General features: G+C 41.9%; 1 protein-coding gene across 1 annotated transcript; it reads left to right on the top strand.

Moving 5' to 3' along the window:
- Positions 1–503: 503 nt before the first annotated feature.
- Positions 504–28,389, top strand: YWHAZ (tyrosine 3-monooxygenase/tryptophan 5-monooxygenase activation protein, zeta). The gene is made up of 6 exons (XM_004679690.2): positions 504–728; positions 3,589–3,893; positions 22,338–22,461; positions 22,917–23,080; positions 23,435–23,530; positions 25,922–28,389. Exons 2-6 carry the CDS (start codon positions 3,600–3,602, stop codon positions 25,979–25,981), a joined length of 738 nt encoding a protein of 245 aa, XP_004679747.1. The 5' UTR covers positions 504–728; positions 3,589–3,599; the 3' UTR covers positions 25,982–28,389.
- The last annotated feature ends 32,380 nt before the right edge of the window (positions 28,390–60,769 follow it).

The raw sequence follows: 60,769 nt of genomic DNA on the forward strand, positions 1-60,769 counted from the left end.
CCAGATCACAAAGCCAGGGCAGCGGAGTCGCGCTCGTAAACTCAGCCACCCGGCGGCCTCTGGGGCAGTTACCACCAAGAAGCACGGAGGGCGGGGCGGGCCTGGCCTCGGGGAGGGGTGGGGGAAATGAGAAAGGTCCCGGATGTTGCCGAACCGGAGCCCCTTCTAGAGGGAGTGACTGGCGCAGGCGCAGGCGCAGAAGAACCGCACGAAAAGATGAGGTGGGGGTGGGGAGAGGTTTCCTTCTGACTGGCTTAGAGGAAGAGTGAGCTTGTGGAGGTCGCGAGGGGAAGGTTGCGGAGGATCCAGAGGGAAGGGGAGATAGTGTGGTAGTGGAGGAGGGCCTCCTGCCCAGGCGCGCTCGGGACAAGAGTGGAGAAGTTGGGAGCTGAGCGGGGTGGGGAGTGTCGGTAGCGGGAGAGGAGGCGCGCTCCTACGCTCGCCCTCTAGCGCGGGCGGGCGGGACGCGCGCGGTAGGGAGCGGCGGTTGCGCTGGGCCCCCAGAGCTGTGGGCACCAATCAACGGTTGCCATAGCAGCGTTTGACGTCATTGTGCGTGTGGTGCCCCTGCTGCCGGGGCTGGTGATTGGAGGAAACCCCGTGTCTGCGGAGCGTCTGTAGCCTGTGAGCAGCGAGATCCAGGGACAGAGTCTCAGCCTCGCCGCCGCTGCCGCCGCCCAGAGACTGCTGAGCCTCGGTCTTCGGTCCGCCACCCACTCCGGACACAGGTAGGGACGCCGCGGCCGCCTCGCCCTAATCCTTCCCGTCCCGGGCCAGCCTTCCCGAAAGCGCGGGGCCCGACCCCGCTCCGCAGCCCCGTAGCCCTGCTCGCCCCGCGGTAGCGGCGCTGGGCTGAGGCGGAGTCTCCTTTGGAGAGACGGGCGGCGGCTTCTCTTCCGCCGGACTCGGGCGGGCGGCTCGCGGCTGCCTCGGGCTATTTGCTTCCGAACCGATGTCTTGGGCTCGGAACGGCGCCCGTACCCGGCCCCCGGCCGCGGGAGTGGAAGGGCGCCCACACACGAGATCCCCGGGCGCCGGGGGTGGCCGAGGACTCCTGGCCGCGATCGCCGCCCACCCGCGCCCCGGTGTCCGCGCGGCCCCTTCCTCCTCGCCGCCCCGCACCCGCTTCCGCCCGAGATAATGACTCGGCGGCTGCGGGCATTGCAGTGGCGCAGGTGAGGCCGCCCCCCCCCCGCTCGCCCCCCCCCCCCCCTGCCGCTCCCGCCTGCTGCTCGGCGCAGTCTCCGCGCCCCGCGCTGCGGCGGCGGCACCCGGCCCTCCCCCCCTCGGGCGGCGGCGCGGCTGGAGGGCCGGCCCGCGACGGGGCCCCGAGCCGAGGCGCCCGCCAGGTAGATAGGGCGAGGCCGCGCTCTGGCGGGAGTCTTCGGGGTGGGGCCCGCCCGGACCGAGGGCCGAATTTCCTGGGTTCTGTGGTGGGGGCTGGACTTGACTTTCCTCGGGTGGGGTTGGGGGTGGGGCGGGCCTTTCCCCCTGCCCGCGAGCGGGGGCGCCGGGCCTCGGTGGCTTGAGGGAGACGAGGGGTCGGAGTATCGCTCTCGCCAGGCCACAGCCCGAGGGTCCCGGCCCTGGACCGGGCCGCGGGGCGGGTAAGCCGGGGAGTAACAGCCGGCGGGACCCGCTCGCCTGGGTGTGGCTCTGGCCCCCTCCCCCACCTGCTGCAGCTGTCGGGTCCTTCCAGACCCAACGAGCGCTGGTGCTCGGTGTCCAGTGGCGGGGCGACTCGGGCGGGAGAGTGGGGTGTGTCTGCGGCCTGGCGGGTCGTGGTTCCGCTTCTGCGGGCGGCGCTGGCGTCTCAGTCCCCGGGGCGGGCGACTGCTCCCCCTCCCTTTCCCCCAGCTCGGGCGGGGGCGCGGGGCTCCTCCCTCTCGCAGTGGTGGGGGGAATTAACACTCGGCTGTAGGTTGGGCTCCTTGACACAGATCCGCCATGACAAAGGGAGAGTCGGGGACTGGTGCGGAGGCACCAGCTTGGGCGGAGCCAAGGCGGGGGGTTGCGGAAAGCGCGGACGGAAGGATTTGCACTTTAAAGTCGCGGGCTGCTGGCGTTCGTTTCACCCTGTACGGCGTCTCTCGCCAGTTAAGGGTTAAATGGGTGCGGCGATTCCTCTCCGCAATACGGAGGCGAGGCTTTGGAGCACTAGTTATGCTGAGAAACCTAATCCACTTTCTTTGTACCCAAGGAATTGGGGAGCAAACCTATGTACCGATTTGAGATGGTTTTTTATTAGAAGAAGCATTAACCAGTGAGTGGTTTTGAGTTCCAAGAGGAAAAATAAGTATTTCGAGAAATGGGTGTGGGGGTAAGGGGTAAGCGATCACATTAAAGTGTTTTTCGCAATGGAACAGTATGCATCAAACCCAAGGTAGTTAATTATTTATTTAAAATACCGGGGACCAGAGCATTTCTTGTTTAATGTAGTGGGTTTTCCTTGGAAGGTAGAAGATATTAGGGAGATACTTCCCACATTGAGGAACACTGACTTCCATTCATCTTTTTATTAGTGCCATCCATCTTTTAATTAGTGGAGTTCAGACTGCACATTTTTCTTCAAAGTCGTTTCTTCGGTAGGGTTTTGTCATCTTTCCATCTTTCTGTGCTATTTTCAAAAGAATATCTTTAAAGAAAAGAATCATAAAGGTAAATTTAAAAGCCTACAGGGTCTTTTTAATATTAGCGGTGATTGACCTAACAGTTTCAGGTGTTTTGCATGACTAAATTCTTAGATACTTGAATTAGGGAATTTTTTTTTTTTTGAATTTAGAATGAAAGAAAATTAGGTAATCTCATAAAGGGCTTCTTGATTGATAATATTAATTTTGACTAAGGAAATAGTAAATTCTATCCTTTTAGCTGGAATATGACATAGGAAACATTTGCTTAATACATTCAGTGCACAGAAAGTAAGAGTTGGTGTTCCATTATTCAGATATATTTTGCACCCACCAGAGTACAGATAAAGGAGGCCTTAGGCTCAGATACTCAGATAATTAAGATTGTCTTTGCTTGTGACTCTATGTTGAAAATAGCTGGGTTCCTTTCTCCCAGAAAATTGTCATGGTGTGATTAATTGACAAAGGTAGCAAAGATTTAGGAGATTAAAACCATCTAAAACTTAAATTCTCCTGATGAGTTGGTTTTAAGACCTCAGATACATTTATGTGAATCATGGTTTTGGAGGTGTGAATCTTGTAGGCAGTGCTTCATTAAAGAAAAACTGCTTAATTTTGGATTACTGAGTGATACTGGAAGCTGGAATTGAGGTGATTGGCAAAGAAAGTTAAGGATTTTTAAAGGCAACTTCTTTACCCAACTTGATTTCTGTGTGAAATTAGGATTTTTTGGCTAACTAAACAATGTTGATGGCTTTAAACTTACCCTCTGTATGCTGTTTTTTTTCCCCCCTATTCTTACCATCCTTTTATAAATCTGCGTTTTGATTTCTCACAGGAGGACTCTTTAAATTGGCCAATTGGGTTATGAGGTATTAGTTGAGCTGATTTTACAGCAGATATAACTTAAGTCTGTTTTGATGAAAAAAAAGCCTAAATGCTATTTTTCCCCCTGCAGAACATCCAATCATGGATAAAAATGAGCTGGTGCAGAAGGCCAAACTGGCCGAGCAGGCTGAGCGATATGACGACATGGCAGCCTGCATGAAGTCTGTAACTGAGCAAGGAGCTGAATTATCCAATGAGGAGAGGAATCTTCTCTCAGTTGCTTATAAAAATGTTGTAGGAGCCCGTAGGTCATCTTGGAGGGTCGTTTCAAGTATTGAGCAAAAGACGGAAGGTGCTGAGAAAAAGCAGCAGATGGCTCGAGAATACAGAGAGAAAATTGAAACTGAGCTAAGAGATATCTGCAATGATGTACTGGTAAGAATGAAACATTTGATCTAGCTTTACTGTAACATCCCTGGAAGTGAATATTCTATTATTCTCAACTTTTCCTTTCATTAGTTTTCCTTTTTCTCTTAGAGTGTTCTTAAAAAAAGTGTGTTCTAAATTTCAAAGTCAGTGCTAAAAAATGTTACAATTAGTAGTACTTTGGTTTGTATGTAATAAGTGCAGTAATGGTTAACAGATCAGATAGGCAAAAAGTACAGAATAAAGGTGAACTAATAGTATTAACAATTTTGGTTAGAATATTTGTAGTTTTAGAGCTAATTTTCTTAAATGTCCATGAAAGGATACACAGGTATTGTTTTGTGTAAGAGAGATAATAATAAGAGTTTCACTCGGTAGACATAATCACTGGTCTCACTACTATAGTGTTAAATGTCATGAATCAGAAAATCACTTCAGTTGCCTTTGCTCTGTCTGCACTTAAGTGTTGGAAATCAACTTTGAACACTAACAATTGCGATGAAAGGTTATGTGTAATTCAAGGGAGTTTAAATCTGAGGATGAAGTGGTAGATCCAGCGTGTAGCATATAATATCCTAGATAAGTTATTAACTTTACATTTTAGTGAACAGGGAATTTTTGAAATAATATTTTTAAAGTGATTTACTAAAAGATTATACTATAGGACTTCAGGTTACATATCCAGTCTCTATGGCAGTGTTCTGGTCTATAGATAGGCAGTATCCAAGTTTCTCTGGACAGGTATTACTAATTCTGGTACTCTGTATGGAAATCCAAATGCTTGATTACCAGTTGAACCTTGTTTGTGAAAGAACTGTAATAAGCAATTTAGCATTATTTCTGGTGTGTTCTAGGTTTGGGATTTTAAAGTTGTAGTATTATGATTGCTTTACACTGATCTTTAGTTACTAAATGGAATATCTTCAGTACTTAAGTTGTGTATTTTTTTCAGGTTATATTTTTAAAGGACAGTGATATTTTATTTATTTGTAAACAACTGTCATTTCTAATAATTCCATACTTCTATTGTGGCTAAATAACAAATGCTTAGCTTGTGACTTGCTAAGATAATGAGAATCATTAAAATTTGAACATATCTTGTTTTTCTGTAATGAAAAAATGCTTGGTCCATTCCTCATTGCTGACTAGTACCTGTATACTGAATTTTGTTCATTCTGATGTTTTTATTCCAACTTTTATTCCTGTCATTTTTATTCTGGCTTCCTTGCAACTTATTTCCCTTGACACAAAAGTCCATTTTGTGGGAATAAAGGGGTTGGGATGGTGGTGGTTAACATTTTCTACCAATGTTTTTGCTACCGCGGGTAGGTATTTGCATGTTTTCCACACACAAAGTATAAGTTCTTGCCATTGTAGGACTTTTCCTGGGAAAACAGTATAGTTTTGTTTACCTCTCAAAGAAAAAAAGAATGATTCCATAGAACAGTGGATGAGAATAACTAGATAATCTAGATTCTCTGTCGATAAGGTTATCAAAGGGGTTGTTACTGGTCACTACCCATGTTCAGAATAACATCAAGTCTAAATGAAATTCTCATTTTATACAGATACAAAGTTAATTTCTTTACCATACAAATAGCTCAGGGAACTCTATAAACAGAAAGCTCTGTTAGTGATCTTTCCATGGTTCTATACTAACTGTAGTAACTATGCTATACTGACATACAGTAAATACATAATTATGCGTTAAATACATGAACTAAAGGGTTTCGGGGGTGGGGAGGATAGGATAATAGGATTAGGTCAGCAATAAACTCTTTGAACCATTAAATTAGTGAACGTGTCCTTCAAGTAAGTGTATTTTAAGATCTAACATGATAAAATACAATTGTAGTTTTTTTGTTTTGTTTAGTTTTTTCTGGCTTGCTTTGTTTGTTTTTTTTTTTTTTTTGGTAAGTAAAGTAAGCCAGTAATCTTTCAGAGTTAATTTTATTAGCTGGTAGTGTCGTTAATGAATTAGACTTAATTGTTTTATTGAGCACATGTATCATTGGCAAGAAAAGATCCTCTTGCTGCTAACCTCCAGAGTTCTAAGTATTTCTAATATTAAAAAGTTCTATCATTCTGGTTCTATGCACTTTTCAAGTCTTTATACCATTTACTAAATAGAGAAATAACAGGAGTTGTGTTATCTTGTATAAGTTGTAGAGCACTACTGTGGTAAATGGTTGGAGGGTGTGTTAACATGGATTTTTCATTATACAAAAGAACTTGGTGATCTTTTCATTCTTGTAATGTTAATTTGAAATTGTAATATATGAACTAATGCATTCTGCCTTTCCTGCCACATCTTGGCCCAAAAGCGCTGTTGGTAGTGGGATAGGGACTCAGCGTTAAAGATCTTTAACATGTACATAAATTGAAAATTTTTGTTTAGAGCATGATGAATTGAAAAACAAAATGAACTAATGTAAACTCAAAGAAGAATGTAGTGGTATAGAAGAGCTGTAGGCTTTGAGTCAAACCAACTTTTTACCATTTATAACTTCCTCACTTAGGGAAACCACTTTCCCTTTGGGAAGATGAACTCAATTAAATGGGCATAATATCCACCCCATAGATTGTTGTGGAGATGAGAATCAGGGAAGCACCCTAGCTATTTTTGCATCCTGTTGATCTCAATTTTGGGTTCTTTTTAAAAGTAGTAGCAACAATAGAAACCTGATGGAATTTAAAAAGATCCTGGAAGCTTTTGAAACAATATTTTTCTGGGGTAGAAGGTCTATACCAGCCAACAAATTTGCAAAGGTTTTGTTTAAAAATGTGAGTTAGGGTTCTCCCTGGTGGCACAGGGGTTAAAGCACAGTATGATAAAGCTATCCCAACCACTGCAGGACAAGTTCGATCTCTGGCCAGGGAGCTGACCCACATGGCATGGCAGACCTCTCCTGTCTCGCCTGTTGCTCCCCTCAGCAGTGTATATCACTAGATCTTCCTTTTCTGCTCTTGACTCTGTCTCAGTGAATCATTTCCCCCTCCACCTCTGGCCTGTACCCCACTTCTTATATGCATAAATAAATCTTAAAAAAAAAAAGTGTGAAAGTTAATGGCATAAAGAATGGCTTCCTTAGAGGAGGCAAGGAAAGTTGTAAAGTCCTGAGTTCCACATTTGTAGCAGTTGGCAGCAGTAGTTGAGTAATAGTGGTTCAGTTAACATGACAGTTTCATTTACTTAATGCTTCTATATTTGCTCAGGGCAGTTTTGAAGTGTGGTGTCTGGGCACTGATTTCTCCTCTTCAGCCCACATCACTGTCATTAAACAGAACAAGGTAGGAAACCAGGCAGCTTTTAGGTCATCCTTCCTAATCTGAATATAGTAATGGCTGCCTTTAACAATTATTGTTGTTTGTTTTTTTTTTTTAAGTTGAAAATTACGAATCAGCTCATGTATTAGAATAGGGTTTTTTATATTTATTTTTTAAAGATTTTCTTTATGTAGAGAGAACTCTAGGGTATAGGCCTGAGGTCTCAGGGTTAAGGGGGTAAGAGGATTCACCAGAGACAGTGGGGAGCAGAAGAGACAGGGAGGTCTGCTGTGCCATATGGGTTAGCTCCCTATCTGGGGGTCTAACTCATTGTCTTGGTGGCCGCTCAAGTAGCCGGATAGTGCTGAGACTGACTTGACCCCTGTGCCACGGGGGAGAGAATAAGGATTTTGTCAAAGAATACTGCAGTGTTATGTCCATCTTTACTACTAAAATGTTTGTCAAATAATGCTTTTGGTATATTTCAAAATACAAAGAACTTTGGTGACAACCCTTTGAGAAAAGAATACATTGGATAGAAAGAATCTTAACTGGCAATAAGTAAATGTGTTGATTTTTAAATTTTCATAATCATTAAGTGTACCTGCTGAGGTATTTTGTACAATGGGAAAGTTTTCAATTCTGTGAAATGGCAATGATGAATAAAGGAATGAAAAGTTAGGTGTTTGCTGTTTGGTGGGAAGGGCAAGAATAACCAATAACTTGATCAAGAGTACAGGTTACCTATCTTTTTTGATAACTTAAAAATAGGGTCCTTCCTACCTTTTCTAGTAAGAAATACAGATGAGTTGAATTGTGAAGATAGTTACAAGTGAACCGAGAAAGAAAAGATTTGAGATTGGAATTAGATTGAGAAACGAGTACAAATCTCAGTATAGGAAGAACATAAACACATAATCCATTGACTAGCAGAAACATTGAATAAAAAAGAGAGGGGAACTTTAGATTTATAATAGCTAACAGTGAGTAATTTTGTTTTCCCTTTTTTTCCTTCTTAAGAGCAGGAAGTCCTATTGGAAACCCCTCAATAGTGGTTTAGAAGTATCTTGTATAGTTGATTAATAAAAAATGAGATACGTAATCAGACTTGTTTTAAACATTTATCTTAAATTAGTTTGTGTTTTCTCATCTACAGTCCAGAATCTTGAAAATGGGCAGTTTTTCCTAATCTGAGCTACACAGCCCAAATGATTATGCAGCCAGTAGAACAACATAGTTTTGGAAACAAGTATAAAACTCATAGTAAGCATGTAATTAGTGAGATGCTAAAGAGGGTTCCAGAGAGGAGCCGGAAAGGGGGACCTTAAAGGCCTTGGAAAGCATTTAAAGCAAAGGAAATGACAACAGTTTGCCTCTTAGAGAAGATGGGTTGGTAGACATTAAACAATAAAAATAGTTCTGTCTTACCAAAAAGTCAGAACTGCTGTTTGATCTCTTTTAAGTTGGTTCTGTTTCTTAGATTAAATTCATCTGTCCTTTTAACTAATACCTGACTAGATTCTAAGTGTCTTCTATAATAGTTTGTTAATCAGTATATATTTAAAGGATTTTTTTTCTTTGAATTGGAGCACCTTTAATACAAATATGTATTATATATTTTTTCAGTTTTCATATCTGTTAAGTGATTTAGCACATACAGGGTAGCCCAGTTAGGAAACAGTTCTGTCTTTTATAATACTGAGTTAAATGTTATTAGTTTATATAGATTAATTTGACCATAATTTTTTTATTTCATAATTTTTTTACTTCATATTGATAACAATAGTGTGTGGAAATAATGTTTTAAATGAAAATACAGATGTTCTGATGTCAGCTAAATTTAAAAAGCTCAACATTGGAGTATAGTAGTTCACTATTAGAATTTTTTTCCCTAGAATTCCTGAGAATCTTTATTGTGGTTTCATCATGGCTCCCATTCGCATAGCTCTTGCTTTATTATGATAGTTTTACATTAAGAATGAATACTTTTCTTTTGGTTATTTAGAATTGCTACCAATTTCAGTGTGCTCAAAACTAGAATTGACTTTTATTTTGAAATTGTCCTTTCTAATTTTGACATGTTTATTCTAGATTTAATAAAAATGACATATTGGACTCAAGTCTAGCCTCCTTTTCTGGTTGCAAGAGTTTAATTGCCCCCTAGCCCTGTCATTGGTTGTCAGTTTTTGCTTTGATGTTGATACTCATTTGTATGATACACTTCCTTGGGTATTCCCCAGGATTATTTGCTGTTCCCATTATGTTTGCTAGTAGGTCTACTGCTTACTTTCTAACTCAGAAATTGATATTGTAAGAATAAGCTAGATTTAATTTTAATGGACAAAAGCTAAATTATAAATCTGTACTGCTGATGATGATCATTTACTTGAACTTGCTATCTACCATTTTTCCAGCTGCTACAGCGCTTACTTACTCTTGAAACTTCATTATCGGGAACATTGTGAGAACTTAATGTACACAGCTCAAATTTGGGTCTAGATCTTTTCACTGTCCCTTAAGCTGCTATTAATTCCCATCTTTATGGCCTTAAAATTTCTGCTTTATCACTCTGCTTTAGAACTTAATTTAATCTTGATGTCTAAGTTTCTTTCAACTTTAGAGGGTAATTTCATTCCTTCATTCTTGGAAGCAGGACTGTTGATGTTTGTGGCATTTTATTGTAAAGTACACTGAGGAAATACAATACGATTATATTCATACAATATAGTGGCAACAAATTTGAGTTTGAACTGAACTGGGAAGAAAGCAGTTTCGATTGTACCATGTATATTTCTGTGCCAAGGGTCATTCATCACTTACTCTCTAGTGACTAATTCCCTATAATACGGAAAAATTTGTATCTTTGTGAAAATTGTGCAATAGTAGTTATCTGTCATTGATATAACTGCATTTTCTGGTGCCGCAAAAGCAGTAATGTCTAGAATAGTTCTGAGTGTTGACACATTTCAGATTGACATTCTGATGCCATAGTATGGATTTTTGGACAAAAAAGCTGGATGATAATTGATTTGTCAGTCTCATTTTGTATGGTGTTTGAAGTGAAGGTTTCAATATGCAATCCTCTGTGAGAATTTGTTATTCAGAGGCTTCTCTTTACCCCCACTATAAAAATGTAAACAATGTACACAGGTAGAATGTAATGATAGTCAGTTGTTAATCTTCAGAGTTAAGTGACCAGAATAAGACTTTTATCTTAGTAGGTTGATCATGGCATGTGCCTGAGTTTCTAAAACCTAGGAAAGATCTTAATGTATTTAACATGCAGGGAGTTACCAATTTTTTGTTGTATTGAAATTTCATTTACTTGAATTGTTTAATGGCTTCGACATGATTAGAAAAGTTAGGAGTGTTTCTCTTTAATAGAAGTTAATTCCAAGCTTGCAAATAAGTTTTGGTATTTAAGAGGTGTGTTTGTAGTTTGTTTTTTTTTTAATTTTGTAGTTGTTTTCTAAATTAACAGTATGAATGAGCATTCCAGTGGTGAGTTGAATGTTTTCTCCTCTTAATAAGTGATTAAATGCACATGCTTTCCTGAGAAACACCTTCTGTTACTGGTCCAAAACTCCTGAACTGTCAGCTCAAGATTTTTTTTCTTTAAAAGTATGACAGTGACACCATTGCTCAAATCTTAGAAATACATACTTTGACCACATTCAGCTCCATAAACCTTCCCCATAAAAATTCTTTTAAAATGTGATTCTGTGAAATTGACAGTTGAGGATAGTATTTTACAGGCTTCTGGTAAACTTAAGCAAGTTCTCCATTCAACAACAATAATGTATTTTACTACTGTATTTGAAGGATATTTGATGATAATGACATACCAAAAGGAGCATGCCCTGTGACTGATATTTCCTTCCAGTTTCCTCTATGCTTGATTTCCACCAGCACTATCAGACTGCTAACATAGTTTTAGATCACAAGGGTAAGACATGAATAATCTTGTGTAATATTTTTTAAAATAAAGGAAGCTAAAGAATATACTGCTTTATATTAAATGACTAGACTGTTGTACAAGCTGTGCAGATGGTTGTGATTATTTTTCATGACTTAGGGCAAGTTATTAAATCTCTTATATCCTTATCTTTTAAATGGGAACAGTATTTACCTTTAAGATGTTAGAATATTGTTGAATTAACCCCTCTGGTGACTGATAACAAATAGCAAATATGATGACTTACTTTGCTTTGACCCTCTGTAGATATCATTTGTTTGACTTGATGTATTAACTTTTGAGATTAGAAGAATTTTAATAAGCTCTCATTTAGTACTATTAAGTAGTATTACTTATTTTTGAAAGACTGTAGAAGACTGAGAAGGTACTGCGTGTAGCAAGTTGATTGACTATGGAAGAGCTGATGATTGACTATGGAAGAGCTGATGTTCTCTTTTTTAAGCCCCATTAGTTTATATCATCAGGTGCATTTGTTAGTTGAAAAGCACTTTAAAATGAGTTGCTTTAAACAAACAAAAGGCTTTGTTGTGGACTTACTGGGAAGTGGGATTTTGTTTAATGTGACCCTTTAATTTAGCCAAGGCCAAGTTTGATGCCAGCTGTTAAAAGGCTGCTCAGAAGAGGGAGAAAAAAAGCCAGCAAGATGGTACTTTTACTATTCGGAAGCTATATTTTTAATTTAAAGTAAAACATTACTGCTGGAAATTTGCTGGCTTTGAGGATCAAGAGGCAGGAGATTTTCTGACTTGAAGCAATTTTTATTCTCACTTAACTGTTAATTTTTAAATTTTTTTTTTTTTACACACTTCTAGGGCTTTCTGTTTTGTTCCAGGTATCTGTTTTATTTTGGACAGAATTCAGAGAATGTCTACTCTTAAGCTCTTAAAAGGAGTTATAATAAAATTTTAGGCTGTGTTTAACATTACCTAAATGCCTTACTTTATTAAATTCCATGTCGAGGCCCTCCCTGGTGGCGCAGGGGGTTAAAGCACAGCACTGAGAAGCTAAAGCCACTGCTGCATGAGTTCAATTCCAGCCTGCTGCCCAGGAGGTGACCACATGGCGCGGCAGACCTCTCCTGACCCGCCCACTGCTCCCCACTCTGTCTCTGGTGAAGCCTCTCGCTGCCCCTGAGCCTCTGGCCTGTACCCCAGTTCTGTATGAATAAATCTTTAAAAAAAAAAAAAGAATTCCATGTCGATTTTTAAAAGTTAAGTGTTGAAGATTTACCATCTAGTTATTAGTGGGGAAATTGCATTCATTAATTCTGTGATTCCATCATTGAAGTTAAGAAGCCCTGTCCCTTCATATCTATATGTCCTTATCATTCATTTAAAAAAAAAAAAAAACATTTAAAATTTTACTCTTTTGGTTCTCTTGGTGCCAGTAATGCACAGAGGTGGAAGGATTTATAAAACTAAAATGTGGGCAAAAACCTTAAATTAGTTCTTGAGCCACTTGGTCACTAGTGTTTTTGGTGGAGCACTTTTCTAATTAATTGGTCAGAAGCAACAAAGTTGTAATTAAAAGCAACCACTGGTGCCACAAGGGGGAGTGAGAGACTCATTTCCAAATTGATGGACACTTAGAACAAAAAAGCTTCCTTGCTTGCTTGCTTTTTTAGAATGCTGTTCAGTAAGTATTCTTGGAATGATAAAGACTCATAGCTTAGAATAAAGTAAAAATTTTCTGCCCAAAGAAATTGTGCAAGACTAGGAACTTTAATCTTGTGCTGCAGAATTGGAGTTAAATACTATTTAAAATGACATTTCTGAAGCATTTTAAGTTTATTTTCACTAATAAAATAAAATTGGGTGTTGAATTTTACTAGAATCATTGAATTTCAGGCTTGAAGGGAACATTCAGTCTAATTTATTTTCACTAACCAGGAAGCCCAGAGATTTGGGTGATTTACATTGGCTCATACAGTAAGCATTAATATTCTCTGTTTCTTAAGTATCAACTTACTCAAGAGATTGAAACACAGTGTTTACTCTGCTTATAAGATGTATGGTTTTAGGAAGATTGAGATGGGGAGAAATTTATTGCTTCAGAATGACGCCTTTGTTTTTGATTGTTTTTTCAGAGTTCTGTAGTTAATGAGAATCACATTCTAGATCATTTTGCACTTGAGAATCAGGTTTGAGGGCCTTTGTGCCTCAGTTTCTTTCTCTCTTACTTTTTAGCCATCTGGTTGGTTTTTAAAGATTGATTTATTTATGAAAACAATAACTGGGGTACAGGCCAGAGGTGCAGGGGGTGAGAGGATTTACCAGAGACAGAGTGGGGAGCAGTGGGTGAGTCAGGAGAGGTCTGCTGCACCATGTGGGTCAGCTCCTTGGCCTGGAATGAACTCAGGCTGCAGTGGCTGACCATAGCTTCATAGTGATGCAGCTTATTGTGCCACCAGGAAGGCCTCATGAAAGTTTCTAATGCAATTTCCTATCCAATCATTACTCCTCAGTCTGTCCTCCTGTTTTGTTCCCCTTCTCTCTGTCGAACCCCCTCATCCCCCCCCCAGGCCTGTACCCCAATTCTTACATGTATAAATAAATAAACCTTTGAAAAAGAAAAGCTTTCCTGGTATAAATTGGAAGATTTTGAAATTAATACTATAGTGCAACACAAAAAAAATGAATGAGGTCCTGGTTATAATTTTGTGTTTGAAGCTTCTGTCATTCTTTCCATGTCAAAGTTTACTGCCAAACCCCTGCCTCCAGACATAAAACAAGTTTACTCTGCTGTCACCCAATCCCTGGAAGATTTTCTTTTTTTGATCTCAATCTCCTTTAGGGTCAGTCACCCACATGCTTCATATTTGAGCAGTTTCTTGGGTCTTGAAGCAGAACATTACTTCTTCTGTTTTAACAAAATAACAGTGTCAACCTTAAAATTTGTATACTAATTTTGTCTTACCCTGTTTAGAAGTTTGGTAAAATAGGGATCACCCTGGTGGCACAAAGGGTAAAGATGTAGCACTATGAAGTTATCAGCAGCCTCTGCAGCACACAAATTTGATCCCCAGCCAGGGAGGTGACCCACACAGCACAGCAGACCTCTCCTGACCCACCCACTGTTCCCCTCAGCAGTGAATTTCAGTCAGTCTGCCTGTTCTGTTCACCACCCCCTATATTTCTGGCCTGCACCCCAGCTCTTGTATAAATAAATACTTTTTTAAAAAAAGTTTGGTAAAATAATGAGCTCTCAGTAGTCTTCAGAATGCTGAGGTAACAAACAGATTTTCTTAACTGAATTTCCTGTTATATTTAAAAGAAGCTAGTTAAAATACACATGAATTAAAAATCCTGCCAGAGGGTTTAATCTTTGAACGCTTAATATGTGTAAAACATAGTCTTTAAGGATCTTTTAGGTTTAAAGAACACACCTAAAAAAGTTACAGCGCAAAAAAAAAATTGTTAAAAAAATATACTTGATTTGGGTAGAAGTTTAGGTATTACTGAGAAAATAAAAATTAGGTCTGACCTCATCCTTCATCCTCAGAGGTCATCTTCTTATATGTATCCTTCTTATTTGTATCCTTTGCTGTGCCCATGTAAGCAAGTCTATTCTTAAAGAATACATATTAGTAGCATCGCACTATAAACACTGAATTGTACCCCCGTGCACTCTTTGTATAATTTTTATACTTCATTTCATATTGGCATACTCACTGTTTTTCTATATGTAGTTAAACATTGTTATGTAACATTAAGATATCCTCCCTTCCCCCTTTCTGTTAAAAGCTATACTAGACATTTAGGGGCACAGAAGATTTTGGCTTTGGGAAGAACATAGATTAAAAGCTAGGTTTCGAAATGTAGGTGGAGTTTACCACAGATTACTTTAAATCAGTTGTCATAAAAGTGATCTGCAAACCCATTAGGTCACTATTTTCATGATTGAAGCCTTTCACTGTTAGCACTAATGCAAAAGCAATGGTGGATAAAGTTGCTGCCTCCTTAATTCTTGGAGGCAGTGACACCAACTGGGTATGGATGTTTTTTTTCACTGCTGTACATTCAGTTAAAAAGAAGGGCTTTAATGTCCATACTGGTAGCCCATATGTAGACATCTTTAAAATTCTGTGAGCTAAAATAGGAAGTATAGCTATTTCTAGGGGAAAGCATTTCATTATTTGAACTGAACTTGCTTTTTATTTTTTTTCTAGAATGCTCTTAAAGGAATGGCAGAAATGCTATGTTTGTTCAGACTTTTAAAATTACTGTGGGAGAAATAGTAATTAGATTTTGACATTCCAAAAGGACACTATCCACTTCTTACTCTCTTCTAAATGCCTTCATATATTAAATTTCATTTAATTCTCAAAACAACCTTCCCTCTTCTGGGTCTGCTACTTAATTAATATCTCCATTTTACAGATGAGAAACCTCTAAGGCCCAGGGAGACTTCAGAACTTTGTCAAGGTGATGCTGCTATTAAGCAATAAACTGGGATTTGAATTTAGTCAGTAGGCAGTCTTTCTCACATGGCTTGTGCCCTGTAACAAATTAGACAGTAAAAAGTTTTTCCTTTATCTTTAGATATGACTTAATCTTCTGTTAAGTGAAAGCTTTTTGTATATTGTTCCACTACCTTAAAGGAGAATGTACCCCCTCCTTTAGATTATTGAACCCAAAGCAAAATACTGAAATTCAGAGTACAAGAATAGTAACACAGATTTTTGAATGTCAAGATCCCCATATTTTATATTTACGTTTTAAGTAAAGTGCTTATTTTGTCAGCAGTTTCGCTTGGTGTTTTTTGTTTATACCCTCATTTAGACCTTCCAGCACCCTGAGTCATTTTCTATTTGAATCAGTTTATAAATAGATTTCAGGAAATTTATTCATTTTCTAGAAGAGAAAATTAAGACTCATCTGTAACCTTAAAATTAATGAGCGTGGAATTCAGTAGCTGCCTGATTTTAGTTTATACTATTCCTCCAAGCTTTTGCTCCATGAAGTGTTTGAATGCCCAGAGATTAGGGCAGTTTTTCGGTAGTTGTTACAACTAAAATTTTACGTTTCATTCTTTTCACTATAATCATATTAAAAGACCAGTGAGAAAGTGGTATCAGTAGAATTAGAGGTGAATTTTCAGTTTATAAACGTGGCATTAGAAATACTAATCATAATCAGGATTGAATGTTTATTTCAGTTCTTTTCAGTGGGGCAGGTTGCATCTCCCCCAGAAAAGGTAGTCAAAATTTGATGGCCTTGTTGGTTTATTTGGTTGTTTAATTTTTTTTATGTTCCAAAGCTATAGCCATGGTCTTGTTTATACCAGCTTTTGTGTCAAGATATGTTTTAGGGACGTATACACCCTAAATTGACTTGGAATGGGGGTTGCCTTGAATTTCCTCCGCTCCAGTATATCTAAAAGTATCTTTTTAAGATTTATTTATTTATGCATAAAAGAGCTGGGATGTAGGCCAGAGGTATGGGGGTATAAGAGTTTACCAGAGACATAGTGGAGAACAGAACAGGCAGACTGATTTGAAAAAACACTGCATAGGGGAGCATGGGCGAGACAGAAGAGGTTTGTTGCTACGCCATGTGGGTCACCTCCTTGGTCAGTCAGGTATCAAACTCATGCTATGTGGCTGGCAGTAGCTTGATAGCACTGCATCTTTAACCTCTGCACCACCAGGGAGGCCCTCTAAAAGTATTTTCACAACCTAAAAGGTTATTAGACCAGTGTTGTGTGTGTGTGGCAGGGGGAGAGGGAGAATGTCTCAAGACAACACATAACTGACCTGATCATTAGATTAAGGTTCAGTGTCCTCACTCTCTTTAGTACTGTATCTTAACTCTGGATTATGGACCATTTCCCTAGAGGTATTAGTTAGGGACTCCCCTTTTTCACTTACTAACATTGTTAGTATGATCACTATATGTAGTTAGAATAATTCATTAATTCTAATTTTAGCAAATCTTAGGTATTTTTGAAAATGTTGACCATAATATTTTTTAAAAACTCAGTCAAGGGCTCTCCCTGGTGGCACAACGGGTTAAAGCACCACATTATGAAGCTTTCCGAAGCCACTGTAGCACAAGTTCAATCCCCTGGCAGGGAGCTGACCCACATGGCGTGGGAGACCTCTCCTGGCCCGCCTGCTGCTCCCCTCAACAGTGTACTTTGTTGGTCTGCCTGTTCTGCTTTCCACTCTGTCACTGGTGAATCTTCTCATCTACTACTACTCTGGCATGTACCCCCAGTTCTGTATGCATAAATTTAAATCTTTTTTTTAAAAAGTCAAAAGTGGCCCTCCCTGGTGGCGCCGTGGGTTAAAGCACAGCACTGAGAATCTAAAGCCGCTTCCGCATGAGTTCGATTCCCGCCTGCCCCGGAGGTGACCACATGGCGCGGCAGACTTCTCTTGACTGCCCGCTGCTCCCCTCAGCAGTGTACTTCGTCAATCTGCCTATTCTGCTCCCCACTCTGTCTCTGGTGAAGCCTCTCACCGCCCCTGAGCCTCTGGCCTGCACCCTAGTTCTGTATGCACAAATAAATAAATCTTTAAAAAAAAAAGTCAAAAGTAGGTATTTAAAGATGAGGAAATACTGTAAATTTTTAAGTTCTGTATCAGCAAGATTCTCATACATGAACTTAAAATTGTAAGCCTCAGTTTAATGGTTGAATGTAACATGTTCTTTAAATTTTGTGTTTAACTTGAAAAAGTCCTTTTCCATTGTAAATTATACTTGGAAATGTATCATATAAGGAATTTTACATAGTGGAAGGCAAATCTGTAACCTTTGTTTTACAGTTAAAGTTTTAATGCCTTACGTTAATATAATACAGTGTACCCCTCTTTGGAATTCAGATTTTTAACTGTTCAGAGCCATTATTGCTTTGGGTGCTATCGATTACTAAAATTGGGAGGTTACTTTATAGTCCCTACAGGTTTTGTACATTTTGAAAAATAGCTATTAGTCCTTTTTTTCCCCTCCCACTTTGTTTTGAATCTGTTTTTCATTGTCATGACTGTACTTTAATAAAGTGCTAGCTCCTAGTCCTGCTCCTTACCTGTAACTTCCACTTTCCATCTTGATCTTTTACATTTGCTTCTAAATACTTAACTTCTAGAACATTTAGTTTCTGCTCTGAATAAATTACCATTGTGAATTAATACAAAATATCCAAATGAAATAATTTCTCTAAAAAAGCACTGTAAGTATTCTAAGACTGACTTAGGTGGCCTGTTCCTAGTTAAAACCACTTCCATAAATTTTTTCATATTAAGTAGAAATCTGCCTTTGCAAAATTTAGTCTTCTGGATTCATGCATCTTATTTCCATTCCATCTTCAGTCTTAGTTATTCATCTAATTTCATTCAATCTTCATCTTAGTTTCATCACTATTCTTGCTTGCTTTCCTGGATATTCTCTCTTTTGTCTAATGCTTGTATTGATACAAGTTCAATCCCCCTCCAGGGGGATATTGTAAAAGAAATATACTCTAGGTTTTCTTTTACTAACACAATATAGAATTAAATCATATTTAGTTATAATTCCTAAATATCTTGGAACCACATTATCTTTTCCAGAGTGCATATCACCCTGTTGAGGCATAGGCAGAGAAATGTGGCATAATGTTAGTATTGGTCAGATTTCCTAGTTGGAGTTTACACTTTTATTAGTTACACATCGCGAGCACATCACATTATATTGCTAGGTCCCTAGTGTCTTCTCTGAGATGGGGATGAACTATTTTGTGCCTCATGACAAATGTTCTGGAAGTATTTATCATGTAGTAGTTCATTAAAAGCGTAATATGTGTCAAAAACATGTTACTGAAACTTTATTTTTCTCAGTTTTCTATTGCCGTTTGACAATCAAAACTTAGTGACTTGAAAATGATGTATTCTTCCATGCAATTCTGTGGCCTAGTTGTAATCTGTTGGACAGTTCTTCATATGGCATTAGCTGGGTCACTCATTGCTCCATCCAGCTGTGGGGGATTCAGCTGGGGCTGACTTGGCCTTTTTTTTCCATCAGTGTTGTTTTGGTTTTATTATGGCTTCCTCAGGACTCCAAAAGAGCAAATGGGGAAGTTGCCTGTCCTCTTTCAGGGTTACGTCCAGAACTAGATATATAGTCTTCCAGTTCAATGTCATGGTCAAATCAAATGAACAAAGTTAGCTCAGACTGAGGAGAAAGCAAATAGTCCAGCTCCTTGATAGGGGGAGAGAGGACTGGCATCTCTGAACAAGGATGGCAGGGAAATTGATGAAGGGCTTTTTAGAAACAGTCTACAAAGTCAGCTTTTTGAGCCAAAGTGTTAGCCTTTTAAATTTAATCTTTAATCCAATCTTTCTTGCTTACTGTTTCTTTTAAATATTAAAGGTTCCTTGGTTTATATCATCAGAAGATTGACAAAAGTATTTATCTCTCTACCTCTTATTATTTAATGTTTTGAAGTATAATTGATATACAGAAAATTGTGTGTATTTAATGTATACAGTTTGAGTTTGCTTTCCCAATTTAGAAAGAACCAGCATTCCACCTGACAGATTTGCCACTGCTTGACAAACAGTCCTTTTGGACTATCATTATTAGGTCAGTAAGTATCCTGACTGCTATTGCCAACCTTACTGTTATTTGAAGTTTCTGATTAACAGTTGCTTCATTCAGGTGGCATGGCTAAATTACTGCTTACCTTGAGAGAAAGGACACCCCTTTCTTAATTGACATTTTAATTATTGGTAAATTAACCTAAGTCTAAACAGAAAATAATTTTAGGGTTATGGAAGTTACTGCTCATAAAAGGTAGATTTCTAATTCTTATATAGTGACACCTTGCCTAAATAACTTCTGCAAAATTTCTGGTATGTTCTTTAAGGTTTTATCTTAAGTGATTGACCCTTAAACTAATTGCATGTTTGTGGCCTTCATCTTTATATATATTGTGGGTTGGAGTCATTGTTAAGCAGAGGACATGATTAGGCAGTGTTATTCTTAAATTTTGGCTGTATTTCCTGCTTAGACCTCTTATCAACAAGCTTCAAAGACTGTTTCATTCAGCATTATATTCTCAGTGCATGGTGGCTTTTGAGTTTGACCCCTAAAAGTGTGGATTATCAGTTTATACATAGACTAACTTCAAAGCCATTGTACTGTACTACACCATATTCTGTAGTTGGATGCATTACACTTACATGTCTATCTTACATTTTGTAGTAAGATAGACAATTTTAAACATCTGGGCATTTGTTTCTCAAGTGAAAACACTCACTAATTATTCTGAATTGGAACAATCTTCTGCTCTTTGAGTAGATACCCAAAGAACTACCATACGTGTAAATAGAGCATGGTCAGGGCAAGTTGAGATACTTGAATATGAAGATATGGGTGTGCTGATAATGAAGATTTCTATCCTAATAAAACTTCGGATTTCAGGTCAGTGGTTTCAAATACTGGCTAATCAGAACACATTTCGGTTGGCTTACCTCCAATCCCTTTCTATAATATAGTACAACTTGATCCTCCATGTGGGTATCTAAAATTTGCAGATGAGGAGAAGCTGGATTGAAGCTTATTCACTTATCCACCATTGCAACATAATGGCATGTACATACAAAGCTCAATAATTACTTAAAAGCATTTCCCAAATTTTTGCATGTAAGTAGGTGCTGCATATAGACTAAACTATTGGGTTACTGCCAGAAGAGTAGAAGCCAGAACTAGGTACTCTTTTTCCTTACAAAGATTGGTTTATTTTGGTCTCAGTCTAGTTGAAAATTGATTTCCACTTTGATGCATACAGAATCTTTAAGATTTCTATTTTATTTAATAATGCATATAAGAGCTGGGTGTAGGCCAGAGATGGGGGTGGGGATGAGCTCCCCACCAGAGTCGAGTGGGGAGCAGAACAGGTGAATTGACTGAAGTTCACTGCTGAAGGGTAGCAGAGGCAAGATGGGAGAGATCTGCTGTGCCATGTGGGTTAGCTCCCTGGCCAGGGATGGAATTTGTCAGCTGCAGTGGCTGCTGGTAGTGGAGATTAACCCCTTAGACCACCAGCGAGGCCCTTAGAGTATCTTAAGAGGAAAATGGGTTGGTGAGAGTAGTTTTTTAAAATACAGCTAACCTTTACCCTTTAAATTTTTTTCTTCCTTAATTTAAAAGGAAAAATGTCACTGTTGTGCCTCCGACCTCCACTATGATGATTACAACTTTGAATTGACCGTGGCATACTATCACTAATAAATTGGTATTCAAATTAGTTTTGAAGTGCTTTTTGTTTTAAGATTTATTTATGCATTCAAGAACAGGGGTATAGGCCAGAGCTGCGGGGTGAGAGGTTTCACAGAAACAGAGTGGGGAGCAGAACAGGCCCATCTTCTGAAATAGACTGCTGAGGGGAAGAGGGTGAGAGAGGAGAGATGTTTTGCGCCATGTAGGTCACCTCCCTGGCTGGGGACTGAACTTGTGCTGCAGTGGCTTCAAAGAGTTTTATAATGTTGCACTTTAACCCACTAAGCCACTAGGGAGGGCCCAGTTTGAATTGTTTTAAATAGAATTACAACATATCACAAATGTACTTTATTGTCTTGAGGTTATCTGTAAATCTATCTATTTAATAGCTTAAAATATATAGATTAAAATATATCTACTGCTCACATCTGTAATTCTCATGACCCTTCTATCTTTACTTAGGACAAAATTAAACATTTACGTCTTGTGAAATAGTACTTGAGTTACAGTTCTTAAAATATGAAGTTAATTTTGTTCTACTTCTCTGCACAGACTCCTGTAGTGTCTTAAATTATTGCTTTACGTTTAAGTTAAAATTCTTCCGCAGTCCAAACAGGTCACTCATGTTCTTTCCATTTTAATGTCATGATTTCCTTGAAAATGGGAAGTTCGCTAAATGGTTAGAAGTTTTCTAAATTGTGCTTTTCGTATTAATTGGCACATGCAGTCATTAGCAGCATGTAAATATAAAGCATAATCAGCATTCAAATGTATTATCCTTAAATAATAAACTGAAGACTAACTTTTTTTTTTTTTGGAAGACTAACTTTAAATTAGTATTGCTGTATAAAATATTCTGGCTTGAGACAAATTCATAAGCATCTACTGAATTCAACAATTGTCAAGGAATGGTCATTAAAATTTTAGAAATTAGACTGTAGTGTGCTCTTAAATACAGATTGTTTCAGTTCCATCTATTTTATTCTTATGGTGGCTTCTTTTCTTCCCAAGTCTCTTTTGGAAAAGTTCTTGATCCCCAATGCTTCCCAAGCAGAGAGCAAAGTCTTCTATTTGAAAATGAAAGGAGACTACTACCGTTACTTGGCTGAAGTTGCTGCTGGTGATGACAAAAAAGGTATGCTTTTTTTCAACCTATTAAGCTTATATGAAATAACTTAGTGCAGAAGTAGACTATAAAGCATAGACAGTTTTTTTGTGGTTTCCTTTTCATTGCTTTAAAGCACTACTGACATTTTCTTTTTTAGTCCTAAGATTGTATAGCTACTGCCTGATGCTAATACTCAAAAAATAATAAGAATGCTTTCAAAAAGCAGATTTTATGCATAGGGAATGTTTCCCACAATTTTAAGCAATAATGGTCACGACACAACTCTGTACTATATTGCAGATTAATTAAGAAAATTTGTTTTTGTATTTACCAATGGCTGGTGAACTGCCCACGAGAAGCCTATTTTTAAAATCTGAGCATCTCATTTAGTTGCTTAATGTTTTCATATGTTACCATTAGTTTAAAAGTTTGAGTGGTGAAGATGAAGCACAAGTTTTTATAAATCCTGTTTTGTTTCTTAGGGATTGTGGATCAGTCACAACAAGCTTACCAGGAAGCTTTTGAAATAAGCAAAAAGGAAATGCAACCAACACATCCTATCAGATTGGGTCTGGCCCTTAACTTCTCTGTGTTCTATTATGAGATTCTGAACTCCCCGGAGAAAGCTTGCTCTCTTGCAAAGACAGTATGTATTTTACTTTTTTTTTTTTTTTTAAAGATTTATTTGTGCAAACAGAACTGGGGTACATGCCAGCGTACAGGGGCGGTGAGAGGATTCACCAGAGACAGAGTGGGGAGCAGAACAGGCAGATCGACAAGGTACACTGCTGAGGGGAGCAGCGGGTGGGCCAGAAGAAGCCTGCCACACCATGTAGGTCACATCCGAGTCGGGCAGGGTTCGAACTCATACTGAAGTGGCTTTAGCTTCTCAGTGCTGTCCTTCAACCCACTGCACCACCAGAGAGGGCCTGTATTTTGCTTTTTATGTAAAATTTAAGAACTCCTTATTATTTGAACTCAATGTACTGTTTCCCTGTAGGCTTTTGATGAAGCCATTGCTGAACTTGATACATTAAGTGAAGAGTCATACAAAGACAGCACACTAATAATGCAGTTACTGAGAGACAACTTGACAGTAAGTATATCATTAAGTGGTTAATGTGGATAAAAAGATTGTTTTATAGATTACTGCAAGTACTATTTCATAAATGTAAGACCCAGAAATATGGAAAAGGCACTATATAGCTACTGAAATACACCAAGGACTAAAAATGTACATTTCAGTTAGTTGCATATGAACTGCTTCAATTTTTTTAATGTTTTGGACTTTTTTTTTTTTAAAGGAATTATTTATGCATAGAACTGGGATGTAGGCCCAGAGGTGTGGGTGGTAAGAGGATTCATCAGAGACAGAGTGGGGAGAAAAACAGGTGGACTAACTGAAATACACTGCTGAAGGGAGCAGCAGGCTAGACAGTAGTGGTCTGCTGTGCCATATATGGATTAGCTTCCTGGCAGGGGATTGAACTCAGGCTGCAGTGGTGATAGCGCTGAGACTTAACCCCTATGCCACCAGAGAGGCCTGATTTTGGACTTTTAGTTGCATAGTCATTTTTGACACGTTGGGTGATTCCACTTTTTCCGTTTCAGTCAAATGGTTTAAATTGTAATATGTGTATAGTGAAGTTATCTTAATGTTAAAATTTGATTAAAAGGGTTTTTTCTTGCCCCTGTTAGCCTCCATAGTTATATAGATGATGGTGGGTTTGAAAATACTATTAAATTTTAGGTAATTTACAGAATGCAAATAGAAATTTGTTTTGCGAAGCTCTTAGTAAAAAATAACTTGTTAGGAAAGGTCATGATTGACCTTGGTATGCTCCAAAGTTAAGAAAGGACTAATACCATTATCACACATGTGTTCACACACACACACAATTTGATAGGAACTCCTTAATAAGGGTAAATAGCTAGTGTTAAAATTTTTGTTTGTATCTATTTGAATTGGGATCAAAATAAAATAACATATTGCAGTCAGTTAATGTGACTCTCTTGTCCTATAAATGTTTTCCCTTTCTCCTTCCAATAAATATTAAAAGTTGAAGTTTTGAGACTTAGGTGAATCATCTGTCGAGTTACCTGCTGTGTGTTAGGTAAACAGCAAGGGATGAAGATTATAGTCTTGTACTATTGTTTTTGTTGTAACAGTTTTACATACGGTCGTTCCATTTATGGTATGTCTTTTACTCCAGTCCACTACAGTTTATGTGAACCAGTTCTATAGTCTTGATTATTCTCAACAGACTTATTTGAACAATATTGTATACTAGTTTAGTTTTGATAAGTGTGATTGGGAGCTACCCATATACTTTGGAGGTTACTAGCCAAGAGATTGTGCTGTCTTTCCTTAGAGAATTTTTTTTAGTCTATGTCAGTGAAAAGGCACTTCAGTTTGCTAACTTATTTTAATATTAACTTTTTAAATTTTATGGCTTAAAGTGATGATAGTTGTCGTTCTAAAAGATTGAACATTGAGCTCTAGTAATTCTTGCCATCATTTTTTGAGATGGCCTGGCGTATATTTCAGGTGAATTTTAGTATCAGAATAGCATAAGAAACATACGGTAACATTTGAACTTAAGAAAATCAGGGTTCTGGTTCTGTCATTCTGAGCTTTGATAGAACCACCTGTTATCATTAGATATTAAATAGGTTACTTTTCCATAATAAAACTAAAGTATAACTTGAAGGATAAAAAAATCTTTTTAGGTGGGAATTTTTCCCCCTCATTTTTCATGTATATGCAAAATAAAACGAAAGATTGTCTTGACTTAATCTTACTGCTAAAAAGAAACAGGACTGTTTAAAGGTTTTACTATTGAAGCAACTAAAGTAATTTTGAAGACTTAAAAAATTTTTGATTAACAGAGTCCACCCTAGTGGGTCTTTAGTTTTTAGTTCTTACATGATTCATACTAATACATAAAGGTGATGGTTTTCTAAGATAAAAATGTCAGAAAGTTTTAGTTAATACTTTTTAGTTCAGACTGGATCCTGGCTCTTGAATTTCATGGTGTGCAGGATTCTTATAAGAATAGTAGTCTAATAATAAGCTCCACCAGAGAAAGTAGTTGTCTTAAACACAGGCCAGATAAGATGATTCTGATTAAATGCACTACACTTGTATGCATCATTCTCGTACTGGTGCTAATGAGCACTTCCTAACACTGAGAGCTACTGATACTTTCGTATATCGTGCACTTTTGTGATTACTTTCTCTCTCTACCTTCTGTCAATAACAAGAGTTCCCTGTATCAGTTATTTGAAGACAGCTCTGTTGTACTTACAAAATATTAGGGAGAAAAATAAGTGTGTTTCATTGAGGTATCTTGAAGCTATATGCAATACTCCCCCCCCCCCCCAAATCCACTCAACAGAAACCATGATTGTATTTTGCATTCTGGTATCTTAGTATGTATAATTTTTTTCTAAACCAAAACACTGAAAAATGTTCTTCTCTTATCAGTTGTGGACATCGGATACCCAAGGAGATGAAGCTGAAGCAGGAGAAGGAGGGGAAAATTAACCGGCCTTCCAACTTTTGTCTGCCTCATTCTAAAATTTACACAGTAGACCATTTGTCATCCATGCTGTCCCACAAATAGTTTTTGTTTACGATTTATGACAGGTTTATGTTACTTCTATTTGAATTTCTATATTTCCCATGTGGTTTTTATGTTTAATATTAGGGGAGTAGAGCCAGTTAACATTTAGGGAGTTATCTGTTTTCATCTTGAGGTGGCCAATATGGGGATGTGGAATTTTTATACAAGTTATTAATGTTTGGCATAGTACTTGGGGTACATTGTGGCTTCACAAGGGCCAGTGTTAAAACTGCTTCCATGTCTAAACAAAGAAAACTGCCTACATATTGGTTTGTCCTGGTGGGGAAAATTGGTTCCGTCAAAGGTGTAGTTACTGTGGGTACTTTAAGGTTTGGAGCACTTAGAAGGCTGTAGTAGAAATGTCTATTCTGTGGATATTACATATTAAAACATGTTTATCTGTAGAATACTTAATGTGCACACCTTTGCCTACAGCTGCAGAAAAGTGTTCCTTGAGACAAAGTTGTGACCCAGTTTACTCCAGTTAAGGTTAAGGGCAGATACGGTTCACATTCCATTGTTTGTAAAGTTACCTGCTGTTTGCTTTCATTATTTTTGCTACACTCATTTTATTTGTATTTAAATGTTTTAGGCAACCTAAGAACAAATGTACAAGTAAAGATGCAGTAAAAATGAATTGCTTGGTATCCGTTACTTCGTGTATATCAAGCAGCAGTAAAACAAAAAACCCATGTATTTAACTTTTTTGGTTTTTTTTTGGCTTTTGTGATTTTTTTTTGTTTTGTTTTTTGTTTTTTTTGTTTTGTTTTTTTGTTTTTGTTTTTTTTTTTTTTGATACTTGCCTAACATGCATGTGCTGTAAAAATAGTTAACAGGGAAATAACTTGAGATGATGGCTAGCTTTGTTTAATGTCTTATGAAATTTTCATGAATAATTCAAGCATAATTGTTAAGAACACGTGTATTAAGTTCATGTAAGTGGAATAAAAGTTTTATGAATGGACTTTTCAACTACTTTCTCTACAAGCTTTTCATGTAAATTAGTCTTTTGGTTCTGAAACTTCACTAAAGGAAATTGTACATTTTTGGACATTTATTCCTATTCCCTTTTGGCAGCTAATGGGCTTTTATCAAGTTTAAATACAAAGTTTATCATAACAAAATACTACTAATTCTACTACTGTTTCCAGCCATGTCCCATATTCCCCCCTTCCCCTGAAAAAAAATTTCAGGTTTCCTTTTTTGTTTTTTTATTTGTTTTTCAGAGGCGGGGGAGGATCAATTGGAAAAAAATAATGTGTTCCATTTAAAATTTTTGGTATACAGCCTTTTCTAACTTAGGAAGCCACAATATTCTTGACCCATCATGACATTGGGTAGCATTAACTGTAAGTTTTGTGCTTCCAGATCTTTTGTTTTTAAGAATTTCTTGATACTCTTATACCCTGCCTTCAATTTTGATCTTTTATTCTATTTGTCAGGTGCACAGGATTCCCTTTTTTAATCTTCTGTCTTGTCACCAACCATTCCTATTTGATGGCCATATACTTGGAATAAGGGCCGCATGATCTTTCTGGCTCCCCTTGGTGTCTAGGGATAACCTGCTTTCCTTTGCTTGCATCCCACAAACTTTCCCTCATCCTATGTACTGCAGCAAGTCTCTATTGGTGAGACTGTATCTCCCTGTAAACCCACCTAACCTGAATGGTCTGTCATTGTCTGCCTTTAAAATCCCCTTTCTCTGTTTAATAATGATGGGGCTAAGTTATATACCCAAGTTCACCCTACAGACTATTTCTCAATACCTTGCAGAAAACACCAAACAAAAATACCATTTTAAAAGAGGTGTATTTTTTTTTTTCCATTTAGAATGTAAGCTCCTCAAGAGCAGGGACAATGTTTTCTGTATGTTCTATTGTGCCTAGTACACTGTAAATGCTCAATAAATATTGATGATGGGAGGCAGTGAGTCTTGATGATAAGGGTAAGAAAATGGAATCCCAATATTGTTTTGTTGCTTGTCTTACTGTGACCTCAGTTTAAATTGGGAAATTATCAGCCGTTTGGGACAATTTTCCCAATATTACATTCAGATAAAAGTGCAATGGAGGCCTTGGGATCTTTTCAAGGAGAAAGACCTCTTACACATTTGGAGACAACAATGCATCTTCACTTGTGTCTTCTCCTGACTCCAGGCCAAAGATAATGATCTTTTTATAGTTAAGGAGAATTAAGCTAGTCTGACGAGGTGGATCTCATTCAAGTAAATTATAATAAAACCTAAAGCTTGTCACTTTTGCCTATTTATGTGCATCAGTCGTCCACTAAACTAGTTTGATTCTGAAATAAATTGTAATCATTAATATTAGCTGTTAATGTTTCCTTTTTAGTGCCCAATAGATTATAACTGGACATTTTTTTGCCTTGGTTTTTGAACTTTTTTTAATAAGATACTGAATTGTCCTAAATCCAAGCTTTATATATTTTTTGTAAATATACATGGTATCAGAAATTTGGAGAATCTAATCTAGTGATGCTTGTATGTGTAGTAGTAGAGTTGTTGAAAGTATTGATCATCTAAAAGGATGAGCTTTTGCTGCAGCTTTGACCTGTTTTACTGACTTTGCAGTTAATAGCTCTGTTCTTTCATACAAATGGGAGATGAGAGTGTTGGGATAGGGGGTACTTGTGAGACAACCAAAATAGTTTACGTCAGGTAGCTTAATGAGCAAAATTTTTTTTCTCCCTCCCTCCCTGTTTTCCCTACAAAATAGTTGCCAATCCTGCTGTGTCTCAAAGCATTTAAAAAGTAATCAGCCAAATTTGGATGCTGCAATCTTAAATCATTTGTGATTAGCCTTCAACTGGGAGTGAAATCTGGACTGAATCATTTGGAAACTCAATGGTGAGATGTTTACAGGTCTATAGGCTTGATGCCCATCCAAGAACTTTGGAGATTTTTCCAGCAAGACAACACTGTTTAGATGGTTTGTAAATCTTTTTGGGTGCAAGTGAAACATAGTCACTGCAGGCATGAGAACCCCTGTAGTATGCTAGGAATTTTCTAACTGGTCCTGTATTCTAAGACAGTACACAGATCAAGATTTTGTGAATTGCCATATGTTTTATCAAATACTGTGTTGAAAATTATGATTGAATTACCTACAGTCTTACTATGGGAACTGAGACTGAATACTTGGGAAGTTGCTGGACTCCAGGATCCTTTACTGAATATTTTTTACAGCATTTTTAAATGTTAGCATTCACAGTTGGGTTCATAACTGTAGAGGCCTAAAGTGATAGCTGGGTCTGTGTTTTATTTCTTTAGAAGCTTAACCTTTTTCCTTAAAATCAAACTCTTGTATGACAAAATTGTATCCATGAACCAGCCCATAATTGTGGATCTGCTTTTAAGAACCTAAAAGGTATTGTTAAAAGAGGGTTGGTCTTAGCAACTCAGCTAGCTTCAGACTCCACCAATAACTCGTGTGTCTAGAATCAGATAATGGGAATATGATCCTCTAGAAATGCTATTACATGGTTGCAGAGCACTAAACACCTCTTGGCAGAGAGTTGCATAGCAGCCAATTGCGGGTTTGAGCCCACCTGTATTACAATAAAGTTGCAGTGTTTGTTTATTTAATGTGCATTGGGCACTTTCAACTAAAGATGCTTTGACTTACCCTGCGCCACCAGGGAGGGCCCAAGATGCTTTGACTTTTACCCTGATAACTCTGGACTGCCTTGCCAGATAGTGTGAAAGAATGTTTTGAAGCAGTGGTTCTGGGTCACTAGGTAAATAGAATTTTGTTAACATCTCGTGGGAAACAAGAAAAATGGTTATATACAGATTGGATGATGCTACTCAACTGGATCCTTTGAAATCTTGCATTTGACTATTGAACACTAAGTATGAACTTTTCGTACCGAAATAGTAGTGATAGGTCACCTGTTTGGTAGATGCCTGTTTTATACTATTACTATCATAACAGTTTATAAGGATATGCCATCAAGACATCTGCATCAGATGTGCTTTGGATGCAGAAATCAAAAGAATATATTGAAATGCAGCTACTGTCAGCCCTTAGTGATATCAGAGACCTAGGAAATGGATGGTCCTTTTTTTCATACTTAGTTTTGTTAACTGAAATTTCTGAAAATCTAAGCATAAGCAGTGTAATGTAACAGACTTGCATTGTTAATGTCTAATGTTGGAAGTTCAAAAATAATCAGTATATCTTAAGGTTTTATATTTTACAATGCTACTGAGTGTTCACTTCATCTAGTCACTATTGGCAGGAAAGCTGCTCAGATTTATTTGAGTCATCTCTTGGAGAATGAATGGGATCCAAATAGTTTACAACATATAAAGGCCAAGGCAACTAAAAGACAACTTCCAAACGCTCCCAAGTAAAACTCAAATGTAGAAGTATGGTTGTACTTTGAAAAAGTACAGGCCTGTTTTCACTTACTGCTTTTAATCATGTGAAGGGAACTTGGTTTAAATTCCTATTACCAACACCAAAACTCAGAATGCTAAGGTTGGAGCCCAGACAATACATATTTAGCAAAACAGAATTTTAACGACTCTGGCCACATTACTGATGGCTGCACGGGATGAGGGAGCACAGGTGCTAAAAGGTATGTAGGGCTAAATTCTGAGCCACAGGTGATGGCAAAACCTGAGGTTACAAAACAAGTTTGTGGATCTATCTGCAAGGCAATGCTTCCTAAGTGTAGCAAACTTAGCTCCTATTACAACAGATTTTTCACATTAGTGCCACTGGTTTGGTTTGGTAGCAGATGCTATAGAACTTCCACTACATCAAAAGGGTAAATGTTAAGTTCATGATTTTGTGGATTTCTTTCCTTAAAAAATGCTGTTGTGTATTTATCTTATGCACAGAAGTCAGATACAGTGAATAAAGTACTTAAAAGTAAACTTTAGAATGCTCATAAGATGAAAGTAAATTGCTGACCTTGGGGTTTAATAAGGAAAGACATTTGGACATTTTCATAGAAGAAATTAGATAACACCACTTTAAACCCTTCACACCCCGTTTTGATTAGTTTGTGTTGGAATTAATTTCAAGTTGATAATTTGAAAGTCTAATTACAGCAAGTGGAGATGGTGTCAGCTTGAGATCTCTTACAGATTGCTGAGTGAGTTTAAATTACCTTTCCTTTGGGGAACTGACATCTTGGGAAGTTCAATATGAACATCTAGAGTCCAGTGCACTCCTGGGTATATTTCCTAGCACAGACTAGCAAATCATGAGTATTTACAGCTGCACTGTTTGAATTACCAAAAACTAAGCAATGCAAATGTCTCTTGAAAGGTGGATAGACTTAATTATCCAATGACATGGTAACATGGTTAAATTTTAGTAACAATCTTATGTGAACAGAACTACCTAACTAGACTACATAAGACAGTACTATAATAAAACTAAAAATGTTTTTGCTTAGGCCATGTAAGTGAAAAGACAACCTTTACCAGTGATAAGGGTGACAAGTACAAATTGGCCATCGGAGAAAGAGCCAGGAGACTAGTTAGGGCAAGAAACAGGTAAAGTAAGTTACTAATGATGTTACCACTTTTGGGGTGGAAGTGGTGAGTTCATGAATATTCATTAGATCCACTCAAAGGATGAATAAAAATCCAGTTCTGGGCACTACAAGTTACTAAAGGAAAATAAGTGGAGGATTACATTGGTAAAAAAAAAATTAGTCTTTACTGGTAAAGATAAGCAGAGAAAATGAAAAGTAGTCACTAAGTTTACCTGGTAAAACTGAACATGCAAAACTTCTGTCAAGAGAGACTTAAAATTTGCTACCTATTTACCCTAAAATTATCTTGATGTCCCTTCTATCTAGTGCTGGAGAAGCAAGCAACAAAAATTGGAGATTGTGTCAGAGGAAGGACTGGACTGGGAAGACTTAAATACCAACGAAAAGTATGGGACTAAATGAAGGAGCAGGAAAGTTCAAGACTCTGGTTGCACAGTCCATACTCATAGGGCCCACTGCTTTTATGTCACACCAACCAAACTGCTTCAGAAATTTAGCCTGTCTTAAGGTTTTGAGGCAACATGTTGACTCAGTTCTAAGTCACAGGTACTTAAGATTATTTTATCTGGGATTCTTTAAAGAGTTCTAAATTTACATAAGACGTCAACTAGTCTAGTTGAATGTGCAAGAGCTATGATCCTTAAACAATAGGTTGTTGGTCCTGTTTTTTCTCTTTCCCAGGATTTATGAGGTGTTAAAAAGTCATTTTTGGAGACCTTAGTTCATCCTTAGAGGGACTTATTAGAGCAAAGTTGAAAACTCAGAGAAAACTGGGAAATGAATCTCTGGAGAAAACTTCAGCGTGCTGGGCAATTCCATTCACCATGGCCTGACTGCTCAGTGGAAGGCAGGAGGGATTCGCCCCACTAGGAACACTTAAAGCCATTCCAGAATTGAATCCATGTGGCCCAGAAAGATGCCTGACTCACTGGAAGTTCTCAAGTCAATTTTATAATTGTGCTGTTGGCAGAGGGGCAGGAGAATCTGCATTTGAAATGGCTGCTTGTTCAAGATTTGTGGAGGCAAAGAATGTGGGCTTGTTTTTAATAGCGTAGGATCAAGACCAGGAGCTTGGTGTAAAAAGGGTTGCTTGGCTGAGATCCAGTAGCAGTGAGGTTAAAGGCTGGCTTGAGTTGGCAGGAATGTTGCTGAAGAAATAACCAGTGACTGGTCTAAGAATCAGTAGCTAAGAAGGCTGACCTAACATCTGTCAAGTGTTCAGAGGAGGGGAGGACGACTTTCAGATCCAGTCAAATAAGACGTTTTTTCTGCCTTCACCCAGAGCAACCCTGGAAGAGCCAGTGCAATCAGTGGTGGAGGGGAGGGTGGGTTAGATAGACAATGAAACTGAAAAGAAGAGCTCCAGTAGGAAGAACAGCTAGGACATCCCTAGTGGCATAAATCTTGGCTAAGTATGAGCACTATGAAGCTATTTGCATTGAGAGTTTGATCCCCAGCCTGGGAGCTAATCCATATGGCGTGGCACACGTGTCTCCCACTGCCCCCCTCAGCAGGGTATTTCAGCCCATCTGCCTGTTCTGCTCCCGGCTCTGTCTCCAGTGAATCTTCTCTCACCCCTTGCATTTCTGGCCTGTACCACAGTTCTTGTATGCATAAATACACAAGAATAAATCTTATCTTTAAAAATACAGGTAGATTTTCAACCCCATTTACAAACTGTCCTCAATTCACACTGAGCAATGATAGGCTAGTCTACAAATGAAGAATGCTTTTAGTAATGATTAAGAAGATGAAAGAATAGAAACCCCAAAAAAAGGAAAAAGGGCACTGAAAAGCAAGTGACTAGGTAATTCAATAACCTGGCAGTTTAGTTTGAGAACTAAAACCCAATTCAATAAACTAAGAAAACAATCCCACTCCCTACTTGACATTTTTGCCCGTTGATATTTTTTAGAGACTTGAGAGATGAAAACACTAATCATGAATTACGCAATTAAGTCCAGCAACTTAATTTTTTCCTAATACTTTTATTTGAAAAATATGTTAAGATACTGATACAGTATGTGTATCTTACTTTAAATACTTTGCGTCATTTAGCAAATACTAGTGAGTCCTAATCAAAAAAAATTCTTAACCTTGTAGAATTTTAAGTGATTGAGGTATTATAGGCCTTACCTTTTTTGGTTGTATAGTCTTAAACATAGAAGCAAACATTTCCACATTCTCCATTATAAAAGATATGTAAAATAAATTTTAGACTTATAGAAAAGCTGCAAAAATAGTACAAAGAATTTTTATTTTATCCAGATTTCCCAAATACTAACACTATGTTTAAATTTTCCTGTCAGTTGAGAGTAAATGCAAGTGTGATGCCTCTTTTTCTCTTTACCACAGTGATTGATTATGCAATAATGTGATTTATAGTATTAGAGTATATACATATATGTGTGTATATATTTCTCTTAAACATATAGTCATCATAAGACGACCCACAGCTCCTCAACCCCTGAGAATTTAGGTGTGATAAAGGTGTCTCTTGTTATGTTAATTAACAGAACACCTGAGGAAGGGCCTAAAATGGCTTTGTCTGTGGAACAGGTAAAGATTTTTATTGTCATTATTCCTTAAATACAGCATAAATTATATCATAGCGTTTTCCTTGTCTTAGGTATTCTCTAGAGACAATGTCTAGGGAAGGAGGTAAACTATATGCAAAAAAAGCAACAACAAAAGAATACTAGTCACCTGAACTGCTGGGTACCCAGATTCAGGACAGGTGGAACAGAAACTACAGGGAAGTCAATTCCCATTTTTAAGTAGAAGGAAGATCTGAGAATGACAACTTACTGCAAGTCCATGTGCAGCTTCCAGCAAGATTATTGTTCTAGACAAGAGAACATTTAAACTTTACTGAAATGCAAAAATTAAAAAGATATGAAAGAAGTTTACTAAAGGGGCTATTATAAAGAAACAAAAAGCTAATCCAGAGGAAACAGACACATTATATAACAAGGAGAAGAAAGTAAAAATGTGGCCAGCAGACTATCTGCCACAGAAATATCTATCACCTACTAATTGGCTCAGGACTTTGAGCAAAAATCACTAGAATCACTTTATAAAACAAGGAAACAGAACCGAGGTAAACTATTAAAGGTGTAAAGAAATAGACTCCGGCTATCTACTGTAAAAACATGAACCCATTACCTCAAAAAATTATATCATCTATTGCTGCATAACCTAAACACCTACTGGTAGATTTCTCAAAATGTATACTCTTCTAGTGGAATACTATTCCTAAGAATGATGAGAGGTTGCCATTTACAGTAAAATGGAAGGAATTCAAAGGAATTATATACAGTAAAGAATGATAAAGAGACATGTTGGATATTTACATAGCTGATGATTTGACAAAAATACAAGAACTAATGGGTAACAGCAACCAAAATGAGCCTTCTAATGCTAAGAGGATGGGAAAGGGACAAAGAGGTTTGTTTAGCCATGGTGAGGGAAAAAGGAGAGATAAGCTCCGCAACATTTCAGGCACTGCTTTCTAGGGAATTGCTCGTGAGCTATACATCCGGTCAGAGGACTGTGTCAGCCCTTATTTAAGTCTGTAGCTTCCTTTGGGACATAAAATAGGCCTGATTATTAGTTGTTGCAGCCCCAAAGAACATGCTTGTTGATGGGTTGGAGAAGGCACATCTAGTTTGGCTTGGCCTCCCTGATTATTTAGAGGGCATACCTACAGGTTGTCCCTTTTAATTTAAGATACCAGTGACTTTTACCAACAGGAATCAAAATTTAGTTACTTCTCCACATGTCATTCATGTGTGTTCCCTTCTGTGACTCCTAATTTCCTTCACCAGGGCTTAAGGGTCCTCAGAAAGAAATCAACTTCCTTTATCTTCTATTGTTTATGATTAACGATAGTCCAGGATGCAAGAAATAACCCCAGACCACACTTTTAGGCCTGGGGGGGGGGGGAAGGTAAATGACTACCTATGTAGGTCTTAACACTTACCCCACTCCCTCACGCCCCGCTGAGAGGGCAAGTGATTTCGATTTCTTGATTGGGTAGGCAGCTCCAGATCCACGCTCAGCTTCTCAGCATCACTTACTGTAGCCATATTCAGAACAGGAAGGAGTCTGTGGTTAAGTGCCCGCAGTTTCTGAGAGCCAGTGTCTGCCTTCCCCAGAGGCCGCTGCCCAAGGTGGTTCAGAGAACGCTGGCACATGGTGACAGATAGGAACTCAGGGGTTCACCAACTTGGTTTTCAAATGAAGGAACATCAGAAGACGAAAGTGAATTGCTCAAGGCCATGCAGTCAAAGGGTAAGAAGTGTTCAAAGGTGAGAAGGATTTCCTAGCCCTGGAATATGATTTTAGGTGCACTCCTGCTCCCTTCTGGTCTGTGAGTGTCTGCGGAGATGGCCACTTCCCACATCCCCTATGAACCCTCCACCCTTGATGCCTCAAGCTGCCTGTATCTGTCGGTCATGCTCCTTTCATTGTAAGTGTAAAGTCAAACTTGTAATGTCCTGTATGCTAGCTACCCTTAGTTATTAAGAACTTGCAATGTGGCTCGTTGAAATTGAGATGAGCTGGATTTCCAAGGCTGGCTTTGGAGAAAAGCATATAAAATATCTTATGTTTAACAACTATAAACCAGAGACATTCTACAGGGAAGGAGAAGGGAACAGGATCAAAACTGGGTCAGGAGGAGCACACAGAACTATGGTGATAGCGCATGGGTGAAGTGGTGGGAGGTCCACAGGGATTACAACTGAGGCAAAATGTACAAAATGAAGAATGATGTAAAAATACAAAAAAAAAAATAGTAAAGCCAGTGTTAAACCATTTTTAAAAAACCTTATTTTGTTTTTATCTTGATTACATGTAGAAATGATTTTTAGCATGTAGAGTTAGATATTTTAAAAATTTTACTTTTTTAAAATGATTATGCTTACAGAACTGGGGTACAGGCCAGAGGTGTGGTGGGGGAGAAGATTCACCAGAGACAGTGGGGAGCAGAACAGGCCAACTGATGAAGTACACTGCTGAGGGGAGCAGTGGGCAGGTCAGGAGAGGTCTGCTGCACCATGTGGGTCAGCTCCCTGGCTGGGGATCGTGCTGCTGTGACTTACAGAGCCTCATGGTGCTTTAACCTGTTGAGCCACCAGGGAGAGTTCTAAACATTTTACTTTTTAAGGTAACAGTACACTTCAAAGAACGCATTTATCTCATATTTCTATTAGACAACATTTCAACATACAACCAACATCATAGTCATTAACAAGCTATGTTACAATGTTGTTCATATTAAGGGCCCTCCCTGGTGACACCACAGGTTGGAGTGCAGCACCAGGAAGCTAGCTGCAGTTGCTTCAGCACAAGTTCTATCCCCAGCCAGGGAGCTGACTCACATGGCGCAGCAGACCTCTCCTGACCCACCGCTGCCCCCTCAACAGTGTACTTTGTCATCTGCCTGTTCTCCTCACTCTGTCTCTGGTGAATCCTCTCACCACCCCTGCATCTCTAGCCTGTACCCCAGTTCTGCATGCATAAATAAATACATCTTAAAAAAAAACAATGTTCATATTAAGGCTTTGCAGTTTGGTGCACACTTCCCCCTTACAGCCCCTCTTGGTTTAGACTGATCCCATTTCTGGAGCACAACAGCCACGTGTGGCTCAGAAGGCTCAGAACAGAACAGTCCCTGGCAATCTTTGGTGACCTCTTGCTGTGCTGTTGCAAGACTTGACATTCACTTTACCTCCCTTACTTCGGAGTAGTGGATGCTTATCTGCCAGTATCAGAGCTTCATATGACAGGTGAGGCTACAGGGATGTTGTGATGATTCAAATACATTTTCTGTAAGTTTTTTTGCTGCAAGTATTTTCAACACAAACATCTGTGGACATGACTAATTGGCCATAAAGCAAAATTGTCCTAAAACCTAAAATAATGATCGACAGTTTGATTTCAAGTTTGGTCTATATGACAACACTGCGGTGGTTGGTTCCTTATTTTGAAACCTGTTACACTAGAGAAGAAAGAAGTCATGCTTAAGGCACAAAGTGCAACCCACATCCCACATTTTCCCCAGAACTTGGGACATCAGTCAAGGGCTGTATGTTCTACGTTAGCTACTTGCTGTCCGTACATCAAAACAGCATTGTGAAAACTTACACCAACATACAAAGTGCAGCCACCACCATGCATCATTACTCGTAGGAGTGAACAATAGGCAAGCTGATTTTGCCATCTATTTAACTCTCTCAACTAAGGTTTATCACTGTTTTCCATTGAGTTGGTGTATGTGATTGTTATCATCCACTATTTTAAGACCATCTTGAAAACACTGAAAGCTGCCAGACAGTTATTTTATCTTTTATAGCAATATTGCCTTGAAACAAATGGTTTTATAGCAAAAATGCTTGTGGTAAACTTATCTGTTTTGGTTCAGAATGGCAACTTCTCTGTGTACCAGAGTGTCAGGATCAGTCCTCACAAGGAAACCAGGGCGATTAGCAAGATGATGGTACACATGGCCCCTGGAGTGTCTGGCCAAAGGAAACGCTCAGTAAGTATCAGTCCTACTCCCCCATCCTCAATCCCAGGTGCATATTGCTGCAGATTAAAATTTTTAACTTGATGTTTTAAAAAAGGTTTTCCCCTCAAAGAAGTCACTCAGATGAGTCATCTTGCACGAAGAATGGTCGCAGCCAGGGCTAGAGTGTTGCTGGCTGAGAAATCCTTTTCAGAAACTTCCCACATTTTCAGTGATTACTCATCCAGAATTCTGCAGCCTCCAGGGGGGCTCACACACCCTGCTTTCTTCTTCTCCTTATTCCCAGAAAGGCTGGGAGAGAGAAGAAAGAGTAGCTTCTAAACTCCTCCGGCCAGACCAAGTTCCTTAGGACCCCAGCAGCTGCCAGGAGGGACAACTGTGGTGTTCATGCCACATGTGGCCTGGAGGTGACACCCGACTCTGACCAGGGCCCTAGAGCTGGCTGTACCCAGTCTTAGAATTGTTCAATTGGTAAAGGAGGGAGGATGTGAGGTCAGGGAAGGCTGCTGAGAGAGGGCTCCAGGCTTCAGTCAAAATGCACACACACACGGAGATTCTGTAATAAAGGAGGCCTGACTGCAGGCATTTCTGCCTTTCCTGCTATTCACAGCCATTGCCTATTCTAATAGGTGCCCACATACCCTTTAAAATGTTGCTAATCAAATAGTGTAACCTTATGGACTGAAGAATTACCGGAATCAGGCTGCTGTTTCTTTTTAGCATTTGAACTAATTATATACAGTGTCTAGCTATCAATAAAACTGATGAAAACCAAGCCAAAAAAAAATGATACTAGAAAGTTCTCTGAATTCAGGACTTGGGTGTCTATGGCAGTTGTTTACAAACTGATGAACTAACAGAAGAAGATGCTTTACAGAGAAAAAGGAGAGTCACAGGGAGTCAGAAGTGAGAGTGACAGAGAGAAAGGAATTCTACTGTGGGCCCTGGGCTCATGAGAGTGTTTTTTCTTTTTAACATGTAAGCTATTTAGACCACTAACAAAGATGACAGGAAGGTAGGTAGGTAGATCGTAGATAGAGAATGTTCTGGTACATCCTCATAATCAACATGGTGACAATCATTTTGACATGTTGGTAAAATCCAGAAAAATTGGTACAATTGATTTTGTCGAAGAAAGTAACTTATTCTCTTATTCTGGTGACTCCTTTCATCATTCGAAACCAAGCAGAGCACATCATCCACCAAGTGGCCAGTCCCATGGACTCAGGCCCAGGTGAACTCCAGAGGAGTCTTCCTCCAGTCCTCAGCTGTGAGTGAACTTGATCTTAAAGATGGTCTTGGAAATATGTGTGCTGGGAGAGGGGGATTTTAGTTATCACAGCGCCAGGGCTAAGAGAGGAACAAGTATGTCATTAATGAGGCAGGGGCAGGTGCCAAATGTCCTTCATTTGGTGCACCGCCCAGACAGCCCTGCGTAAAAGACCTGCTGACCATGTCTCAGGAAGTGCTCTAGTCATGGGGAGAAACCAAGTTGACATTAGGGCAAATCATCATTACAGAGAGCATGTAAGGACTTCCATGCTCCAGACTGTGTGCAAAGAACTATGTTGTACATCCACTCATTAGATCTCATTACAATATGTATTGGTCAACTTGAGCTGCAATAACAACATATCGTGGTCTGGCTGGCTTAAATAATAGACATTTATTTCTGGAGGCTGGAATCCAAAATTGCTGTGCCAGGTGATTGAGTTCTTACCTCATGAGGGCCTCTTCCTGGCTTGCAGATAGCTATTTGACCACTGTCCTCACTGTCCTCCAGAGCGTGAGCTCTGGTCTCTACATCTCCTTATAAAGACCCCAGACCCATGACCTCCCCTAAACCTAACTACCTACCAAAGACCTCACCTCCAAATACCACATGAGTGGGGGGAGGAGGGAGGAAAGGGCTTCAACAGATAAATTAGGGCCCACAGTCAGCGTAACACAACAATGATTGGTGTTCCCATTGCACCGATGGGGAAACCGAAGGTAAGGAGAGGGAAATAACTCCAAAGTCACAGACAAGCTAGAAAGCTTGGAAGTAAGCTCTGCTAGAATCCATAATACGAACTTTAAAATCCAAGCTCTGCTCATTCTGCTCACTCGTCTGTTTGGACACTGCTTTGGGAGAATTGCAGAAATTTAGCACTGGTAGGCAGAAACAAGGAAAAGGATTCCCTAGTCCCCAAGCAAAGAAACAGGGACTTCTGGGCTCAAAATTATCCTTAGGATCAGCTAAAATCCCAAAGTCCTTCATTCTGGGGTTTAAAAATCCTAGTTCCAGAGTAAGTAGTGAATTATGAGGCACTGTGATCAAAAGCCCCTTCCTGGACATGGTTCTGAGGCCTTGCTGTCTCCCAGGCGTGGCTGGGCTGGCTGACAGAGCCCCTTCTCTGGTCTGTTTTACAAATGGATGCTCCCCTGGCTGGCAGGGCCCACGACCTACCTCAAGACCAGAGGTCTCCTATTTAGTACTCTAATCCATGATAAATTATTTTATAGGCCTACTTTTTTTTTTTTAAAGATTTATTTACTTATTCGTATAGAACTGGGGTACAGGCCAGAGATGCGGAGGGTGAGAGGATTCACCAGAGAAAGAGCGGGGAGCAGAACAGGCAGATCAACCAAGTACACTGCTGAGGGGAGCAGCGGGCGGGTCAGGAGAGGTCTGCCTCACCATGTGGATCTTCTCCGGGGCAGGCGGGGATTGAACTCATGCGGAAGTGGTTTAAGCTTCTTAGTGCTGTGCTTCAACCCGCTGCACCACAAGGGAGGGCCCTCTAGGCCTACTTTTTAGTCTCATTTTAATATGAGGAGGAATGACTCTGTTCAGGAGCTGAGATGAACAAATTGGGAGCTCACAGCCCCCCCTAATATTCCAGGACTGCCCTAGGTGAGACCATAAACCAATGACATTCTCTTTGCTCTCCACTACATGCCCCCCTCTTTCCACCCTTCCACCCCCACCATTTGGAGTCAGAATCCAAAGCTAATTCATGTACTGACAAGTTATTTTTTCTTCCTTTCTGAGCCTCAGTTTTCTAATCTGTAAATTGGGAGTAATGATATTTACCTCAAAGTAAAACTGTGGTCAAGACTAAATGATTAGATAAAATGGGGCAAAGCTGGGCAGCCAGATGGGCTCTATCCTCAGGCCTTGCTCACATGTAGTGGGCGGGGACCCCTCCAAGGAGCCCACCAACCACCACCTACAGTTAAAGGAGGCCCTTCCTGGCGCATCTGCTTTGCCTCTGACAAGTGCTTCACAACACAACAGTCACTGTGAAATCTGAACTACATGTGTCCCTTGATTTTTAAATGTTTGAGTCATATACCACTGTGCTGTTACAATAGACTTACCTCCGCACACCTGTTTTCACTAATTGAAAAGAAACCTGCAGAGGATTTTCACTTGTACGACAGAAGTCGAAAAGCAGAACTACAGTAAAGTGTGTGCTTTGCAGCAGTGCCCTGGGAGAAAACACGAGGGGCCTGGCAAGTCGGTCGGTCCCAGGTGCTTCTGCAGCTACCCAGCGTCCAGCCGCCCAGAGTTTCCAACTGTCTCTGTGAGTGTCTGTGCCTTACCTCGGCTTCTTTTGTGCATACAATAGCAAGACGTGTCCTAAAGTGTCAGAAAAACCCAAGAGAGCTCCCGAGGGTGTTATGTATCACATAAAACGTGATCAAAACCAAATGCAGTCGCAACCGCCAGAAGCCAAGTCGGCCAGGAACTGAACGTGATGCATTTGGTAGGGATCTTTGCTCTGACTGACTACCGCAAAGATTGTGGAAACGTATTTCTTTGCTTTTGAAGGACTGTGGGGGTGAGAACAGGTTTGCAGGCTGTTTTGGGTGCCTGCAAAGAACTGTATTATATGAAGAGGCATGAGGTGCAGCAGTTGAAGCCTGTTGTATTTTAAGCCATATTAGCCAGCAGACGACCAACCTCCTCCTGTGACTTGGGGGCAGGCAGACACGGAACAAGGAGTAGACGGTGGTCACCTGCCTGACCAAATGGATTCAGACCCCGGTGAGATGTTACTAGATGGCCTTTTCCTCTCTCCTCCCCAATCTCCTGTGCCATCTCCCACCCCACCCACCAACATTCCGCCTAATAGGCCTCTATCACCACCTCTCGGCCCTCCCCTGTGCTCGCTGCCTCTCTGATCCCGGTAGGTGAAATTACACTGTATATACATTATTTTTTTTACTTTATGCAGGCTGTGTTTATCCTATTATTCCTGCTTTAATAGTATGTCATTGGTATGTGTGCTATTTGATGTTTCTTGGGGGGGACTGGGAATGTACAAAAATTTTACCATATAAATTAATGGTAATTTTTTGGGGAGGCTTTATTCCACTTTGGTAAAGTTTTCATAAGAATGCTTTGCTTTTGGCTAGCAGGGAAATAGTACTTTGGCTTTTTAGCCCTCACAAGCTAGTATAGGCTCCAGCCAGAAATTAGCACAACCAAGCAGATTAGAGTGGGAGAGTGGAAATTACTTGAGGAATGTCCAGTAATCTGAAGGCACAATTAGGTGTCCTTGAGGGGTTCACACATAAAGAACACTATGGGGTAGACCCAAAACTCTGGTCTAGGTCTCCTGCTGCTTTCAGACCTGGTCAGGGAGTGTCAGGTACCCTCTCAGGTACCCTCTGACCACCTGGACATCTGACCATCTCTGCCCACAGGAGTCTTGGCTATGTCTGAAAGTGATTGGGAAGTGACCTCAACTTTATGGGGGCTAGAGTCAACTTAAATTGCTGTCAACTTACCTTCCAACTGTCAGCTGAGGAGAGAGCATCATATATTTTCCATCAATAATTCAACTATCTTAGGAACAGGGGCTCCAGGGGCCCCCTGGGCAGCCAAGTCACTTCATTCATTATTTAGCAGCCACCCACACCTTGCTCCTCAATGCTGAGGTCCTCTCAGATCTTCCACTGCCTCTCTCTGCCCCTTGTGCTCACCTTTTTCTACTCTCCTGTGAGGCTACTCCCTGTCATCTTGTGTGGCTGCTTCCAGATTCTATAGTTTCCCACATCTATATCTTGCTAGCCGACAGTTTCCTTTTTGTTCATCGAAATTATATTGCACAGAGTATATTTTTAAGTTTGTAAACTAATGGGCTGAATTTAGAGCCAATGTAAGTTATGGTCGGGATTTAGGGGTTGGGGACCATGAAATTGGGTTCTTGTCCTGGCAATGCCACTTATGAACTGTGTCACCTTAGGGGAATTCCTTAGCCTCTCCAGCCTCAATGACATATTTTAAAAGGGAATCACATGTTGCCATTAATCATTGCTGTGCAGCAGTCATTCTAAACCAGTGTCTTAGCACAGAAATTTCCTTTCTTGTAATTCTCTAGATCAGGAATTCAGAGAAGGTTCAGTTGGGTGATGCTTCTGTCCATGTGGAATCAGCTGTGCTCACACTCACACCTGCTACAAGTTTGTTATTTGGCTCTGCTGGAAGTTGCAAGAAGGTTTCACTCGCATGTCAGGTGATTAGACACAACAGAAATTTTTTATCTTCTGGAAGCTGAGAAGTCCAAATCAAGGCATTGCAGACTCAGTGTCCAGTGTGAAACTGTGACCTCAGGGATGATTGTCGTCTCACTGTGAACCCACAGAGGAATAGAGAGCTCACTGCCCTCCTAAAGTCTCCCCCTTCCTACCTCATTACCTTGGGGGCCAGAGTTTCAAAATATGAACTGTGGGAGACATAAACAGTTACATCACAGCAACTATCGTTCTTGAAAATTTGAGCCTCAATATTATACCTGAGAATACAAAAACATCTTGTGAGGCATAAAAATGTTTTCACCCTGCCCAACTTCAAGCCCTCAGACAAAACAACCCACACCAGAGTACTGTTTCTAATATGAAACGCCACAGACACTCACACAAGAAGCCCTTTCCTGTGTTTCAGGCCTTCGCCCCAGCGCCCAGCCGGCTCTGATGCACCGTGGGAAGGGAGACAGCCCGAGGGGCACAAATGGGTTGTTTTTAGTTAAATTGTGTGTTTTCTACTTAGGCTTCCCTTGGAGAGTTTTACATGCACTCACTATTTTCCAGGCCTCCATGACCTAATGCGGAGATAGCTGCGCACAATTTAAAGTCTATTCTTCTTGAGAAAGGCTACTTAATAATTAGCCAGCTACTTATTTTCCCTTTAATCTCTGTAATTACCTTTTTATAACTGAGGCAGGAGGAGGGCTGCGAGCCAAACAAATCCAACAGGTGAAAGCGGTATCAGGAGAAGGGACAATTAGCCAACCAGTGAGGCCCAGAGGCGGGGCCGACACAGGGAGCTAAATGTTACCCCAGCCCGGCGGCATGGAGCACCGAAAGGGGCCAGTTGGGGAGCAGAATGTTCTTCGATGATGAGCTTTTCTAATAAATGAGACTTCAGGAGAAATTTAACTATCAAAAAGTTTCCTAGAAAAACAATGTTCTGCTTAGTAGCTGGGACGAGCGAACAATAATCCCTGGTGCCATGTCTCGGTCCGGAGAACCCGCATCAACCTGCCACGCGGCGCCTTTGGGCGCTCACTGCGAGCTTAGCCCTGCGTCCACCAGGGGGCGTGTGTCAGGAGTCCGCGTCCAGGCCAGGTTACGCTCGGTGGGCGGCCCAGAGCCTGCTGCGATGCTGGCGCGGGTCAGCTTTCAATCCATACGGAATGAATATACAAGTTTACTGCAAGCCCAAGGGTCTGGTTATTTCCAGGCTCTTATTCTGAACCCACACTTGGTGATGAATCCTAAGGTGTAGGTGGAGAGGGCCGAGGACTCTCAGAGATGATCTACCCACTGGTTCAGGGTAGCCAGAAGCCGGCATTTCTGGGCTTCGGGGCCTGGCGGTGCTGCTTACCTGCAGGCACCTCTTGGTCCTTAGTAGTCTCATCCCCCAAATGGGTGTAGTAGTAATAATCACGTCTATGTTGTAGCGTTGCAGCAAGGATTAAATGAATGAGTCCATGCAAAGCTCTTAGAAATGTGGTGATTATAAATTGTAGGAAAATACTATCACTGTTGTCATTCAAACTCTCATCTGAATTTGCATTGCTTTTGGTCTTTTTAAAGAATTTAAACTAAGCTTTAAATTTCAGCCTTATTTCCATTTAATTGAGATTCTGTTGGAGATCATTTGTGCAAAGGTGATATTGTTTAACATGTTCCCGAGAAAAGTGGTGCCATTGGTTACATTTTCATTATTCTTGTGGTGCATAACAAACGTTCCTAATTGCGACATTTCCCACTGGTTCTTTCTCTGGCTACAATAAATGTTCACAGAACCCTGCTAAGTTTGCATCCCTCCAGTGCAGTTTTCTCCTATGGTTGTTTACACTGTCCCCCTCAGCTAAGATGGAACTAGGTTGGCTATAGTCACCTTCCTGATGGGACTTGGCCAAACAGGAATCTGTGGGAGGCTTGAAAGGCAGAAGGGAAACCATCAACAGCCCCTGCAAGTTAAGGCGTTTAAAAGTAGAGAAAGACCGGTGCGGACAAGCAGCAGATTCCAGTTCGTCCTGCATTTCTGTGACTGTGAGCAGCTCCTCTGCCTACCTGTTGCTCTGTGACCAATAACACTGCAGGCAGCCCAGAGGCAGCGGCACCAGCACCAGCCCCTCTGGCCTTGCCTACAGGATTCCTGTGGTTCCCACCACTACCACCTTGTTACAGGATGTCTGGCTGCTAGGTCCCAAGGAGCTCTCATTTGTCCCTCCAAGCTAGTAGTGCTTTGACAGATCTTGCCCAAATTCCAGGGATACATAACACTTTTATTTAACATCCTTTAGTTATAAAGTTGATGAAAAAAAAAATCCACTTCCCAGCAGGGCCACTTGTGTTTGCATGCTTTTCTGTACTTGTGTGGATTTGCACCGAATACTCTGGTCTCCTCCCATGTAGGGAAGACATGCTCAGAAGGTGTCTCAGCCTCTGTGAGTGGTGTGTGTGGGAGTAACCTGGTGATGTAAGGGCACCCTGGCCAGGGTGGGTTTCTATGTCTAGGCCCTAAACAGCTGAAGTGGTTCTGGCCATCCTTGGCCCTGAACTGGAATATAAGAGTTGGAAATCAAATGAATGAGTGAATGAATGAATGAGTGAAATATTTTGTTTGCCATTAGAGGTGTTTGGGGTCTTCGTTTATTTATTTTTAGATTTATTTATGCATACAAGAACTAGGGTATAGGCCAGACTTTCGGGGGGTGGAGGGGAGGTGAGAGGATTCACCAGAGACAGAGTGTGAGCAGAACAGGCAGATGTACTAAAATATACTGCTGAGGGGAACAGTGGGCAGAACAGGAGAGGTCTGCTGTGCCATGTGGGCCATCCCTGGCCGGGGATCAAACTCATGCTGTAGTGGCTTTGGATAGCTTCATAGTGTTGCACTTTAGCCTGTTGCACCTTGAGGGAAGGCCGCTGGGGTCTTTATTTAGAAGTTTGATGATGTGTGGAGATATGCTGTAGGAATTTAACTTATTTATATCAATCAGCTTATGGTAAAATTGGTTTCATTGTATGTTGTTTCTCTTAAAGTCACTGGGGTGGGGTAATATTGTGACTTCCAGGTAAGGATTTTGAGGTGCACTCATTTTTTTACAGAATTTTTTTTTTATTTTATAACAGCTTATTTTTACATCATTTTGTACAATTTTTAATCTCAATTGTGCACTCCTTATTAATCAGCTAATGTGTCTGTGTATGTGGAACATTTCATGTCTTAACAGGCTCAGCAGCTGCCCCAGAGGGTGGTGGGGTGGGCTGCAGAAACAACTGGAATATTGATCACAGACTATGCAACTATTTCTCAGGGTTTCCAAGAATTAGGGTAGAAGAACCTTGTGATAGCACAGCATTTCCATTATAATCAAGAGGAGGATGGCAAGGGTTTATTTTGGATTTTCAAGGAGATACAACCTTGTTGTGTGCCCTATACTGGCAAGGCAGAACGTAACTCCCGCTCTGGGCTGTGGCTGCCCATCAGTACATGTCTCTGCCAGTCACTTCAAAAGCGTTTCAGAGGCCAAGCATGATAAGCGAGCATAATGATTTCAGTATTAGGGAAAATTTCCAGGGAGTTACATTCTAAGTTAATAAACTGAGACTGAGTTTGGAAGGATGATTAAAGCCACCCAACTGGTCTGTTTTCTGTGGTAGACATTCTGGGGTTCATGGATGGCTCCATGGGGTCCCCCAAATGACGTGGCATTTTATTCGGAATAGTGCTTGTTGTGTTTTTATGAGAAGAGAGGCAGCAGCTTTCTTCAGATCCTCGAGGGTGCCCTTGACCTCTTGAAGATTAAGTCTTGATCAGATTGAACATGTCTGAGATGATGTCTCCTGAGATGAGCCCTGTGGGCAGTTTCTCCCTGAAGCATGCCCTCCCATGGGTCTGTTCAACCCAAACTGGGACAGGAAGTAGGGCACCCCAATGGCTTATAAGTGTTAAACTGAGTCTACTTCCTTAGTAGTAGTTTCTTTTATCTGTAAAGGAGACTATTTGGACTCAAGTGGGGGTGAATAGAAGAACGGACTGCTCAAATTTTCAGAAAGAAGTCAATCACAAAGGAAATTATTTCCAACAACCCTCACATCAGGTAGACTTGAGACTCTAGGCTCAGCTAACAGCAAGAGGCGGTCTGGAAGGAGAATGAAAGAGAAGAGTGTGGGTGATGAGGCATCTGTGAGCTCGGGGCTGGTTTTCTGTAGATTTTGACTCTACAGGATCCTGGGTGTAAAGTCTTGGTGTCCTACTTCACATCTCTGGGCCTGTATCCTCATCCATAAAAGGGAGATGATGATAATAATAGGACTGACTGAGCAGAGTTGTTTGTGAGGATATAGTGGGTTTACACTTAATAAAGCCCCAGCAAGTGCTGGGAAAGAGCCAGTAGATGACCAGGGTTATCTTCTTCTTCCTTCCTGTCCACCCCACAGTCAAACTCATCAGGTGCTTCAGCGTCAATTGATTGCTAGGGCAGGCCCATAATTTGAATCCACTTCCAATCAAATTGTGATGGATTGAAGCTGACATGTGCTCTTTAGCCCAGGGGGGTCTCAGTCTGCATTTTCATGGGCTCTTTGGCCAACATGATGGGAAAAGTGGTCCAAGAGCAGCGCTGCTGAGGGTGGGATATACTTTTTAATTGTATATTGTTGATTGACGTGATGTTGTTATACAACACCATATGAGTCAGAGGTTCACATCTCTTCAATTGTATGTCACCATACCATACCCACAACCAAGGCACCCACACTTCTTCTGAAGGCAGGATACTGAGGCTCCTCAAATTCTGCTGCTTAGGCAACCATGATCTTCGCCCATCCCCAGAGCCAGCCAATGGGCTACACAGAATCATGTCACCTGCGACAAATATGCAAGTTTGTGGGGGCCTTTGGTGAATTTTACATCAGCTGAATCAACAGTAGAGGTGTGGCAGATGGGAGGTGCTCCCCTCTCCCCTCCCGAGACAACCTGCAGGGAGCAGAGGTAACTGACACCTCTAGTGGGCACCTCTAGTGCCTTTCGCACACTCTCCCAGGGCTGGTGCCAGCTGGTGACTGGGCATGGTAGACCCAGGACCGCCTGCCCAGTGTGGAACCCTCTACTGCAGCCTTTCCCTGGGAACTTCTCATCACTAAGCCAAGATGTCTTAGGGCTGCACCGCAGTCTGCGCTACTGGGCCCTGGGGCCCTGCTTCCCCCTCCCTTTACGGTGTCAGACCTGTCCTTGCCCACTCCTGACTCCTCCCCCTTTATGGTTTCCTGACTATATCTTTGGCACATCAAGCCCATTTTGGTATTTGCTTCTCAAAAGACTCAAATAGACACAAAAGAGTCGGAGATGACTATTTTTGTAGTCATAAAATCCTGATTGATTTAGGCCTGGTAACAGCTCTGAGGTATAAAATTTTAATAAAAGCACCATTGATTAGGAAACACCCTGTGGGCTCCACCTTTAATGGGTCTGAGGCAGCTTAACTGATGGAGGAGATAGACTTCTGTCAGTTCAGAGCTGAGTGAGGCAACCCTGGGGCTCCTGGGAGGGAACATTTGTGGCAATCACAGAAATTCATTCTTTGGGAAGTCCCCACTTTCCCAGAAATCCCAGTGGACATCTGCATCATTGTCCTCAAGGCCAGCTCCCCTGCGTGGGAAGAACTTGGCAGAGAACCTTAGAAATTGAGATAGGTTGCCAAGTAGAACTAATCAATAATAGGATGCAAGAGAATGTAAGGGCGGAGGAAGTAATAATGCATATAGGAGGAAAATGTGGCCCGTGGACAAGATCCAGGAACAGTTCCACTTGTCACCTGATAATATTTAATAAGCACCTAAGCACAGAAAATACAGTTTATAGAGAGATTATCCAAGGCAAGGTACAGAACCACAAGACTTTACAGCAGGGGCCCTGGGAAACTATCTTCTAGCCCAGTGGATTTCAAACTGATCCTCTCTGGGATCAGAGTTTTCCTCTCTGGGAAAGGAAAGTGGGGGTACCTAAGGTAGGGGTCTCTAGTTCAACCAAAACTCCTCTACCACAAGCGTTCTGCTTCTCAAAACCAAGTCTAGAAACCACTCATGTACTCTCACCCTTCCTTTAATCTACACAAAAATAGAAACCCAGAGAGGTTATATGTTTCACTCAAGGTCACACAGCTCATTAACAGTAAAGGCAAGAGGGTACAAACTCTTGGCACCTTTGACCGTAGTTCTTCCTGCTCTCTTTCTTCTTCACTATTTCACTACCCAAAGAATTTATAACTTCTATGTCAGTTTAGTGCTTTTACCAGATTGAACAAATGAGCCCAGTCAAGCAGATGTTCAGGTTAGGATTGGATAGCTGTACCAATTTCTTGGCCAGAGAAGATGGGACTAATGTGATTTCCCTCTAGCAATCCTATTTTACTTGATTATTTTATGCCTTGATATTTATTTATTTATTAAAAGCTTTCTTTGTTTATGCATACAAGAGCCTGGGTACAGGCCAGAGATACAGAGGGTGAGAGGATTCACCAGAGACAGAGTGGGGAACAGAACAGGCAGATCTACGAAGTACACTGCTGAGGGGAGCAGTGCGAGGGCCAGGAGACTTCTGCTGTGCCATGTGGGTCACCTCCCTGGCTGGGGATCAGACTCCACCTCATGCTTCAGTGGCTGTGGATAGTTTCTGTGTGCCGTGCTTTAACCCTTTGCGCCACCAGAGAGGTCCCTACACATTGATGTTTAAATCTGTCTTCCCTCTATTTGTCCTGTTTGCCTTGAATTTACTCATGGCTATTTAAATCTATCATTAACCAATGTTCTACTGCAGCAGTAACACCGAATTGTCCAAACTGCACAGCTTTTAGAGCCAGACAAATTGAATGGGGTCCTGACTCCTCCAGGACCTCAGACAAGTTGACTTGATCTTCTGGAGCCTTGGTTTCTTCATCTGTGAAGTATGAACAGCACCTACTTTTATAGGCTGCTGGAGATTGATTAGAAATGAACTAAGTTAAGCCCCTTGTCAGAGCCTGGCACACAGTAGGTTTGCTATCATTGCTGGAGACATAGTGAAAGACAAGAAGGCTGGCTCTGAAGGCAGTGAAGGGGTCCCACGCAGTGGGGGAGACAGTGCTTGTGGCACCAAGGGAACAATGAAGTGCCCATTACCTCTGCGGGCAGTAGGTGCTTGGAAGGCAGAGAAGCACGAGAGTGCAGAGTTTCTTTCCAAAGACCACTTAGGCAGAAGAGCCTGGAAACTTATAGGGTAGGTGGTGGGTTGGGGACATGGAGGAAAGTGTTTGTGGAGGGGATACCAATCAAGTAGGCACAAGGGAGAAGGAGAGTCAGAATCGAGTGCTCTGAGTTATTGGGAGTGGGCTCAGCGAGCAAGGAGCCTAAAAGGGGTGAATTACTGAGGGGCAGGAAAGGCTCCAGACACCAGTGTTGCAAGCCAGAATCTTTGCTGCTCTAACAGAAAGGAAAATTCTGCCAAGATTAAGCGTGAATTCTGGAAATGGATCATTGTTCTTCATGCAAACCCTGAGTTGCTATAAGAACTGAGGACAGAATAAAGCTGTAGTAAAGCCCCCCACCCCCCAGTTTTTCAGAGGTGAGGGAACAGACCCAACTGGTTTAAGCGACTTCCCCAAAGCTCCCCAGCTGGGAAATGATAGAGTTGGAATTTGAGCCCAAAATTTTTGATTTCCCAAATCCTTACATACCACAGGTTCCACTTTTCTTTGGTTTCTTTCCTGAGTGTCAAACAGGCTTGGGTAGTTAGATAAGGATTATGTGGAGGAGAGCAATAAATCTTGACTGACTGAATTGCAAACATGATGACAGTGTTCTCTAACACTAAGTGCACACTGAAGTCACCCAGACAGACTAAAAAAACAAGTTGTTCCCCAGACTCCGGTGCACAACTACACCCGGGTCCCAGGACAGGGTCTGCGCAGAGTCATCTTTAAGGCTCCCAGGTGGTTTATGTGCAGCCAGGACTGTGAATCATGGAGCCGGGGTGTTGAACACACCTGGCCCAACCCTACGTTGGCATTTCTAGGGAGTCTCCCACCTGACGTGCCATCTGGGAGCCAAGGGCCCTTCTGTGCTCACTTCATCAGCAGCCGGCATCTCCCTCCCTCCCCCCCTCTGCCATTCTGCCTCTTGAGTTGTTCTTCATACTGTGGTGGTGACTAATTAATCCTCCCGGAACAATCAACGAAGACCTGATCGTGGGTGAGCCATCTGGAGATCCTTTCTGGTTGACTTGGACTTTGGGGAGGATGAGGGGAAGCAAGTGAGAAATGACTCATCCTCCAGATGAGACTCAGAAATTGTGCTTACTCCAGGACAGTGGTGTGAGTTTTCCTGCTGCCTCTCTGTGGTTCCAGATGGTCCCCTTTCTCCATCCACACCTCCATGTCTGCACTCTCTTCCATGATATGGGAAAATATGGGAAAGCCAGGACCTTCCCGGACACTCCTGTTTCAGCTCACAAAGTGGACTTAGTATTCTCTCAACAACTCGTTGTCTATAAGGCTATTGCTTCTCTAATCAGGATTTATTAAAGCCTCTTTAAAGATCAGAAACCAAGAATTTGACCTCTTATTCATTACATTTCGACTCTCTCTTCCCTAAATCTGCTATCTTGAGTGGTGGACAGAGTCTTCTGTCTTCGTGCTTAGAAGGAATAGGAGGCCCAAAATGGCTTTGCATGTGCTTGGCCCACATCACCAAACCAAAACTTAGTACCTAATCTAGTTGCAGTTTCTATCTTCCCTGGGAAAGTAATCTTTACCATTCAGCCTGGAATTTCCTGGTCCGCACCAGTGAGGTGATTGGCCATGAAGTCCTCTTCTGTCCCCCATAAGTACATTACCTAAGTGTGAAGTGGTCTTTTTTTTTTTTTTTAGCCTATGGTTTCCTTTTCCTCTCCGTAGCCCCGGAGCTATCTTCTGTTTGCTAGATGGAATGCTGCGTGGATTCTGAATTGTTGAATAGTCAATTAGATGGACTCAATTGTATTTTTATTCCTTAACAGTAGTTTTCTTATTTTATGGATGAGTGGCGTAGGAGCTGATCACTCACAAATGTTTATGGAACACTTGTTTTTTTATAAGACAGACATGTTGTTAGATCCCTGCCATGTCCCCTTATCTGGGGTGGGGATCTCATCCCACAGCTGTCCCCCTCTCTGGGAGAGAGGGTTTGGCTCCTGATTGCCACCTTACCTCCATGACCTACTGGTAAGGAGTAGATTCCAAGCCCTTGCTTCAAAGGGTGTGTGGTTTATGGTCCTCAAAATTCTGGCTAACCCTGGCCTGGGTCACATCTTTCATCAGCATTTGCCCCTTCTCTGTTCCTGCTTCCCCAGTTCCCTGACTGGTATTCCTTTAGCAAACTGCTTCAAAAAGTCAAGTCTTTGAGTTTCCCTTCTAGGAAACTGACTAGAGACAGAAAGTTTGCCCAGTACTGTGAGAACCACAGATACAGGGTTCTTATTTGTAAAATGCTCCCTGGCCCATTACAAAGGCCAGACATTAACATGCAAAAACTTAAAAGTAGCAAATAACAATGAAGATACTTTGGGACCTGCCCAAGATAGACACTATTAAGGTGAAATTTAAAGGTGGAATGTTTGTAAGGAGAATGGTAAGGACTTTTTTTTTTTTTTAAAGATTTATTTGTGCATACAGAACTGGGGTACAGACTAGAGAATCAGGGGCAGCGAGAGGCTTCACCAGAGACAGAGTGGGGAGCAGAACAGGCAGATCGACCAAGTACACTGCTGAAGGGAGCAGGGTCAGGAGAGGTCTGCCACGCCATGTGGTCACCTCCGGGACAGGTGGGGATTGAACTCATGCAGAAGTGGCTTCAGCCTCTTAGTTCTGTGCTTTAACCCTCTGCGCCACCAGGGAGGGCCAGGACTTATTTTTTTAAAGATTGATTTATTTATGCGTAAGAACTGGGGTACAGGCTGGAGGTGTGGTAGGTGAAAGGATTCACCAGAGACAGAGTAGGGAGCAGAACAGACAGATTGCTGAGGGGAACAAGGGATAGGTCAGGAGAGGTCTGCTGTGCCATGTGGGTCAGCTCCCTGGCTGGGGATCAAACTCATGCTGCAGTGGCTGCAGAGAGCTTCATAGTGCTGACCTTTAACCCATTGCGCCACCAGGGAGGGCCCGGAATCTGCATTTCCAACAAGGTCCCCATGGGTGCTGGTGCTGCTGGTATAGGGACCACACTTGAAGGCCGTGTGCTGTAGTAGGTTAAGATTTGAGAGACTTTAAGATTTAAGAGCAATTTTTATTTCCTGGGATGCATGCTTATACCAGGGGCCTTCCCTACACCACTCAGATAGTAGATTTAGGGAAGAGAGGGTCGAAATGTAATGAATAAGAGGTCAAATTCTTGGTTTCTGATCTTTAAAGAGGCTTTAATAAATCCTGGTTAGAGAAGCAATAACCTTAAGAGCTGTGACTTATGAATGTGAGAATCAGGGCTTGAGGGAGAAGGGGCTCCTGCTGGTCTTCCAGGTTTGGCTGTAAGTGTCTGAAGCCAAAGTCTCCAAGAATGAGAACGTAAGGTTTCCACACAAATCAAACATCATTGAATGAGGGCCTGCCACCTGTTTTTGTGAATAAAGATTTATAGGAACATAGGCCCGGCCATTCATTTCATGTTGCTTAGGCCTCTTTCCTCTTTCCCGTGGCAGAACTGAGTGGTAGCTACAGAGACAGAATATTCTGTGAAACCAACAATATTGAATATATGGCCATGTGTAGAAAAAGTTTGCCCAATAAATCTGTCTTTTAAAATGCAAAGAAAAAGGTTGCCCTCCCTTGCTATAAATCAGAATCTGACTATGGTGGTGGGGAGTGGAGCAGGGAGGAGGTTGATGATGAAGGAGCTTTTCTATCTCTGAGAAAGATGAATGCTTACAAGCTGATGGGGAAGCAGAAAATCATGAAGCTTATGATGGATTTATCTCTTAGCCTGGAAAGGACATGAATCAAATTATTTTCAGTCATAGGAAAATAAACTTCTATTGCTCAATGATCTGGAAAGTTCATATTCAGAGGGGAAGTTTACCAGGATCAGAATGGGAGGAGTGAAACAAAAGGAAGATGCAAGCAGACCACAGGGGAGCTGCCTTGGGTGGCTCAGCCCCACCACACCCCACATCCCCTGGGCCCCCCACCCCCACCCCGCCCCAGGAGCGGGGCACCATCTCTCCAAGGCCATCCTCCTCCTGAGGCTGCACCTTGTGCTGCTCCACATTCAGCAACTTCTCAACATTTGAGCGTCCAACTTCCACTGAAGGCGAGTTTCTCCCCCCAATCCAGAGAGGAGATGCCTAGAGGCCTCCAGAATGACTTGTCTGAAGACTCGATGCCAGGTCTGTCTCCTCTTTCAGGGTTCTCCCACTTTTCCTCTCTTAAGAAGGGGAGAGGCTGACATACTGCTGGCTGGGCACCAGCCAGGGTAGGCAAGAAATAAAAAGCACAAGGGTCTGTAGAGGGTGGTTCTACTTGCAATGCAGATGAATTCATTCATTTGTTCATTCACTCATTCATCTTCTAGCTGAGAGGAGAAATGAATTTTGTGTTTTTTTTTTTAAGTGTTTATGCATACAGAACTCTGGGGTACAGGCCAGAGGTGCAGGGGCAGTGAGAGGATTCACCAGAGACAGAGTGGGGAGCAGAACAGGCAGATCAAAGAGATACACTGCTGATGGGGAGCAGCCGGTGGGTCAGGAGAGGTCTGCTGCGCTGTGTGGTCACCTCCAGGGACCGAACTCATGCTGAAGTGGCTTTAGCTTCTTAGTGCTGTACTTTAACCCGCTGCGCCACCAGGGAGGGCCTTGTTTCTTTTTTTAAGGTCCTTAAAAACTGTTGCTCAGGTTCTCCCTGATGGCACAATGGGTTAAAGCACCACATTATGAAGCTCTCTGAAACCACTGTAGCACGAGTTGATGAGGAGATGGCTCAGGAAGCCTGTCAAGACCACATCTTGAACACGGGCCTGGATCCTAGGTGGTCTTCTCTAGGAGGAGAGAGAGGCAGACCGACTAATATCAAGTAACACCAAGCTCAGGGCTTCTGAGCTCTTTTTTATTCAGAAAGCCAACTTGGCTGTTAAGGGAATCATAGATCATTTTGGGATCAAACAAATATCTCCCTCCCTGAGAAGTAGGTTGAATTAGAAATGCTTTATTTTGACTCGGGTGATAGAGTGACAAGTCGGGCTGAGATCAGATGACTAAAGGCTGGATCACAGGAGGATTTTTATTGAATCCTCGTTCTTCCCACCAAGCGGAGGGTCTGTACGGTTGGCTGGTGGGCACTGCCACCCACTGACAAGTCTCCGGGGGCAGAAAGAGAAGTGTCAGTGATGAGTAAGGCGGCTGAGGTCCCTGGGGGTGGCGCCCACAATCCGTGGGGTGAGTTAAGGTAAACTATTGTATCCACTTTGGAATGAAATGACTAAACAGTGAGATCCAAGCCTTGTTCCGAAGGGAACAATTTATTTAAAAATAAACTTTTGACTGAGAGGAAAAGAAAAGGCAACAGCTCACATTTCCAGCGATGCCTTCTAGAAAGAAGTCTGTGTTCCCAGTGCAGATGCTGGCGGAGGGTCGAACTCGTGCTGCAGTGGCTGTGGTAGCTTCATCGTGCTGTGCTTTAACCCATCCCGCCACCAGGGAAGGCCCAGTGTGGAAGTAATTTTGCTAAAGTTAAAGATCAATGGTTGGTAAATCAGGGTTTATGGTAGCAGGGGACACATGGGTGGAACGGGATCTTTAGGACAGGGAAACTCGGGTAAGCTCACGGTGGGGGCGTGCCATGTGTTTATGAAAGCTCCCAGAATGACAATACAGAGAAAGCTGTGGTGTAAACGATGGACTTTGGGTAAGGAAAGAAACATCACTCTGGCAGCTACTCACCCACTGCTCCGGTCTGTGCTGTGTCATCACCCTTCACACCAGGCCCAGCAAGCCGTGCTCAACAAATGTCGGCAAACTGCATGGATGTCAGGCAAACTGTTCTCTGAGATGACTTTTTCCTCCCTTTCTTTTCTTTCCCTAACATTTCCCTCTCTCCTCTCCTTCCCCCCACCTTCCTCCCTCCCTCTCTACATCCCTCTTCCCTTCTCTCCCTTGCTTCATGCCTGATTATTAAAAGGATCCTTTGTATACTTGAAATGCAAATAAATACTTCATTCTGAAGGTGTATGTCCTTATGGTTGAGAAATGAGAATTTATTCTTTATCTGATCATTTCCTGCTGTTCATCATCTACGTTCAGTTTTTGACACTTATCCATCAGCCTGAAGCCCAGAGGGCGGGCCATGGGGAAGGGCAGCAGGAGGTGACGTGAGCAAGGAGAAGGTGAAAGCACAAGCACAAGCCAAGGCCCATAGGGAAGGGGGGACCCCTCGCCTGTTCTCTGACTTTGGAGTAAGTAGGCCACTACGGGGTGGCAGGCAGCCCACTCCCTTTCCAGCACTTTGACGGCCTGGCCCTCCTGCTTCGGCACCTTGCCCATCTGCTGATGGGCTGGCTGTCCCCAAGGACCTAGGGCTGTGTGCCACTCAAATCCTCAGCTGGCAGATGCTTGCACTGATCCCCAAGACTGAATCCTGGTAGGTTTGGGGGTGGGGGAGTGTTAGAACTGGACTAGACCTTTGCTCACTAGCCCCCCTCCCCCAGGAGCCCCCAGATGCATGGAGAAGGCGAGCTGGAACATGACTTTGGGTGTCCTCAGTGGTTCTCAAACTGGAGTGGCCACTGGAATCCCCCAGAGGGCTCAGGCCCCACCCCAGGGCTTCTGACTCGGTGGGCCTGGGAAGGGCCTGAGAATGCACCTTTCTCACAAGCTCTCAGGTGATGGAGGATCTCCACTTTGAGAAACACTGCTCTAGCTATCATCGCCTTCTCCTCTGGGGCATGACACTGTTCCAGCACCCACCCCTAAAGTTTTGCTGCTCACCTGTCCAGGAAGAGGCCTAGAGACTGTCATCTGCTCCCCTGCTCCCCACCCAGCCCTGAGTTATCAGCCTCAGCAAAAGTGCCTGGAAGCCCAGACAATGCAGACAGCTGGTAGTGGTGGTAGGGGTGGGGTGGGGTGGGGGACCAGACCCCACTGTTGACCCTGATGCTTACACAAAGGCTCGCTGAGGAGCGAGCTTGCTGACAAGCACTAACCTGCAATTTGGGGATGAGCCAATTCTAACATTAAACCCAGGGGTGCCTGGCTCTGGAAACTGATGCCACACCTCTCTTGCTCACCAGCCCACACAGCCTGGGGGCTTCCTCTCCCTCTGGCAGAGGCCTAGGAACTGTTCTTGTCACAAACCGATACCAAGACCCACAGTCCTGAAAATGAGGAGTGAGGAAGTGAAAGCTGCAGCATGTTGGCTTCCAGCTTAACAGAGCTGCTGCCCAGACCCAGAACTCAAACCTGAGACTGGCAGAGGAGAGGCTGTCCAGACTGGCAGAGGAGTCCAGACTGGCGGAGGGGAGCAGCTGTGGCCAGTGGTCAGGACCAGCTCTCGGGGTCCACACCCAGAGGTAGCCCCAGTTACACGACTCCCCTTCTCTAATATTCGGTGGATGCCTACCAGCTTCTTCCTTGGGCTCCATGGAGAGTCACATGTTCCCTATGGTTCTCTCTTCTTCTGGCCCCCCACTTCCCATGGGGTACAGCAAGACATTTGCATGCACTAGAGGTGCTAAACCCAGACCCAAGTCTTCACTGGCGTTGGCCCCCATCTGGCCTAAGGGGTGGCCGGCCAGAGGGGGTAGGTCATTTGCCAGTGTCCCCAGGCAGCACTGGAGTTCGCTGGAAAGACAGTGTCCAGTCTCTGGGGTTGAACAGGTAACTCCAACTAAGAGGCCTAGCTGCGACTAACGCTCAGTCCTGGGTGCAGAAGAGAAAACCCCCCTGAGGTTCTTTGTGCTGACTATCTCTAAGCAGCCGGCAGCTACATGGTGTTCACAGTCAATGGGCTCATTCACGGGGTTGTGCTGACCACGGGATGTTAGCCACGTTTAAAATGGGCTGCAAGTGGTAAATACTTTTTAAAAAGCTGATTTGAAGGAGATTGCAGCTTTTTAAGAAAAGATTTATTTATTTATGCCTACAGAACTGGGGTACAGGCCAGAGGTGCAGGGGTAGTGAGAGGTTTCACCAGACAGAGCAGGGAGCAGAACAGGCAGATTGACAAAGTACACTGCTGAGAGGAGCAGCGGGCGGGCCAGGGGAGAACAGACTGAGGCGATGCCCTGAGACTGCAGGAATGGGAGGATTCGGGGCATTTGTTGGCCTCCAGGTTCCCTGCGGGAGAGGTAGTAGGGAGGCCAGAGAGATTAGAGCCAAGGTCTTCAGGGCTGCAGCCAGGGAGAAAAGCAGGTCTGAGACTCTGCTGAGCCCGCTAGCAACTCTGCCAGTTCCAAACTGTAGGGAAAAGGATGATTTGGTCTCGCATCCAGCTGGTCACATGCCACCCGCAGTTCTTTGTTTTCCCTGCTGGGGCTCATGAGTATATGGTGGAGTTGTGGCGTTCTGGGGTAGGCTTGGGAACAGACCCTTTGGGAACAGAGCTCTTCTGGTTCTTTGCTGGGGGCCTCCACCTGTCCGTCTCCCAGCTGACTAACTGTAGCTGACTAGTTGGCATTACATAAGAGGATTATGAAACTAGCGGGACTGGGACCGGCAGGGGATCTGTGTGTATAAATAGACAGCAACCTCATTGCTGCTACTTTAAGACTCAGAGACACCTAGTGGCAGAAATTGTTGTTGCAGGCTTCGCCACTAGGTGACTTCCTAAAAGTTCTCTTTTGTGAAATTTTTGTACACACCCAAGTTGGGATCGACTTTGAAAGAAAAAGAATGTACAGATTTAAAAATTGTGGTATTTTATTTCATATTCAAGACTCCTAAATTTACCTTTACTCTGTTCACCCCAAAGTTTTCAATGCTCATAACTGTACGTAGTGTGTGCAAGAGAAAATGAGGATGTGACTCCATTAATATCCTCTACACACTCATCAGTCATGATGCCGAACTTTTTCATATAATTGGGTTTTGCATAAATTTCATAATTATTACTATTACATTGATCTTACACGTTTGTCTAATTTTTTGAGCAATTATGCAGACAAATATTTAGAATACATAATGAGAACGCTTCCCCATGATAGACAAGAAAATACAATTCCCTGGCTGGGTGGAAATAGAGAGTGTGGTGGAGCAGGCATTTTAAGGGTAGGTATGGGAGTTCCTGGAGAGGGAGCTGGGTGTCCTCTGGCTGAGACCTGGCCAGGCGGTAAGCCACCATGTGGACATACTGGGGCAGCACTGGAACACGTGTCATGTTGCCCTCGGGGAGCCCTGAGGAAGTGGCACTCTCCAGGGACCATGGCTGTCCATGGGACCTGGTGGGCAGGACTCAGGTGATGTCCCAGGGCCTACAGCCCAGAATAATGCAGGAATAAGAATGATTCCTACAAGTCTGTGGCTAGCATAGATGTGGACCAAAGCACTGAACCTCTTGAGTTGCTGAATAAGAGCCAGGCAGCGCGATGCAGGTCCCCACCCACCCCCACCCCCGCAGCTCCTCATACCAGGAAACCTCCCATTCCTTAGGGGAAGTAGGTGGTGGAATAAGTCCCAGTTTGTGGGAGCTGATGTCCAGTAAAATGGAGAAGAGAAGTAGAAGTGAATTGAGCTGTAGAAAATGATGAGAGGATTGCTTCATTCATGCCTGTTTTTGTGGGTGGACCACATTTGCAAAACAACATGAGACTTTTAGATAAGACTCAGATATTTTGAAGAAATGACCCCTCTTCATAGTAGCTTAAATAGAACACACACCCCTTGTATATCAGTGAGGTTCCCAGCTCTAAAGTTCTAACCAAAGCAGACAACTTAACCATCACCAGACCTGAAGGGGACAAGAAAGGATTGCCTCATGGATGGGGCAACAGGGACATGAACTTGGCTAGAAGAATGTAGCCGGCAGCTCACCCTTGGCATTGACACAGGAAAGGAGCTTGGGAAAGAAACCTTTGACCTCAGGTTCCCGCCTGCTAACCTCCGCCAATGCATCTCCACTGGAAACCCAGCGGGAAGCTGAGGGGGGGG

Source organism: Condylura cristata, unplaced genomic scaffold (genome assembly GCF_000260355.1).
Source record: "Condylura cristata isolate star-nosed mole 26May11 unplaced genomic scaffold, ConCri1.0 scaffold00009, whole genome shotgun sequence".
Classification (NCBI taxonomy): domain Eukaryota; kingdom Metazoa; phylum Chordata; class Mammalia; order Eulipotyphla; family Talpidae; genus Condylura; species Condylura cristata.

Excerpts from the sequence above, each read along its gene's own strand:
- YWHAZ (XM_004679690.2), top strand. The coding sequence starts at position 3,600 with ATGGATAAAAATGAGCTGGTGCAGAAGGCCAAACTGGCCGAGCAGGCT. Across the intron at positions 22,462-22,916 it reads TGCTGGTGATGACAAAAAAG|GGATTGTGGATCAGTCACAA; the intron begins GTATGCTTTTTT and ends TTTGTTTCTTAG. Across the intron at positions 23,531-25,921 it reads TACTGAGAGACAACTTGACA|TTGTGGACATCGGATACCCA; the intron begins GTAAGTATATCA and ends TTCTCTTATCAG.